Source organism: Panulirus ornatus, chromosome 20, assembly GCF_036320965.1.
Source record: "Panulirus ornatus isolate Po-2019 chromosome 20, ASM3632096v1, whole genome shotgun sequence".
NCBI classification, from domain to species: domain Eukaryota; kingdom Metazoa; phylum Arthropoda; class Malacostraca; order Decapoda; family Palinuridae; genus Panulirus; species Panulirus ornatus.
Window position 1 is genome coordinate 7,000,158 of NC_092243.1, and position 72,089 is coordinate 7,072,246.

The following is a 72,089-nucleotide window of genomic DNA, read 5'->3' on the forward strand; positions in this document are numbered from 1 at the left end:
TGATTCAGTGTTGCTACATCTTCAAGACTCATGGTCCCAAGATAACCTTTTTTGTATTGCGACATCTCATGCCTGCGGTTAAGTGTTGGTTTATGGTAGTGTTTTGCATCTCTCATATCATGTTGCTCGGGTTTCATGGTTGTGTTGGTTAGATAGTAACAGAGTGTTGCCCAAGTCGCCTGTGAGTGTTGCGGCATTCTTGCTGTCGCTTCAGTTCCATCCTGACATTTCATGAGCTTCAGGTGTCATGTGGTCGGTTGACACTTCAGCAATACTGACACTGCTCTTCTGTTTTCCCCCAGACGATAGAACTACTGTGTGTTCTTGTTCTTGCATCTATTACATAGTTCCCCGACGATAGAAGTACCGTGTGTTGTTCTTGCATCTATTACATAGTTCCCCGACGATAGAAGTACCGTGTGTTGTTCTTGCATCTATTACATAGTGTCCCGAAGATAGAACTCCCGTGTGTTGTTCTTGCATCTATTACATAGTTTCCCGACGATAGAACTACCGTGTGTTGTTCTTGCATCTATTACATAGTTCCCCGACGATAGAACTATTGTGTGTTCTTGTTCTTGCATCTATTACATAGTTCCCCGACGATAGAACTATCGTGTGTTCTTGTTCTTGCATCTATTACATGGCTCCCCGACGATAGAACTACCGTGTGTTGTTCTTGCATCTATTACATAGCTCCCCGACGATAGAACTACCGTGTGTTGTTCTTGCATCTATTACATAGCTCCCCGACGATAGAACTACCGTGTGTTGTTCTTGCATCTATTACATAGTTCCCGACGACAGAACTATCGTGTGTTGTTCTTGCATCTATTACATAGTTCCCCGACGATAGATCTATCGTGTGTTCTTGTTCTTGCCGTAGTGGTAATATCTTGCTGCTTCGTCCATCAGGTACTGTTGCCTTCGCTACATGTGTACGGCTGCTTTTAGTGGTCTACATCTTTGATTCATTTCCATACGAGTTTTGTATCATCATCTCGTTCAGTCAACGGTGCTACCACTGTGGCTTTGACAAGTTAGTTCTTCAGATGCCTCTGGTTCGTTGTCTTCTGCCATGCTGTAGCCTCTACCACCAAAACAACAAGGGAACATGTGTATTGCTAACGTTACCGTAACGCCTTTGGTCATTACCAGGACTTCCTGGCCAACACTAGCACCAGATCGAATATTAAAGATTAGATTTGACAAGGGAGTTAATTCCCTGTCTGCACTTCGTGTTATGAATGAAGATCAAAAACTCTTTTGGGAAGATGAACGGGAAAAAGATTTTTTTTTTCCCACATATCAAAATGGGTTAGAAATCCCAACAAACTATTAATATACCGTTACGTCATTTCTTTTAATGGACCCTTTGGGTTCCGACTGTGTGTGTGTGTGTGTGTGTGTGTGTGTGTGTGTGTGCGGTTGAGTGACGGTGTGGGGGGGGGGGGGTGACTGGTGAGTGGTTCGATGGGAATTGTAGGAGGGGGAGTGAGGCAGTTGCTGGACCGTCACGTATGACCTCTTATATTACCGTCGCCATCAGCCCGGGTCATTCCAGGTCACTCAACACGTCTAATATCTACCGACCTTCCTTCCACAACCACCACCACCCCCGAAGTCCTCTCACTTCTGTCGGATACCCTAGCCCCTCGATACTGGGGAAGTATATGATCTCTTTTCCTCTGGCGTGTCCACGACTCGTATATCTATCCCAAACAGTGACATAACATCTTCCACATTACAGGATGATATGATCCTTAAACTCCCTCAGTGTTGACAGTAGTCTACTTTCCCACGTTTTCTCCCCTTCGTTTCTCTGCTGTGGGTCATTCTTCAGGTCTTCTAACTTGACTCCTCACCTTACACTTATCCTGGTTCCATGGCTCCCATCGTTTTCCATTCCTGACCACTTGATCCGACCTCCCCACTCATGGACGTATATCTCCCTTACTCAGCCCTTCATTATTATCACCAATCACCTCCTCACATCTGATATGACAGCTTCCTCCACATCTGATATGACCTCCTCCTCAAGCTCCTCTCTTTTCCACTCCCGACATGACACGCCTCCTACCTACACTCCACTCCCCGTGGACGCTCTGCTCCTCATTCTATGCGATCCTAGAAACGTATAGCCCAAGCCTGGCCATCTCACGTCGCTCCACCCGCTCTTGGAAAACATGAGTCACAGTGGTTAAGGGAACACAGAGAGAGAGAGAGAGAGAGAGAGAGAGAGAGAGAGAGAGAGAGAGAGAGAGAGAGAGAGAGAGAGAGAGAGAAGAGAAGGGGGAAAAGAGGGATTAAGGATGAGACTGAGGAGAATTGAGGGAGGGTGGAAGAAAGAGGAAGATAGGGGGAGAGAGAGAGAGAGAGAGAGAGAGAGAGAGAGAGAGAGAGAGAGAGAGAGAGAGAGAGAGAGAGAAGGGGGAAAAGAGGGATTAAGGATGAGACTGAGGAGAATTGAGGGAGGGTGGAAGAAAGAGGAAGATAGGGGAGAGAGAGAGAGAGAGAGAGAGAGAGAGAGAGAGAGAGAGAGAGAGAGAGAGAGAGAGAGAGGTGGTGATGTGTGAGGGAGGAAAGAACAAAGGAGAGGGTGAAAGATGAGGAAAGACACACAGATGCGACTGTATGGACGAAGATCCTCAATGCTCAGCTCAACATTTGCCTCTCAGCTCACCCACTACCACCACCCACAACAAACCCTCTGGACCCTCACCTCACCACATGCCACATGTGGACTTTACTGTCACCATGATAATCGAGTGGTAGACACTACAGCTGTAGTCTTACCTCAGGGAGACTTCACTGTGGTGGACACTACAGCTGTAGTCTTACCTCGAAGACTTCACCGTGGTAGACGCTACTGCTGTAGTCTTACCTCGAAGACTTCACCGTGGTAGACACTACAGCTGTAGTCTGAGTCCCAGACCACAAGGTGTCAGGCAATACCCTACTGTTGTTGCATGCATCTATTTCATCATCCAGGCGAAATCCTCTTTTGAGCTTCAGACTCATAAGAATCTGAGCTGCAAGAAAGGAATATTCAAAATCAATATACATATTCCTATGGATCGTAATAACGATAAAGTGGTCTAACAAATTTATCAGTTATGTTATATGGCTTACGATATTTGTAAGACCTTTATCAGGGCAATGCAAATTAATCGCGTCTCGGTCCAAGGCCTCAGAGGTGTTGAAGAGTGCGACACCTACAAGTCTGTGTGTTGTATGAATACTTGTAGTGTGCTTGTGGTGATTTTCGTAGGGATCTCCAAAGACCTGCGTGTGCGTGAGGAAGGTTAACACTGACACTCTCATAGCTCTGGTCTTGTATATGCACATATAAGAATTTTCTAATACCTTGTACAAACCATTCATCTGCTCCACCCTAAGTTAAGCCTCACCAGCCTGGACATCCAACATGTATAAAGCAGATACAACAAAGACCACAAGATCATTTGCTCCACCCTAAACTAAGCCTCACCTAACTGGTCATCCAACATGTGTAAAGCAGATACAACAAAGACCACACGCCCTACAAGACAGCAATACTGAGAACAACCCCCTGTGCCTCAGTTTTTCGAGCTAGGGTTATGAAATCACAATTCCATTTGGTGAACCCACAACATCACGGCTTCAACACTGCTAGTCTATTCTAATCATCTCATTGACCAACTGAGGGTGACCTTGTGTGACCTCAGTGTACTACCAGGCACCTGGAACAGCCACTGCTGACCCGCTACAGGGCAGTTAACGCTGGTGACGTAGCCAAAGCATTTTCCCTCGTCAAGACCCAGGTGACAGAGCAGGTCGGGAGTCACGCAGTCCACTGGTTCCCAGACACCGAGATATAAACAGACAGATAGATGAATAGACAAACAGATAGATCAATAGACGGATAGACGGATAGATAGGCAGATGGAGACACAATGCGTTCGGTGCGACTGCCTAAATCAGAGACAGACAGTCTGTCATTCTTCTGACAGTATCAAAACTAAGGTTTAAGTCTATTCATAGGGAATGACCGTAGCGTTTAAATACCATAGGAACAACGAAAGGGGTCTCATGATACACCCTTGAGGTACGCCGTGATCAATACCACTCAGTTACAAGAACGCGGATTACCTACGATCTTTCAACTAACAGTAAGAAAAAAAAAAGCCTTTGACTGTGTTCCACAAACTCGAGAAGTATTCGAGGCGACATATCTTACAGGTGGAGATTAATGGCATCAGGAATATATCAAGAACTAATTCTCGGTCGTTTAATGTATTGTCGATGGAGTCAATAGAACACTACAGGATAAACTAAATGGATTTTGTTTTTTTTCCCCCCAAAGTCGTTTTATTGATATTCGTTAAGTATAGGATTGTCTCTTAAGGTAGCGCGTATATGTATAACAATAATTTTCGTACGTATAAAACCATCAGTTCTATGTTTGTTTAAGTTTGTTTTTGTGTGTTTGTCAATTTGGACATTTTGGGTTTGTTTACATTTTGTCGATCTTTTTTTTTTTGCCTACCTCACACAGACGAGATCAGACGGTCAACTTCTTGTATGCCAGAGTAACGAGAGAGTTGAAGTCTTATTTCTATATGGCAAGCACAGGTCAAGTCTAGGTAGGTCAGGTCAAGCGAGGTGAGAAGGTCATCCATTATCCCGCTCTTTGAAAACTGGTCACACAAACTTAATCCGGGTAAGCTGTGGGGATCGCGTGTTGCCTTCGTTTGTGAGTTGTTCTGTGGCGGAATAACTGGTTTTTCCAGAAGACTGTCATCAGGCGCGCCACCTCGGCTCAAATGGGACTTAAAAAACCTCCACCAGTGGATTTAAGGATCACTCTTATCTGAGCCCTCAGCTCATCCATTATAAAGGCCAACGTGGTATTCACAGCCAACGGGATTCTCGACCTTCTCCAGTGGTCATTACCGATGAGAATTTTTCTCATGTAAAATCTTAAAATAATATTGTTCTCTGATATCGTCGAATCGATACCGGATTTGAAATGCTTCGTGTTTTTCCCATCTTCATTCGTAATGTACGAAATTCAGTCTGAAATATTTCCTTTAAATTCGTGATTCTTGGAGAAAAACTATCCCCCGATCTCCTTTCGAAGGAAAATGACCCTAACAGTAACAATGAATCAATGCTGATTGTAACTGTGTATTTGTTGAGCAACTCTCCATTTTCCTTCCAAGGACGATTCTCCTACCTCTCATTTTCTATATCCTTACAACCTCATTCCGTTATGTCATTTTCCCTCAATATACATTTCCACGATCTCGAATGAATATCACAGATGTCTTAAAACAACGACAGGACACAAGCTGGATATAACAGGATGCAGCTGATAGACTCGTTCGGTGTCGTGTTTACAGGCTCATTGGCCAGCCAGGTTTGCATGCGCCTTAACCACACTCCACGTCCGTCACATTGTCAGGTTCCCTCAGAACTGTCTACTCATGCATTTAATTTGCTTTGGCGGACATGTTCGAGAACACTGCATATTACACGATCATATATCTTTTTTTTCTGGATAAGTTACATGTCATGTGGGGGAGGAGGGGGGAGGGGGGGGGGGGGGGTAGCGTTCTTGGATCGTCTTTACCTCAAGTTTCTGATCATGGTTGAAACGGGCTGGTCAAACCCATCCGATTTAGATAACAGGTCGACCAATTTTCTTTTTACATTTATTGGTCTTCAGTCCGGCTATTACCTGCTTTGGAATATGTATCAAAGCGGTGTTTAGGTCCATGTATAAGATACGAGATTCCTTTCCATCTATAGGTGATTAGATTTGATACCAATTCACACCACCAGATGGACAGATTCCATTTCGCCAATTACAGTAATTGTCGTCACCATTACATACGACAACGCGAGGATAAACCACATTATTCCCAGCCCCGTCGTTCCAAACCCCGGTACACCGCCCTCTTAACTACATAACTCCCTGAAGTGGCCACTAATCCCAGTTCCAGAGGCCATTCATTCCCAATTCCCATTCCAACGGGAGGGATTACGCCCGACGCCTGAGCCAATTACGACATAGCGTACAGTGGACCCCTCCTGGGACCGACCGCTCGCCCGCGACCTCCGCTTACACTGGACGCCTCCACCTATAAGGTCCAGAGACACTGCTATCATAGCGTTTCTAGATGACGTCTCGTCTGTCTGTTTAAATATGATCACATGTCTTCGTCTGTACGCTCCACCTTATCTTTCGTTCGCCATATTTCAATAATCTCTAACCATCTTACGCATAAATCACGAGAGAAGAAAGAAGTATAAGAGACGTAGAGAGAAGGAAGAATTTATATAGATGTATATGACGAAGACCAGCCTTCCGCTCAGCCCCTTGACGAACTAGGGTTGACCCAAGACGTTTGCAGCCCTTCAACCTTATTCGGGACCTTAGGTCCAGCGCTCACACCAACCCCCTCTACTTCGTCCCTCAAACTGTTGAGTCTCTCTCTCTCTCTCTCTCTCTCTCTCTCTCTCTCTCTCTCTCTCTCTCTCTCTCTCATCACCATAAAAACCTGATCATCAGCTCGTAAAGAGCAATTATCCGGAGTTATTGCAAGACACTGATAACAGGCCAATAATTCCAGGCAGTGGATGGGAGCCCAGCGAAAAAGTTCAGGTGGTGGTGTGTGTGTGTGTGTGGAGGAGGAGGAGAAGAAAGTTGATAATATTCAGTGGATAGATAACACCAGAATCAACCTTATTATTAACCCGTGTCTCGTATATAGAGGCGAATTACAGTATCCGCCATCCACTATACGACAACAATGGACCGAGAGTGTCATAATGATCTTTAAATATACCATCACAACTTGTCTCCTCTCGGTACAAGCATTCTCTCCCACCCACGCGAAAAAACCCGTATACTAGCCCTAACATACTCGTGTCATAAGATCTTTTTTTTAGCGGTCTTGGGAGGCTTATATACGCCTCTACTTCCTTTGGTATTACCATAATAATATTGCCTGCGGACTTGAAGGTGGACAAATTCATAAGGACTTTATTGATTCAAAGATCGATACCTCGCTGGTAAATATCGCCCCTGTAGCCTCCACCACTAAGGTCATAACTGCCTGGCAGTATCGCGTTACTGTTCTGTGACATTGACTAATCACGGCCACTTGAGCGCTTTGTCGCAGGTTTTCGTGATTTTTCGTATGTTTACGTTCGGGCCGCTGAGGGTGGCGGGAGGGAGGGAGAGGGTTGGTGGGTAAGGGGGGGGTGTTGAGATCCGAGAGACTGAGAATATTCTATTACATTCTTTTGTACCTTTGACTTTATCATCAATGCAAAAATGGTAAAGGTAATTAATTTATGAGATAATGGTGACAATGGTGAGTCTCAGATATGTTTACGTGGAGGCTTAAAGGTTAGCACAGTCTCAAAGGCGGGGTTCGAGACCCCCACCCTCGACCACCACCATCCAGTCCTTCCTTACCAACCCAATAGCCCCCCCCCCCCCCCCCCCCCCCTACACCCTCCCACAACACCCCCCCTCCCCTCAAACTGGCTGAGTCATGGGGGTGCCGCCGCCGCTGCTGCGACCATAACCAACCAATGGCTGACTGAAGCATCGACACCGGTTGATTGAAGCATCGATACCAGCTGACTGAGGCTTCGATACCTGTTCGCTGAAGCATCGATACTGGCTGACTGAGGCGTCGATACCTGTTCGCTGAAGCATCGATACTGGCTGACTGAAGCATCGATACTGGCTGACTGAGGCGTCGATACCTGTTCGCTGAAGCATCGATACTGGCTGAATGAAGCATCGATACTGGTTGAATGAAGCATCGATACTGGCTGACTGAGGCTTCGATACCTGTTCACTGAAGCATCGATACTGGCTGACTGAAGCATCGATACTGGCTGACTGAGGCGTCGATACCTGTTCGCTGAAGCATCGATACTGGCTGAATGAAGCATCGATACTGGTTGAATGAAGCATCGATACTGGCTGACTGAGGCTTCGATACCTGTTCACTGAAGCATCGATACTGGCTGACTGAAGCATCGATACTGGCTGACTGAGGCTTCGATACTAGCTGACTGAAGCATTGATACTGGCTGAACGAAGCGTCGATACCTGCTGACTGAACCAACGATACCGAGTGACCCAAGTGACTGAATCGTAGCAACGGTTACATGAAGCGGTAACAACGCCTGACTGAAGCAAGAAGCGGTAACATACTAACACAACGGCTATACCTGACTGAACCCAGCGAGGTCGGGTGACTGATTCGATTAAACGACCACATGGCATGTGAAACGACCACGACGAAAGAACATCGGTGTAGTCCATGAAACCACCGCAAGAACGACTACTAACAAGAATTCCCCTCCTCCACATACTTGGTCGCCGTTGCCCGCGTTAGCGAGGTAGTCCCAGAAACAGACGAAGAAAGGCCGCGTCTATTCCAATCCATTCTCTAACTGTCAAGTGTAATGCACCGAAACCACAGCTTCCGTGTTTTACCACGGACACTTCACATGCCCCTGGCTCAGTTTATTGACAGCACGTCGACCCATGTATACCACATCTTTCCAATTCACACTATCTCATGCACACTTAAACCTCTTGGTGAGTTAAATTTAGGGGATAAAAAGAGTTCGCAAAAAAATTAACGCAAACTTCTTTCCTTGCCTGTGTTGAACCAGACCAACTGTGTAACTGAACATTGTAATTGGCTTTTGTGGACGAATCGTGTAATCCCATCAATTTGGTACCTATTTGTACCTGTCCATATGACCCCTGGATTTTTTCGTGGGGGGCGGCTATGATTATGAGAGCGAGTATGTGTGTGTGTGTATAGCTATGATAGCAAGTGTTGTATTTGAAAATGAGTTTGTGTAGGTATCACAGCCAGTGTGTATAGTTGCGGTAGCGCGAGAGTGTGCAGTAATGACATGCAAGTTTGTGTAAGTGATCATAGCGAGTGCGAATACTTATGATAATATGAGTGTGTCGTTATCATACAGAATGTGGGAAGGAATGGATACCAGTTGCTCTCTTAGAATCAGTTATCTTCACTAAATATGAAATGTCACGTCCGCAGACTTTCGCCGCACGTCTTGAGACAACATGATACGTCTCTAGATGGACATGACAGACGAAGGATAACATAAAGTTGTGTCGGCCAGCAGGAGTCGTCATGGCAGTGCCTGGTGTGGTGAAGGTTTGAGACGAAGCCTAAGTTAGAGACGTGGTCTTTGGTACAGTCTATGAACCCCTATGGTCTTTGGTACAGTCTATGACACCCCCATGGTCTTTGGCACAGTCTTTGTCTCTATGGTCGTAGGGGCTGAATAAGACTCAGGCAATAAGTTCGGAAAGATATCATTGATAGCTTTGAAAAAGTGTACCTTTGTAAAATATCTATCATGGCCGGGAAACAGAGGTGCAAATAGCTTTTGAAAGGTATTAGAGAGGCTTGAGTTCTGGGACTCAGTGCTTGGAAAGTACTTAAAGAGAGAATCGGAATCTATAAGCAAGAGACGAGATAGAAGTTATAAAAGAAAAGGGGACTTTGGAGTAAAAGATCTGGTACATCAAAAGAACGAAGTAAGAGGTGGAAAACAATAAAGCAAGAGATGGTAAAGGAATGATGATGATTGCGTATATACAAAAGTATAAATGGTCACTCATAAAAGAGAGAAAATGGTTGAAATGTTGAATAGAATAAGATGAGTAAAGTTTTGCTGGAGAGGCAAGTATGAGAAGCACGATAGCCATTTAAAGGTTCTGCTGTGGCTATATCTACTGTCGACTTGAAGGGTAAAGCCTTTGAGCCAGACTCTACAATCCAGAGCAAAACGAGACGACCCTTTGAGTATGACCTTTGGGTACGACGGTCTGGCCTTTGACCTAAACCCTTTAAAGGTCAGGTCGAAGGTCATGAATTGACATATTACCCACCCATTGACGTACCGTGTAGTTTAGACACCATTAGGATACAGTCATGTAGATGTGGCTTGATATGTATCATGGGACAGAGGGGTAATGAGGAATATTAATACATTTTACAAATATCTATAAAGAAAATATAATTTGAAAAATGATATACCACAAGCGTATATATATATATATATATATATATATATATATATATATATATATATATATATATATATATACATATATATATATATATATATATATTAAAACGTATTTGAAATTTTCGTTACTATCATTTCACTTACAGTGCCATGAATATAAAAGGCCTCGGATACACTGTTCTGAATCAAAGCCTTTTAAGCCAAATACTAAAACCAAAAAAAAAAAACTTCGATCTAAAAGGAAATCCCGAAAAAAATCGGCCCACTAGTCATTAAACACTTTTAGCCAAAAACATAATAAAAAAAAAGAGTGTGTGAGAGAGAGAGAGAAAAAAAAAAGGGAATCGTAAAAGTTAAACATGAAAATATGAATGTAAATTACAATTCAAATGCGAAAACAATATTTCGGGACTAATACATTTACGTGCGCATCCCCCAGCTGCTGTAATGCCTACAATTGGCAGCAAACAGGGCCACCAATTTTATCATGAATACGTATTATTGGCAATAAAGAGCTCACGCTCAACAAATACTATATGCATTAACTTTATTAATAATAATGCTTATGTGTTGTTAACATGTAAATTTAAGCTTTAAGCTTTTGTGTCCCTTTTTTTGTGTTTTTTTTTTAGCTTTTTTTTTGTGTTTCGTCTGTCGATTTTATATATTTCGGTTTAACTAAATAAGTCATTTGTGACTATGTTTTTTATTATCATTAGTGCAATTTCTTAATTTTTCATGTAAGCAGAGTATTTCACAATCATATATATATATATATATATATATATATATATATATATATATATATATATATATATAATCCTATCTGCTTATGATCTAATTTCTATATATCTCTATCTTTGTATATGTATCTATTTCATTCTCATATATTCATCTATATCTTTATCTATATCTATAAAGGTTAAGGTGTTTGGTGCATTGCCGTAAGGTCAAGACCATTGTACACTGGCCCTGGGAGTGTTAAAGTGTATTTAGGTTGGTGGCAGAGAGGTACGACTGGCATAGGTTCGAATCCTGGGCTGGCCAGTCGGCCATCACCCAACCCAGGTGTTCATCCTCCCCTCGGGGGCTGGTCGAAGAATGGTAGACTGTGCTAGTCAGCATAACCAATAAAAACTAACCAACCTGACCGTACAAACCTAAACCAACCACTTCATATTGATAAACCCTACCACATAAAACTATCCAGACAACTTAACGAGGCTAACTACGCCAAACTACCTCAATCTAACCAAATGTGATCTAACCACACTTTTCCCCAGGCCACCAACCTAACCCATCCATTCTATCCCGTCTAACCAAACCATCCTACAAACCATGACTCAACCCACTTCACAACAGTCAACTTCACCAAACTGATCAAGTATGGAGGCGCAAGCCAAGGCAGCGCGCTGCAAGACTTGTACCCTGGTTCCTAAACACTGCGAACGGGGGAAAAAGTCCGAATGCAGGGACACTCCTTCGCATCTCTCTGCTGCAAAGAACTCTGCGGTTGTCATTCCTTTCGGAATGACTGTGTCCCTATTTATTAACGGTATCCCTGTGACACACGACCTTGCTAAGTATTACGTGGTTTACCTAATGGCGGGGGGCACACAGGCAGCCAGCTCTCAGGTAAACCAGGTTGACACCAAATCAAGCGGGAAAGTGAAGCAACACTGCGGCTGAGGGAAAGTCGATCATGTTGAGAGGCTAGACTAGGAAAGCTGTCGACAAGTCGGATTTACTCATGGACCCGACCCTGTTTGGTAAGCAGGTAGAGCTAGAACCTCCCCAGATGTGAGACCGATACTCGACACAAGAACGGGTCGAACCTTTCGTATAATCGAAGCAAATATTCGGATGACAACTTATGACGACGTCTGAATAAGATTCCCAGTCTTTTTAGGGCAAGACTTTGCCACCTGGGTCATGTGATGTGTCCAAGATGTTACACTGATGTCATGGCTGCTTGTTGTGCCAAGACGTGGCAATGACACATCCTTCAAAAGAGATAGGGAAACAGTCTCGTGAGTTGGTTGTATGAAGAGAGACGGGCAAGAACTCGGTTTTGAGAGACATTCAGCTTAACCAGGATGCATCACTCCCAACTAGATGATAAGATCCGACCAAAGCTCGAGTTTATGGAGGACGTTGTGACGTGACGAGACGAGACTCAGGTCGAGGACGAGAGGGTTGGAGCCAATTCGAAGGAAGGATCAAGAGGAAGAATACAGGAGACAGGATTGAACCCTGAGGGACACTGGACGCTGTTGATCGAGAAAGAGACGAGACGTGGATCCATCAGCAATTATCATGATGCTCCTTTCTCCTTAAAAAAAAAAAAATTAAAAGGTTCGAGTCCCATTTGCACGCCCGCAACACAGCCTCTATAATCCTCCTGGTCGAGAGGCATCCCCCTCCTCTCCACCCAACACACACACACCCCTTCCCGCCCCTGTCAACGAACCTCACCACACAGATACCAACTCTATTACCAGCAGGACACTAATTCCACTAATACACCCCCCGACCCTCACACACACACACACACACGTCGCCGGTAATCGCCAAGACACGAGTCATATTGTTATTCAAGCAGGCAATTACAATTAAAAACCTGACTGATCACATATTCATAGCCTCCTCTGACGGGGCGGGAATCTGGCGGACGCTCAGCACAGAACCTGATGAATAGTTTACCATATTATCAACTGCCAGTTTTCCCTCGATTTCTTTGAAGTTCCTTTCCCCCCCCCCCCCCTTCCTCACTCTCCCCCACGAGGGGTTGTTTTTGGTGTGTGTGTGTGTGTGTGTGTGTGTGTGTGTGTGTGTGTGTTGGGGGGAGGAGGAGGGGGAGCAGATGACAAGATGGGTCGTTGGGCACTGGGGAAAGAAGGGGGGTGTGATAGAGGGGTGCGAAAAACCCACTACAAATAGGGGTATGGCAGGTCATGGTTACACTTGTATGTTCAAAAGACAAACGGACCATCAGGTCTTGTAGGAGGTCTTCAGATGGTGAGGGGTAGGGGACGTGTGGCGGGGTATAGTGGCATCAACAGGTGACGTGGGGGATGTGGGGGGGGGTCTGGTCACCAACAAACGATGATACACGAGACGAAAACGATGCTGTTAAACGACTGAACAGACAGGCCCCATGCCCCGTCTGTAGGTGAACTAAACAAACAGGCCCCATGCCCCGTCTGTTGGTGAACTAAACAGACAGGCCCCATGCCCCGTCTGTTGAAGTAAACAAACAGGCCCCATGCCCCGTCTGTTGGTGAACTAAACAGACAGGCCCCATGCCCCGTCTGTTGAAGTAAACAAACAGGACCCATGCCCCGTCTGTTGGTGAACTAAACAGACAGGCCCCATGCCCCGTCTGTTGGTGAACTAAACAGACAGGCCCCATGCCCCGTCTGTTGAAGTAAACAAACAGGACCCATGCCCCGTCTGTTGGTGAACTAAACAGACAGGCCCCATGCCCCGTCTGTTGGTGAACTAAACAGACAGGCCCCATGCCCCGTCTGTTGGTGAACTAAACAGACAGGCCCCATGCCCCGTCTGTTGAAGTAAACAAACAGGCCCCATGCCCCGTCTGTTGGTGAACTAAACAGATAGGCCCCATGCCCCGTCTGTTGGTGAACTAAACAGACAGGCCCCATGCCCCGTCTGTTGAAGTAAACAAACAGGACCCATGCCCCGTCTGTTGGTGAACTAAACAGACAGTCCCCATGCCCAGTCTGTTGGTGAACTAAACAGACAGGCCAGGCCCCATGCCCCGTCTGTTGGTGAACTAAACAGACAGGACCCATGCCCCGTCTGTTGGTGAACTAAACAGACAGAACCCATGCCCCGTCTGTTGGTGAGCTAAACAGACAGAACCCATGCCCCGTCTGTTGGTGAACTAAACAGACAGGCCCCATGCCCTGTCTGTTGGTGAACTAGACAGACAGGACCCATGCCCCGTCTGTTGGTGATATGATAAACGACTATTGGTATGGTGCGTTTAACTATTACTAATCCCCCAACATGGCGTTTTGGGTCGATCATTCATATTATTCTCATACTCGTGTGTGCGTCCGCCTATGGACGGTCAGTACTAACCTCATGTGGGCTATCTGTGAGTGAAGACCATCCCATGGCAAGGCCAGTCTGGGAATGATCATCATCTCCCCAACGAAGACCATCCTATCGCAAGGCCAGACTGGGAATATCCATCATCTCCTCAACGAAGACCATCTTATCGCAAGGCCAGTCTGGGAATGACCATCATCTCCCCAGCAGGGTAAAGACATTTTTTTGAGGCATGAGACTCGGGGAAGAGAAAGCCAGCCGTTGCCCGTCCCATGCCAGGTGACCCCCTGCTGGCGAACTGGTGAACTAAGGGCGTCAACAAGGCGACACAGCTTTCTTGATGACAGAACTTTCAACTGTTTTTTTTCCCCAAACGACAAGATGATACGATTATTTGTTATAACTATTATCATTATCATAATTATCATTATTGTTGTAATTATCACTGTCGTCTTAGTGAAAATCATTATCATCATCATTTAGTTTTCATTATTATTATTATCATTGTTATTATTATTGATACTGTTATTACCATAATTAGCGAAAACCCCGAATGACACTCTGTAGGGTTCTTGCAGCTTCAAGGCTGCGCTACAATCAGAAGCAGGGAAAGGATGGACTTTTTTTTTTTGCTGTGAGAAATTCTTCGACGAGATTGTACTCCGCAATTACATCCTCAATGAAGGCGACTTTTTCACTCGCGACGTAACCACAAGCGGGTGGAGTCCGGTAACGCCGAAGCGCTGAGTAATTGTGCCTCATTTCTCACCAAAGAAACCATGATTCCTCTCAAGATTTTCAGACATCCACATATACGCAGAGATTACAATTGTGATTACTTTTGGTGATTACTATGAGCGCGCTACGGGAAGAGAGTCTTACACTCGTGTTGCCCCGTCTCTTAACCTTGTATATATATGTACCATGTCTTTACTCTTGTTGATATACAAACACGCTCACTCCAGCCTAATCTAGGTAACATTCTATCAACAATCCCCGAGGGGAGGATGATGAGCAGCTGCGATTAACTGTGGGCCGACTGCCGCCCCTCATAGGATTCGAACCCATGGGGGCACCCCTTGCTGATCATGGCCAGTAACCACTAACCACTTCACCACGGAAGCCCGTGTGTGTGTGTGTGTGTGTGTGTAGTCACCGATTCTCCCTGAAGATCTAGGGGCTGGGTGAGGGAGGACTGGAGCTGGGTGAGGGAGGGTGAGGGAGGACTGGAGCTGGGTGAGGGAGGGTGAGGGAGAGGCGACAGACGAGAGCACGTGTTATAGGGTGAACCAACCATACCGAGGGAAGCCGGTGCTCGCTTCCCCTCCCTCCTTCCTTCCCTCACCCTCGGCACACGACCACCACATCACAAGACCAGGTCCTCCTCCTCCTCCTCCCTGCCCCGCCCATGTTGTATCCCAGCGCCGAGGACTACACGCCATCCGTGGGGCGGCTTCCTCACCAAGTGTTGGCGGAGGAAGTGGACCCCGCTCCCCCTACACAGTCCTAAGGATTCCTCCAGTGTCTTCCACACTACTCCTCCATCCCCTACCTCTCTCAACACACACACACACACACACACACCCGACCCTCCTCCTAGCAGCAGCCCGAGACTGAGTGCAGGATCTCGGATTAATGACGACCGCTAAGCGCGGGAAGAGCTGAACATCATTTGTATTTATGAAATTGTCGCCCTTCCCTCCTCCCTCCTCCCTTCTTAATGCACAAGTTAAACTCGGATGAGTCCTCTTGGGGGCCTCTTTCATCTTGTGCACCACTTTTTATCCGTCTCAGAAGAGAGTAAGTGAGACGACGCCCGTGATACAGAGCTCCGCCCGCTTAATAAGCCCTGGTGCTCCCGCCCGGGCCAATGGCTGGCTTTGGCCGGTTTATGGGCACGGGAGGGACGTGGCACGACCGCTAAGGAGGGCCCAAGGCCTATACAAGCAGCCGGAATCGGGTGTTATCGCCTATAAACGATCGATGACACTAGCCGGAGCGCTTGACTATGCAAATCAAGTGACGGCATTAACACATGAAAACGCGGACTTCAAAGGCGGACTCAGGAACAGTGACGATAAGAGCAAATTGCCGCGTTTCAGCCATGCTCTCAGTCCATGAATAATGAAACGACACCGCCGGCAAGAAACGACCCAAGGTGAGAAAGTGGCGGCGGCAGATCCCGCCGACCCGGAGATCCTTTTGCTAGGGAGGTCATGCAAAGGAGGTCCTCGGAAGGAAGTTCAGCTGGGGAGGAACCTGTGGGTGGGGTGGGAGAGAGAGAGAGAGAGAGAGAGAGAGAGAGAGAGAGAGAGAGAGAGAGAGAGAGAGAGAGAGAGAGAGAGAGTTCCTCTCAGGGTTGTCCTTGTGAAAGTGGAGCGCGGAGGGAAAGGCTTCTGGAGAGGTCCTGCGGGAGAGGTGCTCGTCCCGTCGACGAAGGGCGCTGCAGGAGGAGGTCTTGTGGTGGAGGGGGGGAACGATCCTTCAAGGCACGTTGTGCAAGGCACTTCAGGAAGGTCCTGTGTGCTGGCGGTGCTGTGGGGAAGGTCCTTCGAAAACTCGAGCGAAGGACGTTCGCTCTGGGAGGTCTTGTAAGGGCGGCACAGCGGAGGAAATTCTACACGGAAAGTGCTATGCGGGAAGACTTGTGAGGGGTTGTCTTTTGAGGGGGTCTTGTGAGGGAGGTCTTGTGATGGAGGTCTTGTGAGGGAGGCCTTGTGATGGAGGTCTTGTGAGGGAGGTCTTGTGAGGGAGGTCTTGTGAGGGAGGCCCTGTGAGGGAGGCCTTGTGAGGGAGGTCTTGTGAGGGAGGCCCTGTGAGGGAGGCCTTGTGAGGGAGGCCTTGTGATGGAGGTCTTGTGAGGGAGGTCTTGTGAGGGAGGTCGTGTAAGGGAGATCTTGAGAGAGTTCTTGCGAGGTAAGTCTTATGAGGGAAGTCTTGCGAGGGAGGTCTTGTGAGCGCGTAGTCCTGAGAGAAACATTATGGGAGAAGTTTTGCTTTGGGGATCTGTCACAGAAGATCCCGCTGGTCCTGTAAGGGAGACGGATCTCCCTGAATCCGATCCAACGAGAAAGATTCTTTAAGGAAGACTCCATCAGACAAGTCCTGTGTGTGGGAAAGTCCGATGAGAGAGGAAACTATGAGGGATCATTCAGCACGAGGTGGGAACCTGTGTCGGAGGAGATGAGTGAGAAAGAAGCCTTTACAACCATCTGAGACCACAAATACACTCTTGTCGAATACGAAACGATCAGAACATGTCCCTTATCTCAGTAAGACACAGTCACAGACAACTGATGGAGCCACGATATGATACTGACACGGTAATGAGCAATATAATACACTATGAGAATTATGGGACTTTTCTCCTCCATGTGGGATCGTTCTCCAAACTCATCAAAAGTACCTGGACCGATTCCTGGGACGCCATCTGTCGCCTGATTCACCACATTGTCCAAGGTGGGTACCGCAGGATCGCCCAGACCCACCGCTTCTGTTCATGAGAGCTTCACCACGAAGCAGGATGAAAATTAACCACACTATGGATACGTTCACTTCACCTGAGGTCGAGTTCTTAATGGAAACGTGTCGCCGGGTAGCGACGAAGCATCCTCAGCATCACTGTGCTCATGGTCATATACGAGTCCCTCCTTAAGACCTGGACACTCCTAGGGCTGGGGAAAAAAGTACGGCTGTACAAATCGGATAACAATTTACGGAACTCCAACCCTGATTCATGGAGAAGAGAACGACATACCTTTTGAGGGAAAACATGTATATAAATTGGTCATCCATGGGTCACCAGACGATTTATATGTTTGGGATGGACGGGCTCTCGAGATGACAAAATAGTTGTCATCTTTGTCTCTATTTAAGTGGTAATATCAGACCTTTCGTAAAGGCTTCACACACACACACACACACACACACACACACACACACACACACACACACACACACACACACAATACATTCCACTTCCTCAGCCTCGATGCCTCGCGTAAGCCATTCCTCCTACTCGTTTCTGGGTACTCAGGTCTTCAAGGGAACCACGTACGAGTACAAATGGCACCTTCAAGTCCTTTGTTGATGCTTGCATCACTATACCTCGACACACTCGATATATGTAATGAATGAATGCTGGTATACGGTCTTTAAACATCAGGCTTTTATGCCTTAAGAAATAAGGAGGTAATGAGCTGCAGTCGCTGAATTAGGATGGATCATCGAGGAACAAGATCGTAGAGGAACGAAAGACTCGTCTCCCAGTGAAGAGTCTTGGCCAACCTCTGAACAAATGCTTGTCATCACTTTTTTTTCATGGAGACTTTCGAGGGGGAAACAGCGATTCCTGGTCGAGTATAAGCTTCTGGTTCCCCCTTCAGGAGGGTGCTCAAGCTCAGAGGTGCTACTTCGTCGGTTTTGCATACCCCTGTGTGATGGACTGAATCGAGTAGAGCAACTGTAGAGTGAAGCGACTACTTGATGATGGATAGACATCACGCAGGTGCCCGCAAAGCATCAGAGAATCTTGGGAGACCATTTCCTCACTGGTCAGTACGGGGCTCAGATGGCTGTAGAACTTCCACTACTTAGGGAACACAAGAGCTAAGGACGCTGCAGGCGGGCGGCCAGAGAGACAGATGGTGGACGGAGATCGTGTAGAAAAGACTTAGGAACGAGAACCTCCGGGCTAATAATTGTTCTGCACTACGAGCATACTCGTATTTTAAGTGACGAAGTAGCGTACTCAGTGTCAGCACAATCTCTGAATATATTCTTGAAACGTGGACGAGTTTCTCTAATGGAAAACAAAGGAAGATATATGAACATTACAGATCCGATTAATGATGTTGCTCAGTGATGAATAATATACTTTCTTTCTTTTATATTCATCTGGTGTGTCGAAAGTCTGGTTGAAATCTTACCTCGTGAGCTTAAGATACAGAGCACCAAAAACAACCACTCCACTATCCAAACACACTATCGTGTGGGGGGGGCTACTGAACGAAACTGTGAGCCCCAAGTTAACCCAGAAGACAATATGGTGTGGTGAAGCTGACGATGGGTGACACACAAGTGGGTATAGGATGTGTGGGCCGGAGGTGGGGACGCGCAGCTCAAACTCCATCTTGGTGTCTGAGGGTCTCTTACGTGAAGGAGGGCTTCACGAAGTCTAACAAGAGGCTAATATGATGAAGCAAAAGTGCGACCGGAGGATAAAGCTTACGACAAATGCACCAAAGGACGAATGGACATATGAACTGCAGAACACATGAGCGTAGTCATGTATGGATGTAGGAGAGCAATGATGATGCAGTGGGTTTCTCTAAGCCTAGCTCTCGAACCTGATTATTCATAGTGATTCTGACGACAATGGAACATAACAGACAGTGGATAGGTCGGTCACGTGCAGGCACTCTAGATAAGGTTCGAAGACGCGAGAAACCTCAGGGAACACCATCGGAGGCCAGCTTAAGCTCGAGATGTCACCGTTGGGTGGATGTATGAACTGAAGCGGTCTTGTTTGATTCGGCTTCACCACTGGCTACGAGGTGAGGATGGAGGATCTGAGCAAGCAAACCATCTCTGGTCAAAATCCTGGTGTGGTTTGGACAACGACAGCGTCAGGTGCAGAAAAAACATGAGGACAAGCGTTCATAGGAAGGTTCTCAACCCCTTCACAGCTCCCAGCGTCATATGACACCATGGGAGCAACTGTTCTCTATGGCATATGATGTTTGATGAGGTTCGCAGGAACGTTCGCAAGGCTGCTCGAAGAGGAAGTTCCGAAAAAGCGATTCCGTTCCCTCGTCGAAGAAGAGCTGAGTTCGAACGAACAGATTAATTTCACCATAAAACATGATGTGAAACTAAGGATGGGTCTGGATGAGACTCTGGGGATGAAGGTGTATTGGTTATAAGGGAAGGTGATCTTCAAATGCTCCTCTGGTATGAGAGGCAACCGTAAAAGTAAATGGAGGTGTCTTACTGAAAGGGACTTCGAGTCGGAGTGAACCGGCAGGCAGATTGTCGAAGTGAATTAGAGACGATGAGACAACTCGACCATGTGTACGTGTGTCTAGAGGCGCGAGGAGGAGCTGTAACATCAATCAGGAGGACGAGATTGGCCCCTAAGTACGACGTCAATTATTGACATCAACCGGGAATCATGACATCATCAGGAAGTGCGACGTCATGAAGGATCACAGATGTCAACTGTGGTCACAAAGCTAAGTGGAAAATTCTTTTGACGTCAGAGGAAAGAAGACGGTCGTCTGAGAGTGGATGACGTCAAGAGGAGGTACGATGTCAGTGGCATACACAACCTCAGCAGGAGGTACGATGTCAGTGGCATACACAACCTCAGCAGGAGGTACGATGTCAGTGGCATACACAACCTCAGCAGGAGGTACGATGTCAGTGGCATACACAACCTCAGCAGGAGGTACGATGTCAGTGGCATACACAACCTCAGCAGGAGGTACGATGTCAGTGGCATACACAACCTCAGCAGGAGGTTATGACCTGTAAACAGAAACCTTCCATGCCACGAACGTGACAGCCATCAGAGGAGCGTCATTTACAAGACGTGCCACTATTCTTTTACAGTTACCATATACTCTCTTCTAATTACAGCTAAAAGAACTATACCTAGAAAGGGCATAGGTTTTAAGGGGGGCAGGTCTCTGAAGGGGTGTGGGCGTGGAGTCAAGTTGGGTGTTAAGAGATGGTCGGGTGGCGGGCGCGTCGAACTCCGCCCACGAGCGAGCGAGCGAACTCTGCCGACCTGGCGGCGAAGCCTCTGTGGTTCTTGGGCAGAGAGACTCCAGCTCGGGGGGAATCTGCGGACGAGGTCGGTCGGGGGGTACCTTCCTCCCGACGGCCCACACGCATTTGGTCGGTAAACTCAAAGGCTGGAGACCGTAAGAGTCGAATAAGATCGGCGTTGAAAAACTGTACAGGGAAGCCATTTTGCCGAAATCAGGGTAAGTGTCAGAGAAACAAAGTGGCGATACTTCCTCCCTCTCTCTCTCTCAGTGGCGGCGTTCGCTACCCAGGTCTCCTTGTAGCCATTTCACCTCGACTCTCTCTCTCTCTCTCTGCCTGCAGGACTACCTATAGTCTGTCTGCAGAGCAGATACAGACGCCTATACCCGTGAGGAAGACTCGTCTATTCATCTTCAAAAGCAAAGGGGGAGGAGTGGGGCCCCCTCGAAGCGGCGGGAGGAAACCGCAAGTGGAACGATACATTGCTGAAGAGTCCGTAAGCCTGTGAAGATTCAGGACGGCCCTGCCTCTACTGCCCTACCACCACCACCACCCCTCCCGGCCTCCCTTCCCGCCGCCTCCTCCCCCTCAAAGTGAGAATATTCACAGGTCTGAGTCCCCAGAGACCCGACGAGTTTTGGAAGCGAAAGCAGACGGTCTAGACAACTGGCGGGACCCGCGCGGCAAAGATCTCCCTTTTTTTTTCTCTCTCTTTTTCCCTTTTTTTTTTTTTTTTTTACTATTAGGAAGGCAATTTAGGCGCTTTGATTTTCTAGCTGAAGGATCCTAGTTGGCGTTTTGGACGTAATTGCATGAATATTTAAGTGGGGGTGAGGGGGTGTGTTTGGAGGGAGGTGGGACTTGACTGAGGCGTTGCAAGCTGTACTTTGCTGACGTTCTACAGCCGATGGTCTGAGTGGGAGGTAGGGGGAAGGGTTTGGGTAAGGAGGGGTTAGTTAGGGTGGTGGTGGTGGTGATGGGAGATGTACAGGGTGCAAAAAGGCGCCAGGGTGCGTTCCTCTTGGTCGTTAGGTCTTGTGGCACTGGATGAAGACGGGTGGTGAGGCAGGACAACATTACATATATCTATAATCCCCCGCCCCGGGGTTCAAGGGTGGTAGAGGGTGACTAAAAGGAGCGGGAAATCTTCCTTCCCTCCTGTATTACCGTGTATTACCATGTCTTTAGAAGACAAGTTACCGAGTGAGTAAATAGACAGAATAGAGGCTATGTACACAAAACCAAAAGAAACATGGAATATATATACATAAAAGACACACATAAGGAATGGAAGCAATCTCTATCTTGTAACTCAGCTCCAAGGCAACACATACCGCTTGCCCACAACATCTCAACATCAGGGCAACACACAGATCCAACACAGATAAGACAGCCGAAGGCAGAGGACACAAGGTAAGCCTTTTAGCAAACACAAACACGTACAAGTCTCAAGAGCGAAGCTGTGTCACAAGACCTTGTGTGGTAGTCCAGCTGAACGAGCGTCGGGTCACTTGGCAAGGCCTTGATGTAGTTCCTGGTAAGGAAGCTATGGACGAAGATCTCAAAGAGGACGACTAACTGGTGGCGAACGCCCTGTCTCAAAGCCAGTGTGATCACTTGTGTCTTATAACCTGCAGTTTCCCCGTGGTGTTAGGTACTGTTTACCTTTCCTAGTGGGGGCCATTCCCTCTTTGTATGTATATTACCTTTAAGGCTTCACTTGCTTCTCAATGCTACATGAATAATCTGAACTATGGTTTAACCCCAAAGTCTCACAACACGTGAGAATGATGTGGTAGATATGAATACATTATTTCTGGAATATCATATACGAGTTTCTTTAACTTCATGTTCGAAATAATACAGGACATGAATTGTTTTTATGTGGCAGGACATCACAAAGCAAAGCTCTTACTTAGAATGTGATGTACAAACATGTTAGGTCCAAGTTCTGCAATCTCCGACGACTTTTCCTCTTCTATTTCTAAATCAGCATCTAATAGATGACCTATGAAAATCAGACCAAAATGATAAACATCTCCCTAAATATTAGGACTAGAAGCTTTTTGTTTTAAACTATCTTGAAGTGCTTTATGATGCAAATGTCGCGATTCAAAGTCACTTAATAATTTGTGTGGAAAGTACCAGAACACGAGGAACTTCATTATATATATCATCTCCGTTTGCAAAACGAGACGTATATGCCTTTGCATATAAGTGTTGAAGGTGTGAATCTTCCGAAACATGTTACACAAGGAATACCAATCAAGCTCTCCTGAACTGGGCATATAAGTAAGAAGACCTGGTTCCTCCTGTAGAAGGTGTTGAGAGCTTCGTTGACGTTTGTACAAGACATCCCATCTGGACGTGGCGACGAGGAGTTGTAGAAGACGATACAAGGATGTAAGGGTTTTTATGGAGTAGGAGGTAAACACGACCACATCCCCAGACACAATCACAATACCGCCCCCAAAAAAACTGTCTGGTAGGGGCTACGGCTGCTACAGAGAGAGAGAGAGGGAACTAGGCATCATTAAATACCCTGACATTTAGCAATGAAAATATAGATAATCAATACGACATGGTGTGGCAATGAATGATCATAGGGCTGTCCTCAAACGTACACCTTGAGAAGAACGAAACCATAATTAAGACCACGAAAGAGAAGTTTTAGATCACTGACCTATCATAAGGAAGGACTCGTCCCGTACCAGACGATAAATCCATCTTGGCTGTGCCCACGTCAAATGCCAATCACTCTCAACTGACACAGAGTTACGGACAGCCATCCTAACGACCAAACGACACACACAGCTCATAGGGGACGAGTCAAACAGACAGGGAACAAGGTAGTTCGTTACCTTAAAGAAAAAAAAAAAGGCCTCCAGTACCTTATCGACATCCACAACATTATTCTTAACAAAGGACAGTTTCCCCTAAGGTTTGATAAGGCCAGGTTAACATATCTCCCCGAACCAGGAATGCCAGATACTGACCCATGGTACTAACGACCCAACTACCCTTTTAGATGCACTTGGGTCAATTATTTGACACCCAGGAAAAAAAAAAAGAAGAAAAGAAACACTACAACCGCAGTCATTATAGCCTTCCCTAAGGGTTGGAAGCAGCGCTTCCTCTGCAAGCTCGATCGCTGCAGAGAAAAAAAAGATATATTAATCAGAGACCGACGACGGATGATATACCGCAGGCTCACACACACACAATGAGACATAAGCAGAAGGCCGCGACGATATGTGGACGAGAGGCCTCCAATACAAACCGCGACAGATAGGCATGTCAGAAATTACAGAGAGAGAGAGAGAGAGAGAGAGAGAGAGAGAGAGAGAGAGAGAGAGAGAGAGAGAGAGAGAGAGAGAATTTTACTGTGTAATATTCGCGTGCAGCTCACCGCCCCCGTCATAACCATAAACCCTGGGCAACGTCACCGAAATTTCCATTAATAACTGGGGTGCCACAAGGTAACGTCCCGTCACTAACGCTGTTTATATCTCACGCAGCAGCAGACGTTCCTACCCTCTCCTTCCCCACACCTCTTGTCGGTGCCATAAGCATGGACGTCTCTTAGGCAGGACGAACGCCACAGAGGAGATGATAATGTTCGTAAAGCAACACACACACACACACACCAGCTTTGGACAGTCACACCAATCCCAGCCTTAAAGGCTGTGAGAGACGCGGGACGACAACACAAATGTGAACAATGTCGCAACTGTGTCACTAGGGGTGTAGTGTGTATAACTTTGCGACAGGGTAACTGGATACTGCACCGGGGTTTTAATAACAGGCTGTATAAACAAAAGAGCTGCATGCATTAGAGCAAGCCTTGCTAAAATATGTATACATTCTTGCTAATCTTCAGAGAACGCGAAAACTACATCTATTTCTTCTTCCCTGCTATGACTACCCTTGTTAGTACACTATTCCCTCCTCTCCACTCACACTGATTCCAGATCACGCATGCTGTAGCTACAGAAACTACAAAAAAAAGGAAAAAAATAAATAAGGCTCTGGGATTTTCAATGACGTCAAATTCGTCTGATTTTAAGAAAGTCTCGCTGACCAACATATTACTTAAGGAAAAGCCTGTTGGTATGGTACTTAAGAGAAGCAACATTTCAAAATAAGTTGGAACTTAGAAAGTCAACGGAGATGCAACACAAAACCTCAATTGCAACACAAAATATGGAACACACCCAGTTTCCACTGAAGAAGCCTCAGTACCCATGTCAGGGAAGCTCCGGTCATCCACCGATATACACACCTTGAACAGCTCTTGTCAGCTGATTATCCTTCCCAAACCAACACACAACATCACGATACAACAACCTCCTCCTCCTCACCTCCTCCCCCTCCTTCTAAGTCTGCCGGGAGTCTATCAATAAGGCACCAGAACTACGTCACCACAAAGCCACCTCCACACCTCCATAAAACTTACACCAGAGACCTGTACATTCCGAAAGTTCCCTTCTTTATCTTGACTACACACCTTCCTTGTCCAACACATAGTGTTCTCCCCCCAACTCCTGACCACGAAGCATAAAGCTTAGCGGCGGGGGATGTCCCTCAATAAGCTGTAAGGCCAGAAAAAGAAAATAAGGGGAGACTTTACTTTCCCTAAATCTTATGACTTACAGATAGACCTTGTAAACACTCAAACCTTCAATCCCATAGTCTTAAGAATTTCGAGGCCATAAACCAGACCCATCATTTTCTAACTAGAAAAATCAGCGTGTTCTACTTCACTCTGAAGCCAATGACACACCTAACCACTTACAACTTGCTAGGTACACTTATAACGTATAACTTACACACTTACACACACACGCCAGATCTGGAGTAATATTCCAATTCCAAGACAATCAAGACCTTGCCTCTCCTTACCCCATAATATCACATGATGAAGGTTGATGGGCCAGCCATACACGCCCATACGCCACTCCCGCATGACACGCAACGGTATAATATGACTCCTCATGATGCACACACTTTATACAATGGCTTCCGGAGACATACTGTAGGAGGAGACATCGATCCGAGGTCGTGTATAACATGCTACACTGATGATACCGGGTTGTGCACGGCAATGTGGTTGTGTAAGATACACGAGAAATGTATCAGTCTGTATACAATGGTCTTCTATGATTAACTATACATTATTTGGTTGCCTATTTTATATATGTATATATAGGACATACAAACCTCCAACAGCTAGGATCGAACTCGGGATCCCTGTGTCACAGGCGGGAATGCTACCGCTAGGCTATGGGCCCATAGCCTAGAGGCTGAAAACACCGCTTCTCGTCCGATCAGCGAAGTTAAGCAGCGTTGGGTCTGGTTAGTACTTGGATGGGTGACCGCCTGGAAACACCAGATGCTGTTGGCATTTAATTTTTTGTATCCCTGGGGATAGGGGAGAAAGAATACTTCCCACGTATTCCCTGCGTGTCGTAGAAGGCGACTAAAAGGGAAGGGAGCGGGGGGCTGGAAATCCTCCCCTCTTTTTTTTTTCTTTTTTTTTTTCAAAAAAATGGAACAGAGAGGGGGCCAGGTGAGGATATTCCGTCAAAGGCCCAGTCCTCTGTTCTTAACGCTACCTCGCTAACGCGGGAAATGGCGAATGGTATGAAAGAAAAGAATATATATATATATATATATATATATATATATATATATATATATATATATATATATATATATATATATATATATTGGAAAGGATCACAATTTTGCGAGTGATCAAGATATTCGTACGAGTCCACGGGGAAAATGAAACACATGATTTAGACAATCACATGTTTACCAAATGGCGTCCTAGCTTCGTCTCTTCGATGTATATCAACTGACTGTTATATTTCTCTCTTGTGTCTCCCCTGATGATGTGATTATTACACGAAAGTGCACTTGGGAACTTTTCGTGTTTCATTTTCCCCGTGGACTCATACGAATATATATATATATATATATATATATATATATATATATATATATATATATATATATATATATATGGGGGAAAATGTATGCCTTCGTAGAGGATGACAACCACAGGCCTGGACAAGCCACGTCACAACACCAGACCAGCAAAAAGGATGACCCAGAAACACACAGCCAAGCCACCACCCACGCACGCCCACCACCTCAGCAGCAGCAGCAGATTACGACCCTTGAACACAGCCATACAGAGGAAGCCGTGGCGTGACTCATTAACCAGAAGGTCAATACACCGGCACTCTGTCATTGGCACCCCGACCACCTGCCCCTTTGTCCTCGAGTCGATCCGCCGAGCACGCATTTATCTTGGGGTCAGGCCGGCCAGCTAACGGTAGCCTGGGAACGCTGTAATTATCGCCATGCCCTTTTATGCCTCTCACACTCTTTTGTAAGAGAGGCATCGCTTGAGGAGCGTCGTCACCTGGGGGACCCGTGGCCTCTCAACTGGAAGATGACAGCTCGGCGTATGGACACACACACACACACACACACACACACCATCGTCGCATTTGGGAGATCCGTCGAAACTGTCGGTTTTTAAGGTCACTAACGATCGAGGGTGATTTGAGGGACAGCAGTAATCATTTTATATATATATATATATATATATATATATATATATATATATATATATATATATATATATATATATATATATACATATATATATGTATGCTGTATACAAACACACGTTTATATAAAGTCTGAACTTTATATCCCCACCCCACCGACTTCAAGACGGGCACTTGATTTAAAACAGAAACACATCTTGGAATTTTCCTTTTTGACATTCCTGCGGACGTCACGCACGGCTGAAGACCCAATTAACAAGATTATTGATCCTCCTCCAACATTCTGCTCTGCTCGCTTCAACCACTCCCGAACTCGCTATGTGACTTCGCAGACATTTGCTCCTTCACCTGCGGGTGTATGACGGGCATAACCCAGACTCTCGTGTGTGGAGAGCTACATCAAACGATGAAGATTTGGTCAGATCAACTCTTGATTAATGCTTAGAAGACCTTACCTCAGGGTGTGACAGACGACTATACCTCCTCACGATGGAGGTAATGAGACGTCTACATACCCTCGAAGCCTCAGCAGGACAACCCAGTGAGGCTCAGCCTTGCTGCCATAGATACTTATTACTAGCCTAAGCTAAGCTTGGCCCAGCCCTAGGCTAAGCTTGGCCTAGCCCTATGGAGGGGGCCTTACCATGGACGGTCCCCCTTACCAGGGACACCTAGGACCTTCCTCGCCAAAGCCTGACTGGTACGTAATGTCACTGGCTTTTGTTCAACCTGTATGTAACAGGCAATCATCCCCTTACAACCACCACCCTCCCTCCCTCGTCTCCTCCCCTCTTAGTCAACTGCACTTCTTCCCTCACTCCCCCCCTCCCTCCCCACTACCGCCTCCTCCTCCTCTCCCTCTATACCCTCCAAACAACCGCCCTATCCCTCCCCTAACTTGAAACTCCAATATCACTCTTACGGAACCGGGTCAAAAGGTGGTTCTTTCCACACCCCCTCCTTCAACCTCCCACGCCTCTCTCGATCCAAAACCCCCCCACCCACACACCCACCCACTCACCCACCCACTACCACCACCACAACCCCCCCCCCCCCCAACCCCTCCTGTTGCTATTGTGGCATTAATGAGGTCATGGAATAGTTTTCAATTACTTGAGCACATGTTGATTCCCAGACGATGAAAAATGGCCCGGGGGGGGGGGGGGGGGGGGAGAGAGAGAGAGAGAGGTGACATCAACGGCGGGGCTTAGCGGGTATTCACTCGGGGGCGATGACGCTCACCGGACCCCATACATCATTCACCAGAAGTATAAATGATGAATAATTTCACACGCTCTAAATTGGGCGTCTCATGTCCACCGGTCATGATACGGGGCGGGTGGAACCCCAGCGTGGGGGCCCCGCCCCAGACCTCCAGGAAGAGAACGTCATAAAAAGAAATTTCTCAAAAAGAGAGAGATCTCAAGTCAGTCTTAACACGCCGGCCTTTTCTTGATTACTGTTTAAATTCGTAAAAAATCATTGCCTCCTCCTCCTCAGTCCTCCTGCTGGTGGTGGTGGGGGAGGAGGAGGAGCACATACGACAGGGGAGCTCCAGGCAAAGACGGTTGATCATCAAAGACTCATGTAGGAAAGAGCAGTATGCAGCGCAATTGTCTCCTTACATCTGCTCTCGTCTTGTGAGAAATGTATGAGGTAATTCACTGCTACTGCGACTGCTGTTGCCTTCTTGTTATTGCCCGGAGCTGAAGCTCTGTGTGTGTGTGTGTGTGTGTGGGTGTGTGCTGTCTCAATCGTGTCCAGTGCGCCTTGTGGTTACCTGAAGACCTGTGGTTTGTCCTGGGGTCTGCGCATGTGATGGGGGCTATTGTGTCGTCATCATGTGTGTGATGGGGTGGAGTCTATCGTCTTAAATCCTATATGTGAGTCGAGGGGAGGAACTGTATCGTTCTCGATCCCATAGGTGGAGTGTTGGAGCACCCAGAGTTGAAGTCGTCCCCATCCAGCACGTATGTTAAGATGGGGGTGGGTTGGAGGGCCTTGCCTTGCAAGACAGTAGGTATTACGCTTTCAGTAATGGTAAAGTTCACAGCCAGCCAGCATTCACCTGAGGGAGGCGTGAATAAGACATATCTTCACTACAATGTGGACAGCAAACCAGATGGTAAATACTCCTCTGGTATTCTACACAGTATTAAACTTACACGAACGACCCTAAGAATATCGTGGGTGTGTTTTTTTTCTTTTCAAAGATCGATGCATACGAGCAAGAGGGGACAATCATCAAGATAATTGTCAATATGTGCTTTGCTGAAGCATAAAACATTGGATACAGATTGAATTTTTTGGATATGTTAAGCCATTCGTTGTTATATTCATTTCTCTCTCATCTTTATCAACATTTTCTCTTCTATTCCTCTGAATTCAGATCTAGTTCCTCTTTCTATCACTGATGAAATTCATGAATATCATAAGAATTCTGCTCCAAAAATGTCATTCTGTCCTGACGTACAGCATTTACAGATACCGATGATCATCCAGCATTTCTTTTCTTTCTTTGGCGTCGACGCCACCCTGTTTCGCCAAGCCTACTCACTTGTCCCTGTTTGTTCCAGGTTTCTGGGTGGCTAGACCGCCTCTAGTTGGCCAGAGAGCACCTTAAGCTCCAAGTCTCTCACGATCGCGATAGTCTTTTGGGAGACCAGAGCCGCTAAACTCTCCCCAACACAGACTACGAGGCCTACCACACAGCCTAGCCATAAACAATGTCGTGCTCACATTTAGTGGAGCCATAACGGGACCCCAAAGCCTAGCTGACATCATCTGAACCGTCATTACTGACTCCCTCCTTCCTTCTCTTTCGTATCCTCCCTCCTTCTTCCCCTTCTCTCCTCCCTTCATCTACGAATAGGCACCGGTAGATCGGCCGAGGCTCGCGTGTGGCACGGCCTATTGCCCTGCAATGACCAAACGATCGTGGCGGCGGACCTGCCCTGCCAGTTGGGTTGTTTCCGGCGGGGTCAGGCAGGAAATCACGGACGTAGACCGACGCACGCATGCACGCACGGGCGGAGGCACTGGTGTTAAGGGGAAAGGAGGGATGGAAGGATGGTTGTGGTAGTGGTGGTGCAGCGATGAGAGGGGGATCGAAACATGTGAAAATAGTATTCCATCCCTGATCAAACTACTGTCTTTTTTTTCACCACATACGCTTCTCACATCTCGATTCTTTATCTACCCTTCAGATACGAGATATATTCCCATTGCTCCCCACTGTGGATCTCGAGTCTCCCAACTTTCATGTCATCTATATTTGCTGATACGTTTTGTATCGTTCCCTCTCCCCTCCACACATTTCCTCCAGGTACATACAGCGCCTCATTTGACTTTCCTACCACAAGGCATTGTTTTTCTTCCCATCTTGAATCCCATCCACCACAGTGGAATCGGTACACACCACAGGGGGTTGGGTCTTTTAGGCTCTGCCTCGGGATGGTCCCTGGGGGAGCCAAGGGGTTCTCCCCTTTCCCTCCCTAAACGACGTGGAAGAGATAATCAAAGATCCGACAAGCAGTTCCCGACCATCACAGTCACTCTTCCAACAAAATTCTCTCTCTCTCTCTCTCTCTCTCTCTCTCTCTCTCTCTCTACTACGATCAAACTTTCTACCCCTTTTAAGGTCCTCCGACCACAATCATACTTGTATCTCCTCTAACTGGGATCGACCCTCCCAGTTATCTTCCCCCGATCCCTTGAAGCGCCATTTTTTTTAGGCACTTTGGAAAAGTTCAGCTCGTCATCCCTTACTCGGCTTCTTTCCTGATTTTCCCCCTTGGACGTGGATGGTCTCGTACGCTGCGCTGAACGCATAGCGGAGGTGAATCTACCTCGGATGGAATTCCACATGTCGAAGCGTGACATTTCAAGGCTAAAGTGAGGAACTGAATACCAGTCCTGGTATACATTATACGTCAAGCAGTCAGTACAGGACTACTAATACCACAGTGGCAAGACTGAGGGTTGGGCTAACGTCGTAATGACGTACTTCGTCCAAACTTACGAAAAAAAACCTAGCTCGTCATTTTCAAAATACCATTGAAAACTCACAAACAACAGTGTATCACAAATAAACAATGAATAACATGAAGAAGAGTAATATAAATAATGTAATGCCATATAAATCACAAACTATACATATTCTCACTTACCTGACCACTAGTATATTTACAATTCTCTCCCTCTATGTTTCCCGTCAGTCATCTGACTGACTAAGTCCACCTACTTGCCCTGTTATCTCATCCCCTCCCCAACACCAATCACTCATACTGGTCTTTGGATCCCTACCTCCTCCTCCTCCTCCTCCTCCACCTCTTACACCACTGGTAAGTCTACACCCACTTGCTCCCCTGGTGTATATCAACGTCGTACTTACCTCACAGTAAGGTCTATGACGACCATCCTCTCGCCGTGGAGGCTCTGTCGTCATACCAGTCGGGCGCGTAAAGCCATCCAGTTCTCCAGTACAGCAAGGTCCGCTGCTGATGAAGATGGCTTTCATTAATACAATTTATCCATAAACAAAAAATATAAGAATGTTATAGTTGCAGTAATGATAATGGTAATGATGTAGTAATGAACAGGCCTTTCTCCACTATAGTCCTTAGCTGGAATTTGATAAGTCGGGTGTCAGTGGAGGATATACCCTGGAGGTCTTATTCTCATGGATAACTACATTCCTCAATAAATAGGTAATTATCTGTCAAGGTAAAGTACTTTGTGGTAGCGAATTCCACGCTGACCAGGGCAGCCATCTTTCACAAAAAGACATACAATACATTTTCCTAATTTACCGAAAAGGTGTTGATATTTAGTGCAATCGAGTCAACTCACTAATTCGTTACTTAGTTAATTACAGCAATATAAACGAGACAGTCTTTCTCCAGAAACGAATTCTGACAAACGAAATCAAAGTGGCACATATGTTCCTGGTATATGTGGTGAGTTATGGCGTCTGGTCACCAATCATTTCTGGCCATACAAAGTTAAACCTTGAAGAGAGAGAAAAAAGAAATCTAATCACTTGGGGAACGCTGGTGCAGACCTTGACATCAAACCCCACAAAACCAGAGTCACTGTTGCATAAGGGCGACCTCCACTTGGTGGATAAGTGAAGCATCCGTCGACAGAAGTCTCTGTATCATGTTATTGACTCTGTGGCTGAGGATGAACTCAAGCATTGCCTGGTTATGATGCTTTTACCACTCAGCAGCGACTCAGGCTGGCCAGATAACGAGAGAGACGCGAGTTTAAACTCATAAACTGTATCCTAATCAGCTTGAGGGAAGAAACCTTGGGGATGTCTCGGGAAACGAGATCAAGGTTATGATATGGAGGACTGATCGTAGGAGGGTCGGTGTGTGGCACTATATGCTCAGGGGTGGTGTGTGTGTGGGTGTGGGTGTGGCTGGCTGGCTGCTGCCGGGTCGGTTAGGGATAGTGCCAGGGGTGGCAGCAGTGTGGCGTCTTGGGAGGTACTCGTCTGTACAGAGGGTCGCTTCTTCGGCACCTGACGAATTCCGAATCGAGTGAGAGCAACCTCTCTCTCTCTCTCTCTCTCTCTCTCTCTCTCTCTCTCTCTCTCTCTCTCTCTCTCTCTCTCTCGTCACCAAGCTTCAGCTCAAGAAAACTGAGACTGAATAAAGCGAATGATTGATGCATTCATCATCGGCAGTGTCATGTCTGCTGAACGCAGAATCTTTATTTCTAGTCTGAAGAACAGTAATGGCAAGGGGTAGTAGGAAAGGGGGGGGGGGCTACGTAGTAGGTAAGGGGGATGAGGAGACTATGCAGGTGTCGAACCAGCTTCTGAAACAGTGAGCAGTGATTCGGGAGAGAGAGAGAGAGAGAGAGAGAGAGAGAGAGAGAGAGAGAGAGAGAGAGAGAGAGAGAGAGAGAGAGAGTGGGATGAGAAAACGAACGAACCACAACTAAGATACTAGATCGTGTTGTGCTTCAGGTGCAAAAAAATGCTTATGGAGAAGTGTTATAGCACAGGTGGAAGAGACGTGCATATAATTGGTGTCACAGGGATGCACGACCGGTGCAGAAGGGAGAAAAGTAATCGTTTTCCTTTTTTGTTAGACAGAAGAGCCATGTTTGTATGGTACTTGATGCAATAACAGAGATTAATAAATTGACACACACACACACACACACACACACAAGTTTACCAAATGGCGTCCTAGCCATGTCTCTTCGTTGTATATCAACTGACTGTTATCTTTCTTTCTTTTATCTCCCCTGATGATGTGATTATTACACGAAAGTGCACTTGGGAAATAATCGTGTTTCACTTCCCCGTGGACTCATAGGAATATATATATATATATATATATATATATATATATATATATATATATATATATATATAGTTTGGGGATGATGATGATATATATATATATATATATATATATATATATATATATATATATATATATATATATATATATCATCATCATCCCCAAACTACATAAGAAAGCACCTGGCAACAGTTCTCCTAAAATGTCTGTAACATGTTAACCAACAGCCTTTCACTCTTATCCAGCTAATTACACCATGAGCAAACACAACCTAACTTGCGACCCATCAGCGTCGAACCCCCGTCCTCGTTATCGAGGTCTGGTCCGCCAGCGTACGGTCCACACTCGCACCCAAACCTTAATCCAGCCCCCCCCCCTCCCCCTCCCCCCCGGGTTAACCCTCAAGGGTGATTTAACGCGACAGCTTGCGTGTATTACCCTGACGTCATCGAAGTACGTCCAGGATCAACAACGTATTCCCAGTGCAGACGAGGGTCTGGGGTGGTTTTGACAGGCACTTCGTTCTTAACCTCCTCCAAATAGAACCTATCTAGCGCCCCCTCACCAGCCCAGTAATTATTAACCTCCGCTCGCCCCCCAACTCCCCAGCACCACACTAAACCTTCGGATAATAATGATATGCAAGAAGTTTATTCCCGAGTTCCAGCCAAGAGCTGGTTGACTTTACGTGTTCTTGTCACCAGGAGGGAGGCGAGGGAGCGAGGGAGGGAGGGAGGGAGGGGTCGACTAAGCAGGCAGTTTAGCAGCAGCAGCAGGAGGGGGTGTGGGTGGGTTTGGCTGGTTGGGGAGGTCGATCGTGCTGAGCTTCGTCCCTCCTCCCCTCCGGTGTCAGGGGGTCACTGTAGTTAAATAGTTGCAGGGAGAGACAGAGGACGAACGCGGGGGAGGGAGGAGGGGATGGATAAAGGAAGGAATTAAGGTAGAAAAAAAGAAAGAGAATAATGATAGCAATGTCGATGATTATAATGATAATGATGGTAATTCTTTTATCTATATCTGTTTGTCTTCCTCAGCTTACTGAAGCGGCGTCAGGAAAAGACGAACAATGGAGTCATTTGCATACATCCAGCCGCTAGCTGTCATATACAATGTACAAACACCAGAGACTACCGTCCTCAATCATGCACTACACACTATACCAAGTTAAGGCTGACCGCTTCGTATATTCTCTTCCTGCACGTTGCCCCCCATATACCACATCGCTTCATTCTTTTTTTTCTTCACTCCCGAGTGTTCAGTTCCTGATACTGCAATGCCTCACTTCCTCCATCCTCCCCTCTCCTCAGTCTCTTCCTTTCTAATCTTTCTTCAGTTTTCGACACATACATTAACTTTGCCAATCTCTCTTCGCTCCATACTTCCAAACCATTACAGCAGGTATCTCAATCATAGTGAATTTACTACCACCTCTCTCTCTCTCTCTCTCTCTCTCTCTCTCTCTCTCTGAAGATGCTATTTCTTACACGATCAACCCCCCGCTTGCCACTTATCATCCTCAGACACTTCAAAACATTGCTAGATACACTAATCTTAATGTAGGATTGAAACTGAACCCCCTAGGATCACACCTCCCTAATTTCAACCACTCCTCTCCCACCAGCTACTTTATGAAGAAGGCATTCCAAAAAGGAGAGTACGACAGCTCGCGTCGGTGGCGACTAAGAACTCCCATTTACTTATCTCCTCCACTTTTCAAACAGTAACTTTGTATGTGTGTGTGTGTGTGTGTGTGTGTGTGTGTGTGTGTGTGTGTGTGTGTGTGTGGAGAGGGTAGATACAACGCCCCCTCAGGTACGCGAGGAACAAGACGAAGAAACACACCCAACTATTCAACATGTATCACACACACACACACACACACACACACACACACACACACACACACAAACATATACACCGTGTGTTTGTTGTGAGGGAGAGATCGCACACACTGTTTACCTCTGTTGACGAGAGGTAATACAAGAAACACAAGGAGCGATATAGAACATGTATTACACACACACACACACACACACACACACACACACACGTATTATTTACCGACGACAGTCGATGCCTTTTCACGGAATCTCTCGAGCCTATAAATTGTGTATCGAGATATAAATTGACCAAAGCGGAACATTGGGAAATCATCCAGAATATCGTACGACCTCCTGAACATTAGCGTGTCTTCAAACACACAAAAACGACACTAATAACATTTTCGGGAAACTATTCCAATACATTTTAAAATAAGTTTGCTGCCTCGTCTATTCTTTTTTTTCTTCTTCTCTTGATGTAGTGTCAAGCAGCCAGCCAGCCAGTCAGCTGCTGCCTCACCTTCTGGCGTGGCGAGCGGCAATCGTGTTCAGAAATCATTGAGAATTTAACGAGGAACATCAAGACTTAGAGGCGATGATATTCTCTTTGGTATTAACATTTTCTTCACACAACCCCTTCCCCCCACACACCACACATTTTTCCTGGTCTCTCTTTGTTCTCCCTGCCACTTGCCCCCCACCCCCCTCACCTCCCTCCTTATCCCCTAAGACTGCTAGACCCCCCCACCCACCCACCCTTTATTCTCTTCTCACCCCTCTTGACTACCACCACCACCTCCCCCCTCCTCCTCTCCCTCACTCACCCCCTGGTGCATAATATAGTAAGACAAACAGGTGGAAAATGTGAGTAAGTTTCTGGGTAAAATGGTATTAACCTTTGACTGGACAAACATTTGACACCTGGTGAGCGGCGCGGAGGGGTAGGACAAAAGAGAGAGAGAGAGAGAGAGAGAGAGAGAGAGAGAGAGAGAGAGAGAGAGAGAATGCTTTCTCTCATATTTGATTGTACACTGGATTATCATTCCTGTCAAGGTAACCTGCTGTTTGTTTGGGCGTCGTGTCTTCCACACGGTAGCTCGGCTGGTGCTGTCTAAGAGCCTCGGGGACCAGACCTGCCAGCAGCGGCCATCCTCAAGTCTTACCAAAGGCTTTACCATAGAGATGGGAAGAGGAGGGAAGACCTCTTTGGTCCTGGCATTTCATTGCCCTCATGTACGACAGGATGCTAAAGAGCGAGACTCTACATTCCACTCTTATTAAGAGTGAAACAGTCCCTCTTAGACTCAAAAACAGATTACCAGGGTCTGACCTGTGTCTCACAGGGATGACGGACTTTGTGCGCGCACGAGTTTGGTCTCTCTGAGTATCAAATGCTCATAAGGCAGGTGGATCTTATCAAATGCAAAACCATAAGGGTAACCCAAGATTGTCTTGAGATCGAGTATGCGTCGGCGAGGGGTCTCATCCCGGGCAGAGAAGGCGGTACGTACCAAGAACACCCCCACAGGGCTGGGAAAGGTGGCTGGATGAGTATATGGGGGCCACACAGGCCTGAGGCTCACGTGAGGCTTGAAGAGGGAGGGTAAGCAGGAGGAAGCAATTGGGAACGATGCAGATTTAGCTCGTCTCACCAGTACACAAAGACTTGTGGCTTCATGATGGGGGTATCGTAGTTCGAGTCCTCGAGGGCACTTATTCTCCAGGTCTTCCTCCAGGAGGTGTAATGCATGCTGAAGAACCACAGGGACTTCGTCAGGGCATCTGACATCAGCGCCAGATCATCACGCCTGTCGAAGGATGGCTTAAAGATAGGGGAGGTAAGCATCTGCCGAGAACCCAGAAGAAGGAGAGCTTCTCTTCCGAAGTAGCTGTGTGTACTTCGACTCTCCCCTCCTGCACGGGGCGGCATACCACTCCTGATGCCGCCCCACACCCTCCTCCCCTCGCCGCTCAGGGCAGTCAAGTAGGTTGGAAGGGAACACGTGAGTGATATCCTCTATCTTTTCCTCCTTTTTTTTTCTTCATTCCCGGTACTTTTCTATAGACAGCTGTCATGAGGGCCGCACGCGCACACAGGCATGCACGCCATGTCCCTCACAAACTCATGTGGTAGTCATGGGTAACTACCACAACTGTAATGGTTCTACCACACGCCACGGGGAAGTAGGGAGAGAGAGAGAGAGAGAGAGAGAGAGAGAGAGAGAGAGAGAGAGAGAGAGAGAGAGAGAGAGAGAGAGAGAGAGAGAGAGAGAGGAGTCGGTTCAAGGGAGTGAATCGTTTGGCGAGTTTACTTTTTTTTTCTCCCTTCCCTCCCCCACCACGCTAGTCTCCAAGGTATACACACACACACACACACACACACACACCAGTGACTTAGTTTACCATTGTAAACTCAAGCTAATGGTGTACCCTTATTCTAATTTACACAGTGAGGTATTTCTATGTATAGTCTACATAGATGATTATCTAGGTAAACTCACCACGGGAGGTGGTTGAGTTTACCCCAAGATAGCAGGACATAAACCAACGAATTCATGTTCAGACGGAGTTTTCTTTGAAGGCAAAGCGAAGTGTGTAAAAATTCAGTTCGGTGTACACACGCGTTGTCCATGGTGAACATAATGATATTCTGATGTACATGTTATCAATCCCATCGCCTTTCCAACCATACTTTTTATCGCCTTGCATCTAGTCCCCCATGTATCTTCCACACAGATAAGAAAATACGATAGATCAACCTACTACATTTCTGCTCCCACCACTGTGGTTAGCGTCCACCGCAGTTGGTGAGCGTCGGCACACACACCCCATCATGAGGACTCTCCTCCCGCTGGGGTTCACACATCCCCGCAGGTGTTTGACGCCAGACGCACTCATCACACCCCATTTGTCGTCCACCTTCACCCGGTGTCACTACCAGGATCCGGACACAGGTGTCTTAACAATCAACACCTGGCACCACAACGGGTCGAGGGTCGTGTGGTTGTGTGGTACTTGAGGCGAGTCGTGTGGTACTTGTGGTGGGTTATGTGGTACTTGTGGTGAGTTATGTGGTACTTGTGGTGAGTTGTGTGGTACTTGTGGTGGGTTATGTGGTACTTGTGGTGAGTTATGTGGTACTTGTGGTGAGTTATGTGGTACTTTTGAGTAATGTGGTATTTGTGGTGAGTTATGTGGTACTTGTGGCGAGTTGTGTGGTACTTGTGGTGGGTTATGTGGTACTTGTGGTGGGTTATGTGGTACTTGTGGTGAGTTATGTGGTACTTGTGGTGAGTTATGTGGTACTTTTGAGTAATGTGGTACTTGTGGTGAGTTGTGTGGTACTTGTGAGTTATGTGGTACTTGTGGTGAGTTATGTGGTACTTGTGGTGAGTTATGTGGTACTTCTGAGTTATCTAAGACAAATAATAATAATAATAACAATAATAATAATAATAATAATAATAATAATAATAATAATAATAATGATAATAATAATAATAACAATAATAATAATAATAATAATAATAACAATAGTGATAATAATGATAATAATAATAATGATAATAATAATAACAACAACAATAGTAATGATGATAAGTTAATAATAATAATAATGATAATGATAATAATAAACGCGATAATGTAATAAAACGGACCTTATAACAATAATCATAATCACATTAATGATAATATTACTTCAATGATAATCGAAATATATCTTGACTAGTCCATGGCGTATCAGATCTTGATCTGTGTATCTTAAACAACTTTATGTAAAGAGTAACACAATCCTGGGATCCTCCTCCAATAGTAACACAATCCTAAGATCTTTTCTCCAAAAGTAACACAATCCTAAGATCTTCCTCCAAAAGTAACACAATCCTAAGATCTTTTCTCCAAAAGTAACACAATCCTAAGATCTTCCTCCAAAAGTAACACAATCCTAAGATCTTCCTCCAAAAGTAACACAATCCTAAGATCTTCTTCCAAAAGTAACACAATCCTAAGATCTTCCTCCAAAAGTAACACAATCCTAAGATCTTCCTCCAAAAGTAACACAATCCTAAGATCTTCCTCCAGAAGTAACACAATCCTAAGATCTTCCTCCAAAAGTAACACAATCCTAAGATCTTCTTCCACAAGTAACACAATCCTAAGATCTTCCCCCAAAATTAACACAATCCTAAGATCTTCCTCCAAAAGTAACACAATCCTAAGATCTTCCTCCAAAAGTAACACAATCCTAAGATCTTCTTCCACAAGTAACACAATCCTAAGATCTTCCTCCAAAAGTAACACAATCCTAAGATCTTCCTCCAAAAGTAACACAATCCTAAGATCTTCCTCCAAAAGTAACACAATCCTAAGATCTTCCTCCAAAAGTAACACAATCCTAAGATCTTCCTCCAAAAGTAACACAATCCTAAGATCTTCCTCCAAAAGTAACACAATCCTGGGATCTTCCTCCAGAAGTAACACAATCCTAAGATCTTCCTCCAAAAGTAACACAATCCTAAGATCTTCCTCCAAAAGTAACACAATCCTAAGATCTTCTTCCACAAGTAACACAATCCTAAGATCTTCCCCCATAAGTAACACAATCCTAAGATCTTCTCCCACAAGTAACACAATCCTAAGATCTTCCTCCAAAAGTAACACAATCCTAAGATCTTCCTCCAAAAGTAACACAATCCTAAGATCTTCCTCCACAAGTAACACAATCCTAAGATCTTCCCCCATAAGTAACACAATCCTAAGATCTTCCTCCAAAAGTAACACAATCCTAAGATCTTCCTCCAAAAGTAACACAATCCTAAGATCTTCCTCCAAAAGTAACACAATCCTAAGATCTTCCTTTTAAGCAACACATTCCCGAAGACTTCCCCCAGCCACGAATGTGTCGACCTACAGAGACTGTCTTCCTACACCAGCGGTGGTCACCCAGCGTGGGTGTCGTGGTGTACATACACAGGACTGGTGGTCATCTTGCACCGCCAGAGGACACATCCAACGTGGGTCTCGCAGTGTCGATACACAGCACACCCAACGTGGGTGTCGCGGTGTCGATACACAGGACACCCAATGTGGGTGTCGTGTGGTCAGTAACTATCAAAGATTCACTTCTCAATTGCGTTGTTCCTCCCTCCCTCCCTCCCTCCCTGCCCCACATCATGGCCGAGACATCGACTGGTCTGTCTGTTCGTTGTCTGATGCAAACCTTTTTCTTCTTTTCTTTTAAGTCTTTCACTCGTTTATTCTTTTTTTTTTTTACCACCTACTTGTCTATTTCCTCTTTAGCAATCTTATTCTCCTCTCTCTCTCTCTCTCTCTCACTCTCTGTCTCTGTCTCTCTCTCTCTCTCTCTCTCTCTCTCTCTCTCTCTCTCTCTCTCTCACCCCCGCTTTCCATTCGTGCAACCGCATCTTCATCTATCCATCACTCTCTTCCTAACAACGTCCACTCCAAATCTTTTTCATCTGTCGGTACTCGTTCCTTACTCAACGAAGAGGAAGAGAGATAGATAGATAGATAGATAGATAGATAGATAGAGAGAGAGAGAGAGAGAGAGAGAGAGAGAGAGAGAGAGAGAGAGAGAGAGAGAGAGTTGCTTGGCTTCTGAACGCCCTCTGCATCGAAGGATTCTCACATTTTTGTGGAATCTATTCTTTTCTTTTATATACATATATTATCTATCTATCTACCGGAGATCCATCGTGCATGTAGTTTAACCATCCATCGGTAAAAAAAAAAAAAAATGGTTAAATCTATCCCCAAAGGTGCCATGGCGTTACCTCCGTGTGTGTGCTCTGTGCGTCTCATCACATAATGATGACGGTACTTTAGCTCTGCGCATCGATGACTCTGAGGGATGTATGACAGTTTGCTGACGACCGGCAGCAAGCGCCTCTACCGACGACTGGCTGGTAGGTAACTGTACTACCAGACGTACGATGATACACCAACATATTTCAGTGGTACTGAAAGTTAACAAAATCCACTGGTATCAATAAATGTCACTTTTTTTTTTTTAGACCAGACATAAAGACAGACAGACAGACACAAGTGTAAAACTCCTTCCCCATACAGTGCCAGTGGGTGATTACACACACACACACACACACACACACACACACACATACTCACACACACAGTATACGAACCTCACAGTATCTAAACCACATAAGAAGTGTACCATAACATCTACGACCATCTCTCAAGCACATCAAAGAAGCTGAACTGATCCCGAAACATCAGAAAAGCACAACACTCCAAGATTTAGGATCACCACAAGATAATGATCAAGACGTCACGAAACATAAATATGTCGTCATGACGGAAGGAGTGACGTCAGACGTAGCATACGGGCCTCGAACCGAAATCACTTCAGGAGGAGATTCGAACCATGGGTCCATAATTTCGAAGCTCCATAGAGACAGTTCACCCAATAGGTTGTTGATCTCCCCACGGAAGACCCTCGACAGGTGTTCGAATCCACGGCCGTGGCTGTGGCGTCAGCGTTGTTAGATCAATTTCTTCCCTCTGGTACAGTCAGGCATCGCCTGCCTCCCTCACCACCATTTATCACACCTCTTTATCCACTCTTCCGCTCTCCCTCTCCCCTCTTTCATGCCCCTTTTGCCTCAGGTTTTATACTATGTCGGATACCGTGAGTCTGCCGCCCTTCTCCTCCCTCCTCCTCCTCCACCTCCTTCTTCATCTCCTCTTAACACTTCCTCCTCCTCCTCCTCCCCCTTCTTCATCTCCTCTTAACAAGATCTTTCACTTAAAACCTTCTTTCTCTGGGATAATTCCCATCGCTGTGCTGTTCCCCTCATTATCCCTTCCCCTCTCCTGTTTCCCATTCCCCTCACCTTTTGGCATTCCTTTTCACGGTTTCTCTTTGTAATCTGGGATTTTTCCCACAGCGACCCCTCTTTCAAGATATTGACCAGGGAGACGATCCCCCCTCTCTCTCTCCTGACCACTACCACCCCTCCTCAACTTTCTTTGTCTTTCTCCGTCTCTTCTTTCATCCACCTTCCTTCCCCTGATCGTTCAAGCAGTACGTTTTCTGTTTCTTCCTAATTACAGGTCTTCATATAGTATTTCAAATACTCATTCATTTCCTTCATCTTTATTCCTCTCACAGAGTTACCCTTGGGCTCACAAAAAGCAAATAAAACTGGAATAGTTCATAACTCTCTAAATGTCTATTCATTGAGTCAACCGTATTTTTTTATATTCTTTGGACAGAATTCTACGTGGAAGGATACCTTATATCTCCATCTATTTGCTTTCGTCCATTCTAGTATGCCATCCCGTCTCTACCACACACAAAAAGAGGATTATGACTCGAAGGTCTCCTGTGAACTGGCCTGGACTCCCACGTACTCCAATGGACTCTTTCTCCTCCTTAACCATCCAGCTCGTTGACCCTCAATGAGACCCATCGTTGATCATCTATTGTCTATCCTGTACGTCTCCTGTATACGTTTAACGCCACTCCCACGTTCCTTCTGACCCGACACCTCTCTCTCGGTCAAGAATATGAAACAGAAATAAATTATCGTTTCCTTTTTTTCTGTCGTGTTTCTTAGGCCTATCTTGGTTCCCTTAGATTCATCGGGCTTTCTAATTCCTCTCCTCTTCCCACCATATCAATCTGGGCTTCAAAGGCGGTGAGAGGTACCCCCTACCTCAACCTTGTTTTGCTTTCATATCATTGTCTCCCTCCAGTGAGCGTCGAGGGTCAGGCACGACGGGCAAGCGAGGACCTGGCGGCGAGTGTCATGCTCCCACGAGAAGCCTCACTGCCATGCTCCGGGACCATTATGCTCCAAGAGGGCAGGGCGTCGCGAAAAACGACGCGTCAAAGTCATCGAAAATGCAATGCCGTGCGACTAGTAACTGGTTGTGTGGGTTGCCGCTGAATATTGGATGGTCGTCAATGGCCAGAGACAGTGAACGCTACTTTTTTTTTTTTCCACCTCAACTGACAACGCTAACCTAAACCCGACCCTCCCGACCCCTTGTCTTTAGCTGCCGCCTCTCCTCCACGCCGCCACCACCACCTCGTGCTGACGACGCTTTAGCTGACCAAGCTGCGTCCAAGCTAAGCGTTATAAGCGTTCTTGTGTCCTGATGTGCTTATTCCTTTTTTTTTTTCTTTACTATAAGCTTAACAATGGTTAGACGCTTGAGCGCGTGCGTTGCGACGCTGTCGCACAACTTGCGACCTAATGGCACAGCCTTACGACCCTAGAACACAACCTTACGACCCTAGAACACAACCTTACGACCCTAGAACACAACCTTACGACCCAGAATACAAACTTACGACCCTTGACTAGGACGACAACAACCTTGAGCAGCGTTACGTCCTTCGAGACAACGGTAAGGCCTTTGAGTGCCATGTTACGACACTTGAGCTCGACGGTACGACCCTTGAGCACTGCTGGTGAGGAGTGTTGGAGAGTAGTGTTGGAGAGTGCGTGGTGTAGGCGAATGAGACACGTAGGTAATCTGGGACCCCCACCTGACCAATCAATGATTTGAATAATTCCTAGACTGCTCATCAGTGTCCTTAACACCCACACTGCCCTCTCTTATCTGTCTAACTAGCAGTTTAGATATTCACCTTACACACAAACAGCTTTATCGTTATCAAAGAGGCAGTTTAGATATGTAACTTTTTCTTTTGTCTTTGACTGACATTTTAGAGCTGGATCTTACAAACAGTTTATTCAACAGGCAGTTTACATCTGTATCTTATACAGACTTTTATCTTACAAGCAGTTTGAATTTTTAACTAATGCAAAAACTGTTTATCTTTATCTAACAGGCAGTTTGGATCTGTAACTTACACACATACAGCTTATGTTTATCTAACAAGCAGTTTAAACCTGTACCTAAAACAGAGTTTATTTTCGTATCACAAAAAAATTGAATTATCTTGCTATCTTACAAACAGCCTCCTTATCTTATAAACAGCCTGAAGTTGAGGTTTAAATGCCAGACCCGTCTTGCCTAAGAATCGCTCAAGGGTTGCTGCATCGTAGTGCTCAAGGGTTGTACCGTGCCGTCATACTCGAGGGTTGTACCATCAACGGTCAAAGGCTGTTGTTACTGTCAATGCTCAGGGGTTTGTACCGTCGTGTTCAGGGGTCTGTACCGTCGTGTTCAGGGGTCTGTACCGTCGTGTTCAGGGGTCTGTACCGTCGTGTTCAGGGGTTTGTACCGTCGTGTTCAGGGGTTTGTACCGTCGTGTTCAGGGGTTTGTTCCGTCCTGTCTACGAGCTGTAACGTCGCGCTCAAGAGGTTACAAACACTACGACGTCCTTGAGGCAAGTCTCGTGCAGGACGTAAAACTATACTTTTGCCGCCAGTGTCGATATTACCCGCTACTTTCACGAATGAGTCGGATGCTTGCGAACATTCGCACTATTTTGCACTCGGCCGGATTAGGCACACGAGCCAGACTGTCCTCAGCAGCGCGAGAAGAACGGCACCAGACGTTAGTGGAATGGTGTGTGATGACGGGAAGGGGAGGAGGAGGAGGAGGAGGCCCTTTAATCCGCCCACAGAGGGAAAGAAAGAAGAAGAAAGAGAGAAAGACATCACGAGGCCTTGAAGACGTTGTCATAGTTCTCTGACGGAGGGAAGAGTTCAGAGAACGAGTGGACACGGCTGCGTGCCCGGGGTAGAAGGATGAGTGCACGGAGGAGGGAGGTGAGGAAGAACCATTTCCTTCTTTTTTTTTCTTTCTTTCAGCAACGGCGTTGTGGACGCGTGGAGCAAGCTGATCCAAGAGGAGGTCAATGCGACAACCAACTGTAAGTTTTGAGGGGGTAAATGGGTGGGGAAATGAGGGACCCCCAGCAATGCTATCTTCCTCCATGACATAAAATAGGTAATAGCAGCTTAGCTGATCCAAGAGGAGTTTGATGTGAGAATCATTTACAAACTTAAAGCAGGTAAATGGGTAGACAAACTGGGGATAAGAGGCAGAGGCACTGTAAAAATCTCTTCCGCTATAAGATAAATGGCAGGTAATAACAGCCCAACTGATCCAAGAGGAGATTAATGCGACATCCAATTATATAAGCTTGAAGGAGGTAAATGGGAGGACAAAGTGGGAATAAGAGGCAGAGCCTCAGTATATCTCCCTCCCGCTGTAACAGAAATGGGGAGTAATAATAGGTGCACACATTTCCTACCACGATCATTTACATACTATTCAGTCGCTCGTTACCAAAAATGCCTATCCAAGGCTCTCCCTCACCCTCACTATCCTCTCCTCCTCTCTCTCTCTCTCTCTCTCTCTCTCTCTCTCTCTCTCTCTCTCTCTCTCTCTCTTCTCCCCCTTCACTATCCCTCACCAATTACCTCCAACCTCCTCCTCCTCCTCCTCCTCCCTCTCTCTGACACCCTGACACCCGCAACCCTCCAGTGAGCCTTCCTCGAAGCGACAGGTCTTCCTCCAATCTGTCGCGTAAATCACCATTACTCGCTCAAATAACTGTCATTACTTAGGAGACATATCGTTCGGTCCTTGGAGGCATCTCCAACACTCGTGATGTCATTTGTTACCCAGGACGGAGCCCGCGAGGAATGACGGATACATGGCCCAGGCTCGCTCAGTGTTATTGTTTTGGTGTGTAGTGTGGGGACGCACGTCGATTGTGGGTGATGTGAGGTGTGGGGTGTTTTGGGTCGATTGTGGGGCTTATGTGGCAAATGGCGACTCTGTGTGTGTGTGTGTGTGTGTGTGTGTGTGTGTGTGTGTGTGTGGCATGCGGCGACTATGTAGTCTGTGGCGTACGTCGATTGCGTAGTGTGTGTGTGTGTGTGTGCGTGGCATACAACAAGGGCACAGGCAATGGCATCGTCTCGTGGGCCCTCAGCGACTGCGTATAACAACACCTAGTCAACCCTTGTGGTCCTTAACCATGACGACGTTACGACCCTTGAGCACGACGGTACGACCACTGAGCACGACGGTAAGACCCTTGAGCACGACGGTACGACCCTTGAGCACAACGTTACGACCCTTGAGCACGACGTTACGACCCTTGAGCACGATGGTACGACCCTTGAGCATGACGTTACGACCCTTGAGCACGACGTTACGACCCTTGAGCACGACGGTACGACTCTTGTGTATGATGGTCTATCCTGAAGAGACACGTCAATGGTCGTACCGTCGTGCACAAAGGGTCGTAACGTCGTGCTCAAGGGTCGTACCGTCGAGCTTACGGGTCGTAACAATGTGCTCAAAGGCTTTAAAGTACCTCTATATACTCCATGCAGCTTGCAGGTTGCGCTGCATTCAGTAGCAGGGAAAGACTGGACACCTTTGCAGTGACTGGTTCGTCGACAGTGTGGTGGTAACTCCGATGACACAACCTTGGCCAAAAAGGGGGAGGCGACTTTTCTCACTCGCGGCGTAACCACAAGCGGGTGGAGTCCGGTAACGTCCCCGCATGAGCTCTGGATCAGCCCTTAGCGAGAGAGAGAGAGAGAGAGAGAGAGAGAGAGAGAGAGAGAGAGAGAGAGAGAGAGAAGTAGTCGAAGTTTTGCGATGACTGACAACTGCCTGGTTTTTTTTCCACGTCGTGAAATTGGGAATAAAAAAAACAAAGGAAAGACGTGCCAATGTACGAAGTCCTGTGTTTACATACCTGTGCGTGCGTGCGTGCGTGCGTGCGTGCACGGCTGTGTCTGAGGGAGACGGTAGGCGCGTTATGCTTGCGTACGAGTGTGCATGCATACCGTAGAGCTAATGAGCGAGCATACCAAGGGCAAAATACTCTCATCATCATCATTACAGACGATTAACACATAATTATTACATTCCCAAGATCTTTATGGCATTTATATGTTTGCTATAGTATAAAATGATTATTTACATGCCGCAAAGTGACTCATTAGAGAGATAATTTGCATACAAAAAAAGAAAGAATGGAGAGAGAGAGAGAGAGAGATACATATTCTCCTAATTGTGTCATTTGATTACATTTTGTGCTAATGAGAGAGAGAGAGAGAGAGAGAGAGAGAGAGAGAGAGAGAGAGAGAGAGAGAGAGAGAGAGAGAGAGAGGAGGAGGAGGAGGAAGGGAGGGGGCCGAGTTTGTGGCCGCTTGCATCACGGCCCCGGTAATGACACGGAGCGGGACACGAAAGAAACGCTTAGCTTGAGATCCCCAGGCGTTTGGGAATCGTACAAGCCAACACCACCGTTGGGCCCCGAAGACGCCAGCTTAATGAGCTCAGACACACGCAAGCGGCGGAGGACGGGGGGAGAGAGAGGGTGAGGGTGGGTACCACAGACAGGGGCGCCCCACCCCGTCACGGAATATCGTAAAATCCCTCCAAATTGTCCTCGATCTAATGATTACAGGCAGGAATTTCCATGTCCTTCCCCAAAGGGGCGGTGGTGGAAAAAAGGGGAAGGTGAAATAAGCCTGTAATTATCTCAGGGTTGTTCATAGCGTTTGAGAAGGAGGATTCCAACCCGTGTGCCAACTCGGGGTCTGACTGATGTTAAGTGGCGCTCAGAACGCCGTCGGTAATCAGGTGATATGTCATCATGCCAGCTCTTGAGGGGGAAGTGCCCATCAGAGAGAAAGAGGATCTTCTTCTTCTTCTTCTTCTTCTTCTTCTTCTCTTCTTCCTCTTCTTCTTCTTCCTCTTCTTCTTCTTCTTCTTCTTCTTATTGAATGTCAATCGGATTATCATGAACATGGGTAAAGCGGCCCTGATTGCAAAGCCTGATGGGCGAGAGGTGACTGTTCAGAGCGCAGTCAGTCGGAGGGATAGTGTAGCCACGATCCCGATCACCACCCCCATCAGGAGTGATGGCCAGCCCCCATCAGGAGAACGGGACCTTCCTGAATCGTGAAATCAATTACCATCATCATGAGTAAAGTCGTTAAGGTTGGGGGGTCCTCTGTGCCAAAGTCAGTCCTCTCTCTCTCTCTCTCTCTCTCTCTCTCTCTCTCTCTCTCTCTCTCTCTCTCTCTCTCTCAGGTCAAGCTGGGTCATGTGAGAGAGCCCCTAGGACGGTGGGTGGTTGGCTCCCGGGGAAGGAGGCATCGGACTGGTGAGGGGATGAAGAGGAAGGAGTTGGGGGGAGTTAACAGGACGGGGAGGAAGAGGTCATGCCGAGGAAAAGAGATGGAAAGAGGGTTGGGGTGAGGGGAGGAACCGCTCGGATGTGGGGAATTAGGTACAGGAGGTGCAGGGGCGTCTGCCAGGTCCTGTGGTGCTTGCGGAGAGAGAGAGAGAGAGAGAGAGAGAGAGAGAGAGAGAGAGAGAGAGAGAGAGAGAGAGAGAGAGAGAGAGAGAGAGAGATTCGCAAAGGAGACTTTGGGGTATCGGGAAGCCGACCATTCAGGAGGGTGCAAGGCGTGCTGTGGACAGAATGATCGCGATGGGATGTGCTATAAGGTGGGCGACGTGTTGTCAACGCGTTCGACCAGGGCATAGGAAGCAGTGCAAAACCAGCTGTGGGGAAGTAGGAGGGGGTCTTATTGTCTGTGGATGGCAGGCTCCGGTTTCGTTGCATTATGCATGACTGGAAGAGTGTGAATGCGTGCAAATAAGATCAGGAAAAGTGGTGTGTTTCTGCCCTAGATTGATGGCTTTACGTTCAATCATTTCCTTACCATTAAGACGTGGGTCTCGAGTCTTAATCCTGAATGTTTTGATTGATGACTGGCTACTACTACTACCACGCCCGGAAGATGGTTCTGTTCATCAATGATGTTGTATGAAGGGAGACGCTAAGCTGTGTCAAGATTTGCTCAAATCCCTTTTTAGTTTCATTTCATTCTCTCTGGTGTGGAACCTCTTGACCGCTTGGTAAATACTTTATGATCGACTTCATCATCAAATCCTTTGATACAACTGAAATATTCTCTTACTTGTTCCCTTGATCGCCGATTTTCTTTCTTTTTTTTCTCTCCTTTTTTTTTTTAAACCGAGAAGTGATCCAAAACTCCTTTAGTCTAGCATGAAATGGTTTATTTCTAAAGCCGGACGAAGAAAATGAGGAAGTTTTGTGATTCTACGCTGATAATTTTATTTGCTTTCATGTAACCTTCGCTAATCATCGGAACCAAAAACCCTGGACTGGAGATTGTAAAACGAAGTCTTGATAAAACTCTTCAAGAGGACTGACAGTCTCTTTACTTCTGACTGTAAAACTTCAGCCAAAGGAGGCTGAAACTCCTCTATTTGTCTTTCAACTTCCACACACTCGCATGGTCGTGTGGGCATCAGGCTACTTGTAACCATATTACCCAAGTCTTTGACTTGAGATGCGCTAAGGAGGTGAATTGATTTCATCACACACCCTGTGTTCCCTACATGCGAACACACTGACATTTCCCTACCTTCATGATCATTTAGCTGTTACAATATTTAAGAGTTGACTAATTAATGACATTAGTCTTTCCCCCTCTGAAAATACAGCCTTTCCTAAACTTGTAAGATGTACAGAATTTCTATGTTTCGTCATCTATTCCGTCATCTGTATGACCCCACGTATACTATAAAGTGTTATGGACCCAGCGCTGCACCCTGGGGAACAGAGCTGTTAAACAGAGACCATTCAGACAGTCTTTTTTTTCACTAATTACAATTCGATGCTGTTTGTCCCGTAAGCCCAGTCATCTATACGGAGATAGACACTGCCAAGTGTTTCCAAGAGACTTGATTTCATCCAGTGAATTACTGTTTTGGCACTTTGTCGACAGCCTTCTTAAAAATCAGTGAAAAAAAATGAATCTCCGTCAGGTGTTTGGTCTGACTCAAAACATGTGATATTGACTGGGCAACGGTTGCCACTCCAAGACCAATACTAAACGTTGGTTATAACTTCCTTCCACGTCAAGATGGTCCCACAACTACAACTTTTTATTGACCCAATACATTTGCCTACACTAGATATAGATCTTCAAACCTTAGTGATTTCGTGTTGTTATTACCTTTATTGAATATTGTTACACTGTCTGCCTTCCAGTTACCAGGCGAGGTGTATGGACTTTACTGACAACTAGTACGGAAAATAGTTGTTGGCCATCTCTACATGGACACTAATTAATCACCCAAGTTAAAGACATACGTCGTTCGTGTAATACAAAGTACATGGTAGTACATGGGAAGGACCAAAAGCGAGAGACCTGATGGTCCATAACGTTAGGTTTCCCTGGGTAACGGGGGGGAAATGCAAGGTATTCCTGAGTCTAAGGGGAAGGAGGAGGAGGAGGAGGAGGAGGAGGAGGAGGAGGAAGAAGAAAGGAGTGGTGGCAGGGGAGGAAACTTGTGTGAAGGGAGAGAGTTGAGTCAGGCAATATGTTGTTGGTGGGGGACGACGTAATCAAGGGAAGGAGGACATGTGTTCACTTGAGAAAATATAGAGTTGAGGGAGAGAGGGAGGGTGGGTGGGGGAAAGAAGAACGGAAAATAAATTGAGGGTAAAGAGAGGGTATAATAAAGCCGGAGGGATGATAATGGAGGGGAGAGAGAGAGAGAGAGAGAGAGAGAGAGAGAGAGAGAGAGAGAGAGAGAGAGAGAGAGAGAGAGAGAGAGAGAGAGAGAGAGAGAGGTCGGTACGAAAGTGAGACACGCAGATCAACAACACCGTGGCGTTCGCTGTTGGGCAGAAGAAAAAAAAAATGATGGAAACTCACCACCATCAGGATACGAAAAATCACCACCAACACTGCCTTCATACCCACCAACAATCACCAACACCACCACTACCACCACCATCACCAACACCACTAATCTACTAGTGACCTATATCCCATAAGTTCATATGGACACCAATGTATATCTCATGTCTTACCATCTACTGACGAAGGAGCAGAAGGAGAAGGAGGAGGAAGGGAGGAGGAATCCACAGTGTCCCTGACAAGCTAACGATCACCACCCTGACAATAATGATCCCTTAAATCAACGCGAAATGATCTGGCAGCCACTATTGCTCTATCCTCCAGGTGACGAAACACTATAGTCAACTCCAAGGCATGGAGTACGTAGACTATAAGGGTCTATCAATCAATCTATCTCTCTATATCTCTCCACACCGATCTATCTCTCTCATTACAACACTACCGGTTTTAGAAAGGCAAAGGGAGTATTAAAAAAAAAAAAAAGGGCCATTTTACTTAAAATCTCAGAATCTATTATCTAATTTGTTTACCAGAATCTTAAATACGGCTGAATGTCTACCAACATTTTAAGATTTTGATTATCAATCTGGCTTTCCCATGGTGTTCGCTTCCCTTACTCTCCTGAGCTACAGATGGATTATATTCTCTCCGAACCACCCACACCCACCACACACACACCCCCGCGCCTCCTCCTCCTCCTCCTTTCTCTTAATTCCTCGGACAGAGTCCCTCCTTATTAATATTCCACAGAGAGCGTTTCCTTTGTGCGTCCCAGTCACTTGAGAACTTCGCACACAGGGGGAGCGTGACAGATGCGATGTTAAAATTGAGAAGACGTGGGATAAATAAATTGCTGGGGAGAACACGACAAGATGTATAACTTACATAGCCAAGAGGCACTTAGGGCAAATGAATAACACTTTAGATAGTCTGAGATTAACGAGACACTTTAAAACTATGACGATGATTATAGATTAATCATCGTTCATCGTCAGGAGATCAGGATATGACAGTGGGGAGGGAAAAAAGGTTAGATGGCTTGTTCCATCCGCTGGACCGAGAGCCTGGTCATAAGACGGGGTCGATCAGTGAGCAAGAAGAGCAGAGGTCACGAAGTTTGCCTCTCCTCTGTGTTCAAGCGACGACCTCTAAAAGGGCCATGAGCCAAGAGACCAAAGCACCAAATGATACTTAAAAAAGTGTTAACTGATCATACTTTTGAGATTTGATAACGCACGCAATCGGTCGGGACCCTCCGTGGTGTAAGCGTTCAGTATGGCTGACCTTGACTGACGCACACAAGGGCCGCCCTCTGGGGTCGAGCCCGCATAGGTTCGAATCCTGGCTGAGTCGGTCAGTCCCTGCAGTCAACCCTTGCTGTTCATCCTACCCTGAAGGATGGTTCGATTCAGTGGGTACTTGGCTTAGGCTAAGCCTTGGACAAGAAATCCCTGGAACAAATAGCAGAGATCTTAAATACATCAGGGAATACGGGACCTCAACAGCAACGGTCAACGGAGAGATCGTAAATGCAGTAAACAAGAGAGAGAGAGAGAGAGAGAGAGAGAGAGAGAGAGAGAGAGAGAGAGAGAGAGAGAGAGAGAGAGAGAGAGAGAGAGAGAGAGAGGCAACAGAAAACATTAAAGCCTCAAGGGAAGATGTTGAGGACAAACCATCACCCACTTGGCTCAATGTCACTCACACTTCGTACGTCTTCGACACCCACCCACACTCACCCCCTCTCACTCTCCCCCCGATGAGTGACGCCCTTCGATGACATCACACGTACGTCATTCCGTGGAGTGATGAGATTATTTGATAACGCTGTTAAAAAAAAGAAAAGAAAAAGATTCTATGGGCAACAGTCAGCCGATAGGAACGTCTCTCCCGGAAGAAAAAGAAAAGATAAAAGAAAAAAAAAACTCGACTGATGCGGAAGTCTCTTCTTCTCATACATAATGTGTAGACGTTTATGATATCTGTCGGGAGTTCCTAAATTCGTCAGGGGTGTCTGGGGAACTCCATTGCCCTCTGGTGAAGGTCTGGTTAATTACTGGACCTTCCCTAAGTTAAGTAGCGTTAGATCAACTATTGCGAAGACCTGGCTTCACCTTATGATTAGGGTCGGAACCAGTTTAACCTCTCAAGCATGACGGTACAACCCTTGGACATGATGGTACGACCCTTGAGCACGATGGTACGACCCTTGGGCACGATGGTACGACCCTTGGGCACGATGGTACGACCCTTGGGCACGATGGTACGACCCTTGGGCACGATGGTACGACCCTTGAGCACGACGGTACGACCCTTGAGCACAACGGTACGACCCTTGGCTAAGATGGCCTGGACTTAGACTCCTTTCCAAAGGGTCAGGTCAAAGGCCAAGCTATCATAACGAAGAATCATACCTTCATCCTTAAAGGAATCGACTTTTCTATCTTTACTATTATCATTCAATGAAATGTTCCATTCATCACAACCTTTGAGGAGGACGACGTAACTTTCGTCCCAGAATGTCATATTTCTCGCCAGTAATTTATAACAGCGTCCCTTACCCATTCTCTCTTCTTAGGCCTTTCAACCACTAAGGTTGGCAAGCACTTATCTAAGTCCAGCATTCCCAGACGCCGTGTTCATATCAGTATACACACTGAGTCTCATAGAGTCAAAGAACAAGTATTATAATCACCAACGACCACATCCATGACAGAACTATGGGATTTGACAAGACCACTTGACTTGAGGGCTTAGGAAGAGCAGACATACCACAGTCTCTCGCAAGCATCAGCCTATCTAGCACTACACGACATGGTTGCTCTGCTTGTATGTTGCCCGGATGACAGCAACGCCAGAAACACTTGCAGAGGAATTCACACAGTTGTTTGCGCTTTCATATAAATGAATCAGGAGCCACCAACTTGCACTGGTAAGTAAGAACGTGTTAAGAAAATTATAAGTGGTTTTCTTTTCTAAGTGACAATCTCGAATACTTATGCTATGGTTCCCTGGAAGCCTCGCTATGTGGAGTCATCTCAGCTCTTGCCAAGAGAGGGGAGTTTGCGTATTCCCTCTATGACTCTGGGCGGGAGGACCGAAACCGGATCTTGATACAAGAAAACAAACTTCGTCTCTCCTGATCCCCGGCAAAGCCATGGTGAGCTAAGAGTGAGTCTTTATCATCTAGTTCGAGGGAGTTGATGCTCTCTCCCTTTCTTCATCCTGCTGCTAACCTACGAAAGAAAGTCATTGTCTCCGAGGCTAACTGAATGAGGTGAATTTCAGGTCATGCTTTTCGGAGACTGTATCGAAAAGTATGTTTTTGCAATCGTCCACTTTGCAATGAGAGTCAACCCTTACTCAGGATGGTTCCTGATGTGGCAATGAATCCACTGTTTATCTATACTGATTGTTGATGATGTAGAAATCAGAAATCAACAGAGACGTAAAATCATCACGTATGACACTAATTTGTCCATACAGAGGAGTTGGGCTTTCTCTCAAGATCATTAACCTTCTTTATAACAACCTTCAGTATATACTTAGTTGTTACTACATACAAGATAAGCTCATCAACCAAGTATTTCGTATATGAGGAACGTCGCTGTCTTGTACTTATCATTTGTGGGCGACTGTCTCTTTGTACTGTACCGGGAGGGAGTTCTACACTCGTGGTTCCCCCGCCAACCATCTCTTAAACTTTCTTTCTCTACTATCATATAGCTTGGTAAACTTCTGTGCGTGCTGTGTACATTCACTGGTTCATAACTCAGTCTATTCCATTCATCCCCCAACTCTTATTACACCATGAGAGCCCGTCTCCACATTCTTTGTAAAGAGTACATTTCTTCGTGGCCTCCTGGTTGTTCTATCCCTTCATTTTACGAAGAACTGTTCACGAATACGTCATCAATCTGATTCGGAAACTTGAAGGTTGTGATCAAGTAACACCTCACTCCTCGCTCTTCCTAGGTGGGGAAATTTAAGGCCTTTCTGCTCCTTCTTTGATGACCTCCTCCCATGATACTTCTCTAAACGTTCTTTGTCAGTCTTTAAATGTGGTGACCAAAGTTGAGAAGCATACTCAATTTCTAGCCAAATGTGGGATGTGAACAGCTTTCTGAACAGCTCTTCCTTATCCACAGACTTGAATACTTTTCCAATATTTACCAACAGACAGGCGACAGGACAGGGATAATGTCGACTTCCGGCTCCCTCTCATTCATCGATTCCTGCAGCTTATTTCTCACAAGATATCATAATGAGGCTTACTTTCACTGTGTCCAATCCTCATTACTGTACATCGACTCGGGTTGGATTCATACCAAGCGTTGTATCAGACCCACTTTGGAGATTGTCTTGGTCCCCTTGCAAATCAATGCAATCCTTCTCGCCCTTTACCGCCCTCATAACTTTCACACGCACGTGTGTGTGTGTGTGTGTGTGTGTGTGTGTGTGTGTGTGTGTACGCGCCCCTGCCAAGAAATGGTCAGCGTGGGGCTCGTATCTCCCGCCTGGTAGGGCGTCCCTCGAGTAGGGCGTCGCCTGGTCTGACCGGTGGACAGCTGTGGGTACAAGAACTTTCTCATGACAGCCAACAAGAGAGCGGGAGTGACCTAAAGACCAACTGGGTCATGTGAACCATGCGAAGTCACTGCAAACTGGGTCGACGCCTTTGGGAAGAAGGGGTGTTGGTGAGGCTTAGTCGGGAGTGAGTGAGGGTGGGTGAGGTCAGCAGGGTGGAGGAGAGAGGGCAAGTGGGTAAGGTCAGGGTGAAGGAGAGTGAGTAAATGAGTACGGTCAGGATGGAGGAGAGCAAGTAAGGTTAGGGTGAAGGAGAATGCGTAAATGAGTAAGGTCAAGATGGAGAAGAGCGAGTATGGTTAGGGTGAAGGAGGGTAAGTATAGTCAAGGTGGATGAGACTGGGCAAGGTGAGGGTGGAGGAGACTGGGTAAGGTTAAGGTGGAGGAGACTGGGTGGATGAGGGTGAGGGAGGACAAGGTGGCGTTAGGATCACCAATGCTCACGGCGCCCCATTCCTCCCTACCACCACAACCTGTGGTCCAACCGCTCCTCCACAGATATAATATTCTCAACAAGGCTCCTCTTTCATCTTCCCTCCCTCACCCCCACAAAAGTTACACCTATGAAATGAATTCTAAAGTAACCATAAAACAAACTCTCATCCCCCCTTTACTGTGCCTTCCCTCCTCCCCTGAAAAAAAAAAAGGAGTGTGTGTGTGTGTGTGGGGCGGGGGGGGTGAGTGTGGTGGAATATATACACCCCCCCTAATCTATCCCCCTCTTAAAAAAAAAAGGGAGGAGTGGGAGGTTTTGGTTTGGTTTGGTTTGGTTGGTTGTCGACGACACCCTCGCCTCCTCCCCCTCCCCCCCCTACTGACGACAAAGGGACAAAGCGTGCGCATGTTGTGATTCCTCTGTTTTTCCCCCCCGAGCTGTGTGGTTGGCGGAGGCGCGGGGGGAGGCCCCTGATTGGCGGAGGCGCGTGGGTGGCGCTTTGGAGAGGCCCTGAGGAGTTTTCACACTCACTAGATACAAGGCCAATGGCAGGAGGAGGAGGAGGAGGAGGAGGAGGGTAGTTGGGGGGGGGGCCCTTTTAAGAGTCTTAATCTCCACGATGATGGTTCGAAACCAGCCGGATTTCGACTCGTTCTCCCGCCACGATCCAGAGGGACTGCTTGATCAATATACGAGGCTTCGGTCGAGATACCTGATGGTGTGGGAGTAGCGAGGACTAGGTATCAGGTTCTGCCCATCGGTGAGGATGAGGGAGGTTGGGGTTCTTATGGGAGACGTCCCCATTAGGAGGAGCAAGTTGAAGAAAACCGGGTCGATACCGATGCGACGGTATGTTAGGGGAGGGACGCCGCTGTGTTGGGGGTGTGTTGGTGGTAGGGGTGTTGTGTTGGCGATGGTGGTGTGGTGGTGATGGTGTTGGTGGTGGAGGGAGGGCTGATGTGCTGTTGATCGGTGGTGGTGATGGTGGGTCTGTTGTGTTGGTGGTGATGGTAGGACGATTGTATTGCTATTGTTGTTGGTGATGGGTAGTCTGATGACGGTGTTGGTGATGGGTAGTCTGGTGACGGTGTTGGTGATGGGTAGTCTGGTGACGGTGTTGGTGATGGGGTCTGCAGACGGTGTTGGTGATGGGGTGGGGGGAAGGGCTGACTGCTACATTGCAGTTTTGTGTTGGTGACGGTGCTAGGTTGGTGATGATGATGGTGGTGGTACAATGCCGGTGATGGAGCTGTGTTGGTGGTGATTGTGATGGTGGTGATGATGGTGGTGGAGGTAGTGGCCATAGCGATGGTGATGCCGTGTGAGTGGTAGTCGTGCTGTACATATGCTCGCGCGAGGGGAAGGGTCCACCCCAGATCACCACGGCTATCCTCAACATGTTATCTAATGAAGATGTCATCTTGTGGCTTGTGATATCCTGACATCTTGTACAGTCTTTGGTTTAGGTTATACCCCCCGTCTCTCTACAACAACATCCCCTGATATCTTTTCTTTTAAGACATTCCATCTTTACCCTTTCATACTATTCAATAAATTTGGTTTCAATCTATTATTAACTTAATATATTATTATCAACTTAATCTATTATCATCTTTTCTTCTTCACCTCTTTTTCACACCTCACATCACACCCAAATTCACGTAACAACGCTTCATTAGAACGCTAGTTAGTTATCAAGACTCAAATACGTGTTTGAAGTGAACAGGGTGTTAAAACGGAAGCAAAAGAGAGAACGAGGCGATTTGATTCTAAGATTTTGTATCTCAGGCGTTGAACGCAGTAGAAGTCTATGACGCGAATCAAAATCTATAGGGCTCCTACTTGCTCGTGTCTTAATATCATAGTAATAGGTTCTTGTAGACCAATATTTACAGTGGCTGATGACAATATGCAGGTGAGGCGCAGTCATGGGGAGAAGAGGAGACGAATGACGACACCTTGACCCTGGAGCAACGCTCATGGTGAAGACGTCCCCTCATCTCTTCACGCGTTGGGATCATAATCATTTGTCCACTGCACGGAAACGTGCCTGACTCTCTCTCATTATCACTTAAATGTTTCACTGCACCTCGGCACAAAGTGCTTCCCTCACCCTATGAGTCCACGGGGGAAATGAAACACGATAAGTTCCCAAGTGCACTTTCATGTAATAATCACATCATCAGGGGAAACGCAAGAAAGAATATACAACAGAGAGACGTTGCTACCTTTCGATCCTAATCTCGGTCGCCTTGCGGTCTTAAGTTTCCCCCATCCACATACGAAGGAACCAATGGTTCCCTTACTGAACTCGAGACAGATGCTCCACGTCGCCTGCAACTCGAACTACCGAGTCGAAATATCACCAAGGCTTAGGTACCCACCCAGAGACAACCATAGTGCGTGGGGGGTCTATACGCGCCTTCCTAACCCAGTCCCTTTCCTACGAACAGACCATAAGCAATTGAGATCTATTTTGAGGGGGCGCCTACATGACGATAACAGTCAGCCATTACAGATGGCCGTGTCAATAGGCCATGAGGAGTGATTTTAGATGTATTATGAAAGGGTGACTCAATCTTCAAACACTGGGGGAGTGTGAGTGTTGAGGGTGACGTATTGGGCTATTATACTATAAGCGATGGATCTCGATGGCCAGCCAAGGCATGCTAGGATTTGAATGCCCGTATGTCGTGACACAAAGACTGAACGTCTATAAAGAACCTGATATAAATGGCTATAGTTCCTTAAGTGACTGACACACACACACACACACATACACACACACACACACACATATATATATATATATATATGTATATATATATATATATATATATATATATATATATATATATATATATATATTGACGTGCTGTCAATGGACTGGACCACGGCATGTGAGGCGTCCGGGGTAAACCATGGAAAGGTCTGTGGGGGCCTGGATGTGGTGGATAGGGAGCTGTGGTTTCGGTGCATTACACATGACAGCTAGAGAATGCGGTAGAGCTTTTCAACGTTGGGACTTGAAAAAAGAATGAACATTTGTTGGTTTGTGTGTGTGTGTGTGTGTGTGTGTGTGTGTGTGTGTGTAATCAATCATTCTCTTATGTGTATATTCACATATTTTCATTTATTCCATCTGCGCTGAGTATGAATCTTGTCTAAGTGATGTTCAGAGACAAAGATGAAAAAAAACCTCCACAACATTTCAGTAAAGATGGAAGGATGATGGCGAGAGAGAGAGAGAGAGAGAGAGAGAGAGAGAGAGAGAGAGAGAGAGAGAGAGAGAGAGTGTGTGTGTGTGTGTGTGTGTGTGTGTGTGTGTGTGTGTGTGTCGGGTGGTACCCACCGTTGCCCCACCCTTCATCCGCTGCAGTTGACCAACCCTGGCAACCTATTCCTTAGATCTAAACTGTGGCACACAAGTGATGAACATATCTACCATCGCGGTGGCTGGCTGGGCCAGCGACGCAGACGGAACGATTTAGGGCGAAACGACGCGCATCAGTAAGACATGACGTAATGCAGTGATACAACAATGGTATTTAGATACGTTCGTAAAGCATCTCTGATGTCGTATATACATATATGAGAAGGTCAGTTCATGTGACGAGAGAGGTGTCGCAGATATGAATGTCATGTCTATACAACAACACAGGTGTCGTATGTATACGAGTACCAAGTCCACAGAACGACACAGGTGTCGTATTAATGAGTAGCAAGTTCATGACCCGACACAGGTGTCGCATATACGAGGAGCTAGTTCATGAATCCCCCAGGTGTCGTATATACGAGCACCAAAGCCATGAACCGACACAGGTGTGGTATATATGAGCACCAAAGCCATGAATCGACACAGGTGCCTTATCAAAGAGTAACAAGTCCATGAATCGACATAGATGTCTTAAATAAGAAGCAAGTACCTTAATCGACACAGATGTCATATACATACATCAGCGATTCCCCTAAGAATCCCACACTTGAAAGAGTCCACAAAACGCACTCAGCCGGCCCAATGGTTACAGAGTGTGTCATAACTCACTGGGGGTGCTCATGCCGAGACAATCCGTGCTCGCAGCTTCCACGAACAGATTGATTGAAGTCGACCGTTCGGGGAAGGTGTCGAGTCGGCGTCGGCAGAGGCGAGGAAGGACTTATGGATGGAAGACCGTGTGGGAGGTAATGAGTAAAGAGCAAGATGTGCAAAGTGTGAGGAGAACGGAGGGAAAGAGCGAGATAGGCATGTTGAGGGACTGCGTAAGGTGTATGAGTTGTGGATATAGAGCAAGATGGGGCAAGTTGTGATCCTGTATTGGTCTGGAGGTGAGGGAAGATGAAGATTATCTTGTTTATATAATGTACTGGGGGGGAAGACGGCCTTATTAACACCAATAGCAACTGTCATCATACTTGAAAAGAAAATGGAAGGAGCTGACTGCATGAAATATTGTTCAATATGTCACGGGAGACGGGTGTCGTGCCTGGGGAAATGGAAGAGGTCAAATGTTATGTCTGTCTTAATAGGAGATCGGGAAGTTGTGCTGAACCACAGACCAGCGTCTCTGATTCGTGTGGTCTGTAAGACAACGGGAAGGGTAATCAGAAAGCAGTTGGATGAGCGATAAGAAAGGAAAAACTACCCGAGACAACACGGTTTCAAGGAAAGGCGGGGCCGTGGGTTCCAAATCTCTCAGAATTCCATGAGAGAGAGAGAGCTCCGTTTTCTTGAGAAAAGAGAAGAATGGGTGGTTTGTGCTCAACTGGACTGCCAGAGAACGCTTGTCCCTTCACAACACAGGAGGTTGGCAAAGGACCTGGATCTTCAGGTAGAAGCAAGGGGAACAAATGACGCATGTCAGAGAGGGGGGGACCTTCTCAGATTGGTTTGGGGGTCACCAGCGGAGTGCCGCAAAGCACGATCCTTGGACCACTGCTCTTCTTGATCTTCAGAAGTGACTTGCCTGAAGGACTGAAATCATACTTCAATAGTTTTGCGGACGACGCCAGATTCATGAAGGAAGTAAATGATGAAGGAGGAGGAGGAGGAGGAGGAGGACTGCTTCAACTTACAATGATACCTCAACAAACACATGGTCTGATGCATGGTTGATGAGCCTATTCGCAAATGAAATGCAAGGTGATCAAGATGAAAGAAGGAATGAAATCCTCGACACAAGTATCATCTTGCAGGATATAAACTGCAAGAATATAGGTGGGAGACGAAACTGGGAGCCGACATTGTATCTGCCTTGTCGCCAGAGCTCCATCGCAAAAGAGAATTGTGAAGGACGAAAACTGTCTGTTGCCAAATATTACAATCGCTCTTATGTACATGGCTAAGATACTGTTCAGCAAATTGTCTAATACGTATATTACACCTAAGCTACAATATGGGTGTGCATGACGTCACTGTGTGTATGTTGAACGCAAGACTTTATGAAGATGTTTGTATACAGCAAGATGACATAACCTCCACTCTTCGTCTTTCGATCCGTTGCACCGACTACCCATCTTTCCGCCTGTCTGTCTGTCTCTCTCCTTGCGTGGTTGGCGTTACGCGCTAACCCTCCCTTTCGTCTCAAAATCTCTTCGTAAGTAGGTAGACTCTCTCTCTCTCTCTCTCTCTCTCTCTCTCTCTCTCTCTCTCTCTCTCTCTCTCTCTCTCTCTCTCATCTCCAGCATCAGGTCCCCTCTTCCTACTCCTCCCTCCTTCTCCTCCTCCTCCCTCACGCCCCCAACACTCCATCCTCCACACAATCGTCTCACCAGATGGGCTTGAGTTTCTTTCCTCTATGTTTCCTCCTCATTCACTCATCTTTCCTTTCTTCTCTCTTTCCCCCCCTTCCCCCCCTGCTTCCATCTCACCATCCATCCCCCCCCTTCCTCTCCCTTCCCTCTCCCTTTCCACTCCCTTCCATCACGCCGGAAGTCCGCATTGTTCACACTCGAGAGGGGAATAATAAGGGGAAATGACGCGACCCGCTATTGTTTGCGGCGCCCCACAAGACTGTTGACTCGCAAGAGGCGAGTTGTCCAGTGTGTTGGTCGCCGCGGGGGGCTGAGGGGAGGGTGAGGGGAGGGTGGGGGTGAGGGTAGGGTAGGGGGAGGGTGCTGAGGGGAAATGGTGGGGAGGAGATGGGAAGAGATGAGTGCGTTTAAAACAAGCTACTCTCAAACAAAAGTGACTTTATATATATATATATTCACCATTGACTGCGTTAGCGAGATAGCGGTAAGAGCAGAGGACTGAACCTGAGAGGGAAAATCTTCGCTTGGCCCCCTTCTCTATTCTTTTGGGTCACACAGGAGAGAAGATCAACTGCAGATTTTGCCCAGCGAGACTCGTATTGGTGATCCGAGAGGAGAAAAAGAGAGTTGAAATGGGTCTTCGAGTCTTTGGAGACGGAAGATGTGAGAGGGAAGATGTGAGAGGGAAGATGCGAGAGGGAAGATGCGAGAGGGAAGATGTGAGAGGCAAGATGTGAGAGAGAATATGCGAGAGGGAAAATGTGAAAGGGAAGATGTGATGAGAGGGACAGTCCGAAAGTTAGAAAGGCTGAAGTGGTCTCCTTTCGCAGGGTTGGGCTGAACCAAGTCATGCTTCTAAGAAGGAAATAATTTAAGTTTTTAAAAAAGACGAAATAAATAGGCTAAGGACGAAGCTTACCTCAAAGGCCCCCGTGACACAAGGAAGTGCGCTATCTTGAACCACACACCTCATCCACCTGCAGCTGAGAGACAGCCCAGAAGACCATGTGTGAGGAATGTAAGAGACAGAAGGCAGAAAGGTTCAGTGGGAAGATGTAGGGAGGATGGGAAGTACCGGAGTTGGGGTGGAATCCTCCAAAGGCAGAGAGAGGAAAATATGACGAAAAGAGTTGCTCTCTGTCTGTCTGTCTGTCTGTCTGTCTGTCACTCTCTCTCTCTCTCTTCTCTCTCTCTCTCTGTCTGTCTCTCTCTCTCTCTCTCTATCTCTCTCTCTCTCTCTCTCTCTCTCTCTCTCTCTCTCTCTCTCTATATATATATATATATATATATATATATATATATGTACATCACCTCCGGAAGAAATTCACAAGTGAAGAATTACGACTGTGGTACAACAACAGCGTACTTAGGAACCACTGCTTCCCCTCCTCCGTCCCTTCTCCCCCCAACACACACTGATATCTGCACCACAGTGTATCTGAAGGAAGCTCCTTTCATCAGCTTCTCCCACAAAGCGAGAGAGAAGAGAAAAACTTTGCCTTTAATGATCATAGTTTTCCTGTGTATTGTTGTCTATGGAGGTTCGGGGTCTTCATAACAGGAGCTAGCGGAGTGGCCAGTGAGTGAGAGCGGGTGGTGGGGTGGTGGGGTAGTTGTGGGGAGGGGGGAGAGGGGAAGGGGGCTGAGGGTAGGGGAGAGAGAGGGGGCTCTAAATGGGGGAGGGGGAGAGGAGTGGAAGTCGAGAAGAGACAGGAGGAGGAGGAGGAGGAGGAGGAGAAGGAAACGATAATGGGGATGGGAATGTGGGTAAAGGCACAGGAGAAGACTGGAGAGAGAGAGAGAGAGAGAGAGAGAGAGAGAGAGAGAGAGAGAGAGAGAGAGAGAGAGAGAGAGAGTGTCTCGAAGTTTGTTCTCGGCTTTGTCGTGGACGGAGGCTGTGGCTGTCGGAATGTAATAACCATCTGGATCTTGAGGGCGCCTTTCTTGACCATGTGTGCGTCTGGATTTTCGACTGATTTAAGTAAACCCCCCCTTGAGCAGGACGGTATGACCCTTGAGCAGGACGGTACGACCCTTGAGCAAGACGGTACGACCCTTGAGCACGACGGTACGACCCTTGAACACGACGGTAAGACCTTCGAGCACGACGGTACGACCCCCGGAGCACGACGGCACGACCCCTGAGCACAGAGGTCCAACCTTTAGGCAATCTTGAATCACCGTCTGTACTCCCGATTCCCCACAGTTCTCCTGCCTTACCTCCTCTCACCATCAGCATCCACTGGACTGGACAGCCTTTAACCCCAGCCACTCCTGAAATCAAGACGTCCTCGAACTTGACAAATATAATGCATCTAAGCGAGTTATGGTCGTCTTTATCGGGGTGCCAAGGGGCACTGCCGTGTCAACTACCCTTTGCAGATAATGTGGTGGTTACACACGAAGAACAGCTGCAAAACAGGCGTAGATAAGGAAATCTAGAAACAGAAATGATCGTCGATTTTTCAGAAGAGATGAACTTATAACAAAAGGAGAAGGAGGGGTGAAGAATCATGAACAGGAACGAACAAGGAGTTGAGCAAGAATTGCGATTCAAATCTTTCGATTTACTTGTAAACAAGGAGGTGAGTTATGGACGAGAGATGAAGTAAGGGGAGAATATATGACAGAGAATGATAAAAGTAAGTTCTGAGGTTCGTTTGTGACCTACACTTGCCTGTAATAGAATTGACAAAAGCAAAGGTTCGCAGAATAATGGTCTGGGCAATTTTATCATATGGGAGCCGAGACTTAGTGTGATGGAAGAGAGAAAAGAAACTGAAAGAAGAGAGATTGGGTTACAAGCGTGGATGCTGAGAGTGACGCTGTGGAGAGCAAAGATACGTGACGTTATCTGAAGTTCACTGGAGTGACGCGTTACGAGGCATCGTCACGATGTGCCCCACGTCACCCCTTGAGCAGATAACCTCAACAAACCATCACAGACTCTGGACAACTTGGCTCGTGGACATTTCATATTTCGATTTTCTTTTGCTCCTGCGGGGTAAAGTTAGCACTCATATCTCTTGCGATTGGATACGACAGACCACAGAGGAGAACTGTACGCCAACATCTCGTAGGAGGGGGAGGAGGAGGAAGAGGAGGAGGAAGAGGAGGAGGAGAAGGGAAGAGGGAAGAGAGAGGGAGGATAGGCAAGGTTGAAAACCTTCATAATCATCTCCGCCAAGAGCTGTTCCACGCCACAATGGGTGTATCAGGTCGCACGCGGGATCCCACACTATTACAACGGCATCGAAGCTCATAGTTAATATGCTTATTTGTTCCTATGGCAGGGTTAGGGTGGAGCAGCATACGAGAGTTTCCGTTATTTATCGCGACCTCTTGTTCTCGCATGAGGGAGGTTGGCCCAGGCGGGTGTGTGTGTGTGTGTGGTTAACCTGATGGTTGGGAGGGGAGGATATTAAGCAGGTGGAGTAAAGGGGGGTGTTTATCTACGTCAGGAGAGGTGGCCATTGACTCCAGTATATGGTAATAAAGCCCAGGGGCGTCACCCAATCCTGCCTCCTCCTTTATACTCACGCTCCGTGGCAGAGCTAATGGCCTCCGGCGAGAGAGAGAGAGAGAGAGAGAGAGAGAGAGAGAGAGAGAGAGAGAGAGAGAGAGAGAGAGAGAGAGAAAGAGAGAGAGACGTGTGTTCCCGATGATACAGAATCTCTGTAATGGTCTGTAACTCCCTCCAAGCTGGGTTGTCTCATCCTGAGGAGGAAAGGTGTCGAGATTCAACGGACCTCGAAGTACTCGCCTGCCCTACTTTGCTATGATAGTCTGCTATGATAGTCTGCTATCTTGATTTGCTTTGATAGTCTGCTATATTAATATGCTATGATAGTCTGCTATCTTGATTTGCTTTGATAGTCTGCTATATTAATATGCTATGATAGTCTGCTATCTTGATTTGCTATGATAGTCTGCTATGATAGTCTGCTATGATAGTCTGCTATGATAGTCTGCTATTCTTGATTTGCTATGATAGTCTGTTGTGATAATCTGCTGAGATAGTCTGCTGTGATAATCTGCTGAGATAGTCTGCTGTGATAATCTGCTGAGATAGTCTGCTGTGATAATCTGCTGAGATAGTCTGCTGTGATAATCTGCTGAGATAGTCTGCTGTGATAATCTGCTGAGATAGTCTGCTGTGATAATCTGCTGAGATAGTCTGCTGTGATAATCTGCTGAGATAGTCTGCTGTGATAATCTGCTGAGATAGTCTGCTGTGATAATCTGCTGAGATAGTCTGCTGTGATAATCTGCTGAGATAGTCTGCTGTGATAATTATATATGATAGCCTGCTATGATAATTTGCTGTGACCAATTATGATGATTTGCTGTGATAATCTGCCATGATAATCTTGCAATGATGGTCTGCAGTGATATAATTTGCCATGATTATCTAACGTCTGACGTGATCCTGAAGGGATTAAAGTACACTAAAAAAAACAAAACAAAAAAGATATGTATATATATATATATATATATATATATATATATATATATATATATATATATATATATATATATATATATATCTTTCTTTCAAACTATTCGCCATTTCCCGCATTAGCGAGGTAGCGTTAAGAACAGAGGACTGGGCCTTGAGGGAATACCCTCACCTGGCCCAATTCTCTGTTCCTTCTTTTGGAAAATTAAAAAAAAAAAACGAGAGGGGACGATTTCTAGCCCCCCGCTCCCTCCCCTTTTAGTCGCCTTCTACGACACGCAGGGAATACGTGGGAAGTATTCTTTCTCCCCTATCCCCAGGGATAGAATATATATATATATATATATATATATATATATATATATATATATATATATATACGCTGAACAAACAGATGAATCACTACACTAACCCAGACAAATACGACACAAATGAGCCCGAAGCTTCTCCGCCCAACTGAAGCCTTCGCTACTCCAAGAACGAAACCCTTAACAAACACTTCACATGATTCACTATGGGTGAAACTGCTTCGTCTAGCGTTTCGTTCAACCCACCCACATCACGACGCCACTCCCCCTGGAAAGAAAAATAAACAGAGAGAGAAAAAGATAACATTCTATGCCTTCCTGTTTCGTCTATGAACCCGCTGGTTAAACTCTCATGCCATACGAGGTCTCTGTACCAAAGACGCTGACGATCTATGCCACACGATCTATTTCAGGGTCAAACGACTGACACACACACACACACACACACTCCTAACTATACTACCATCTGACTAAGGGGTTTGGCCATGATTTACCCTTCACGTCATGTGAAAACTCCGTTCCAAGGGTGTGTGTGCTGTGTGTGTGTTTTTTGGTTAATGATTTACCTCACAGCTCACGTGAAGCTCCGGGAAGGAAGGGGGGGTGCTCAAAGATTTACCCCTCTTTATATCATGAATGGTTCTCCTCCCTGGGTGAATGATTTAACACCAGAGTCACGCGAAAGACAGTGTTCCAGCGTACGTTTGTATTACGATTCTTGCGGCGCGAAAGATTAGCTGGGTCTCCCGTGTTTTTTGCCTAAGCCAACATGCCATGTGCCCAAGCTACAATGTTCCAGCGTCTATAAAACACCACATACCATGCAGGGGGGGGAATATGTCCCAGTGTTTATCCTGACGTCATATGACATGCGAGAGACACATTTAACTCTCCCAGTGTTGACCAAGTCCCAAGTCGAGCGAGAAATCTTAGGCCAATTCTTTCTTCAAGTGTTATTTCTGGGTGGATAATGAATGCTTCCTCATGTTATAGGTCACAGGTTTCTGTCAATGGCAATAGATGCAGATATCAGTTGCAATAATCCAACATATGTTACACTATAGAGCAATACCGAACGACCCTTCGAGAGATGGCGACCCTTGAACACAACGACAAGACGACACACACAATATCCCCCTTTGAGCACGACGCCACGACCCTATTAGGCATGATTGCCTGACATTTAACTTCCGCCACGAAGGGTCTGATTGGAAGGTCAGGCCTTCATGCCTCAAAGGGTCGTACCGTTCGTGTGCCAGGGTCGTACCGTTCGTGTGCCAGGGTCGTACCGTTCGTGTGCCAGGGTCGTACCGTTCGTGTTCTAGGGTCGTACCGTTCATGTTCGAGAGTCGTACCGTTTGTATGCCAGGGTCGTACCGTTCGTGTGCCAGGGTCGTACCGTTCGTGTGCCAGGGTCGTACCGTTCGTGTTCTAGGGTCGTACCGTTCATGTTCGAGAGTCGTACCGTTTGTATGCCAGGGTCGTACCGTTCGTGTGCCAGGGTCGTACCGTTCGTGTGCCAGGGTCGTACCGTTCGTGTGCCACGGTCGTACCGTTCGTGTTCTAGGGTCGTACCGTTCATGTTCGAGAGTCGTACCGTTTGTGTTCCAGGGTCGTACCGTTCGTGTGCCAGGGTCGTACCGTTCGTGTGCCACGGTCGTACCGTTTGTGTGCCACGGTCGTACCGTTCGTGTGCCACGGTCGTACCGTTCGTGTGCCAGGGTCGTACCGTTTGTGTTCCAGGGTCGTACCGTTCGTGTTCCAGGGTCGTACCGTTCATGTTCCAGGGTCGTACCATTCGTGTTCCAGGGTCGTACCTTTCGTGTTCAGAGGGCCACCAGTCTTGCTCTTAAGGGTTGAGTCATGAATGTATAGAAACTCGACAGTGACAAAAGAAATGTCTGTCTTAAATGAAATTACACACACACACACTTTCATATATATATATATATATATATATATATATATATATATATATATATATATATATATATATATATTACATTAGATTGGTCTACAAAATCAGAGTCTACGAGAGCTTCGTTCTAAATGAATGTGACTTTCAAGAGTTCTTAACGGAGGTAAGTGATTATAAGACAAGAAAATATCACACCCGCCCACACACTTAGACGTTAATCACACTGTTCTAAGGGGCATAATCAACGTTAGGGCAAAACCAACCAAGACTCCTTCAAACCCGGAGCATCTGTGCTTTAGGTAATTATCGTAATTCAACGGCAAATTAAACAAATTAACACTTAATATAAAAATCTAATTCATCCTCAATTTCTTTTTTTTTTTTAAATATTTCAATAACTACCCATTTAGACGCGCTTCTCATCCCGCTATCGCTCGTCAAGGCAAATTAATGAAGGCGATTACGGGGTGGAAGGGGGTGTGTTGGGGGGGTCGTGTGATGTCATAATGAGATGCCAGATGTCATCCGGATTTGATGCGTGTGTTCGCGAACGCCGCCCTCGCTTAATGCCGGCGATGGCCACCAGAGCGGCGCCCGCAGCTCCACCCACGTCTCGTGTCGTCTTGACGAATACATTACCTAATACGGGAAAAGTTTTCAGCTGTTGAACATGATGCTACGACCCTTATTGAGTACGGCGGTACGACCCCCATGGGGGTGTAGTGGTGATGTGACCTGTTTTTTTTTTTTATCGTTTTTACTTAATCCAGGTCAAAGGTCAGGTTAGGCCCCTTCACACTCAAGGACCACACCATCGTTCTCCATGTCGTCCTCCCGCGCTTTAGCGAGCTAGCGTCAAGGAACCAACAGATATCGACCCCATTTGCATCCACCCAGACCCTACCATCCACAGCCACAGTTCGCAGACTGACTGACCTCCACCCCATGGTGTATCTTGACCCCCTCCTCTTCCCTCGTCTCCCATGGATCAGCTCGGTACCAGCCCGGGTCGCGACTTCTTCCCCTCCTACATAACACCAACATGGCTCCAATTCTCTGTGATCCAGTTCACACGTCTCTGGCCCCCTCTGTATGGCTAAGACCCCGATTACCCCTTAAAATGACCATTTACCTTACCATTGCATCTCCTCCTTAGCCTCATCCTACTCCTCCCTCCTTGGCCTTCTCAGCTTCTGACGAAGAGGTACTCTGTGCCAGTGATGATGTGTGTTGGTGACACGATAGCAAATGACCCTGATGGTTTTGTGTGTGTGTGTGTGTGTGTGTGTGTGTGTGTGTGTGGCTTTTCCACCCAGTGACTCGCCTCCCTACCCATTTCTCAGTAATGGTGTCGGCTTGGTGTCTTTCGGCCTGACGCATTACATTCGGTAATTGGTTTAATAGACACGCGTAATGGGGGGCACGCTCTGTGCCTAATACCATAATATTAGCCCACTTGTCATGAGTCATTCTTGCTCGTGATTAAACACGAGATAGCATGTGTGTGTGTGTGTGTGTGTGTGTGTGTGTGTGTGTGTGTGTTTATTTATATGTGTATGTATGATTTAGTGTATTACGAGGAGTATTTTACAAGAAGCTTATCCTTACTGGTAATTTATATATACATATATATATATATATATATATATATATATATATATATATATATATATATATATATATATATTTATTTATTCTTAAATTTGCATATTCTTTCATCCCACAGCCGCAGTGGGGTTCCTTACGGGGGTTTCTGCAGCTTCAAGTCTGCGGTACAGTCAGTAGCAGGGGAAGGATGAGCCCCTTTTGAATGAGAACTTCTTTGACAAGATTGTAAAACATACAAATGGAAAGATGCAATGCTAGCTTGGCTGAGAGCCGTCTGCCCCTTCAGGGACTCGTTCCCGAACTCATCATCTTCAAGGGTCGGCAAGGTGACCACAACACCACGGAGGCTCGTGTGTGTGTGTGTGTAATCACATGCCTCTGCCCCCCCTAGGCGCGGTGGTGCGGTGGCCAGCGACGCTGCTTGCCTCAACTTGGGAATATGTAACACGACAATAACACCACGTGAGGCGGGAGGAAGGAGGGAGGGAGGTCGGAGGTAGTGGTGGTGGTGAGGATGTATTTAGCTTAATGTCTCGCTTGGCGCGACCAAGAAATAATAAGATGGAAATAGATGCAATTCCTTCATCATAATGCTCTTCGCATCGCCTTGTAGCTGTGGCTTGGCATTGCTCTTGAGCACGACGGTACGACCCTTGAGCACGATGGTGCGACCCTTGAGCACGACGTTACGATCCTTGAGCACGACGGTACGACCCTTGAGCACGACGGTGCGACCCTTGAGCACGACAGTACGATCCTTGAGGACGACAGTACGATCCTTGAGGACGGAGGTATGTATGTCCCTTGATTACGACGGTAAGACCCTTGAGCACGATGGTGCGACCCTTGAGCACGGAGGTATGAGCCTTGAGCACGACAGTACGACCCTTGAACACGGGGATGCGACGACCCCTTGAATAAGATGACTGTGGGTTAGGTCTTGAGTGAGAGCATCACATCCAAAGGTCGCAACTTGGTGCCATCAGGTCACACAGAGATGTTCAAAGGTCGTACTCTCGTGTTCAAGGGTCGCAACGTCGTGTTCAAGGCGTCATACCGTCGTCCTCGAGAGCCATACCATCGTGTTCATGAATCGTGCTGTCGTGCTCAAGGGCCGCACCGCCCTCGTGCTCAAGGAACGACCTGTCGTAATCAGAGGGCCATACTACCGCGCTCACTGGTCACACAGTCGTGCTCACCGATTGCACCACCGTGCTCAAGGGTCGTACCTTCGTGCTCAGTGGTCATACCGTCGTGCTCAAGGGTCGTACCTTCGTGCTCAATGGTCATACCGTCGTGCTCAAAGGTCGTATCTTCGTGCTCAATGGTCATACCGTCGTGCTCAAGGGTCGTACCTTCGTGCTTACTTGTCGCACCGTCGTGCTCACTAGTCGTACCGTCGCGCTCACGGGTCGCACCGTCGCGCACAGGAGTTTTAATCCCAGGGATTTCAACAATCATAAGTGGCTTAATGTAAGAAAGTCAGGAGGAACAAGCTATAGTTAGGTCCCGACTTGGCCAACCCTTCGTAAACTCCTGTTCCATGAAATGATCATGACTTTCTGCGTGCCAGAGCGTGTCATTTATCCCGTCACCTGCCTCAGGGTGAGCATGGCAGCAGCTCCTCTTCACACTGACTGGGGTTCAGCAGCGGTTCCCCAGCTGCTGGAAACTGCTCATTATTCT

General features: G+C 46.6%; 1 pseudogene; it reads left to right on the top strand.

The window, feature by feature from the left end:
- Positions 1-26,221: 26,221 nt before the first annotated feature.
- Positions 26,222-26,338, top strand: LOC139756178 (5S ribosomal RNA; annotated as a pseudogene).
- Positions 26,339-72,089: the final 45,751 nt, after the last annotated feature.